Source organism: Berghia stephanieae, chromosome 4, assembly GCF_034508935.2.
Source record: "Berghia stephanieae isolate SIO BIC M18660-M18661 chromosome 4, UCSD_Bste_1.3, whole genome shotgun sequence".
NCBI classification, from domain to species: Eukaryota; Metazoa; Mollusca; class Gastropoda; order Nudibranchia; family Aeolidiidae; genus Berghia; species Berghia stephanieae.
The window spans coordinates 51,140,072-51,212,160 of NC_088363.1; the positions used below are offsets into that span (position 1 = coordinate 51,140,072).

The window sequence follows — 72,089 nt, forward strand, 5'->3', positions numbered from 1 at the left end:
AGGAGAGAGTGAGAGAGAAGAGAGAGAGAGAGAGAGAGAAGAGAGAGAGAGAGAGAGAGAGGAGAGAGGAGAGAGAGAGAGAGAGAGAGAGAGAGAGAGATTTGTCCCTCCCCTTCCCCTTCAACCATCAACGAACACCACTGTCGTCTGTGTCAATTGTGACATCTGGTGCCATATAGTCTGGCCCGACGTCATAAAAACGGGACCGTCAATAAATTTCACGAGACTAATGCACAGGTGTCAAAATATGACATAAGACATAATGGCAATGGTGATTTTGTGGGAAATGTTTGACACGGCAAATTCAGCGGAAAATTTCTGAGAAATTCTCAAAATCACTGTCTATTTATAATTTTTTTTTTTTAAAAGGAGGAATTGTGATGGGGATTGGCGTAGACAAACTACCATTTCGGTGCCCAAATATTCGACCGGCGGTGACAGCCCAAATTTTTCACCCGGCGAAAAAGTTCCGGCTCAAATCTCGATCGCGATTTTTTTCTTCTTTAAAAAATTTTTTTTTTTTTTGAATAGTGACGACGGACAAAAACCGAGGTTCCGGATTAAAACAGGCTGGTGGTAAAAAAACCGGATTTCCGGCTAAAACCGGAAAAGTGGCATCCCTGGGAAATATAACTTTTTAAAAAAGAGGAAATTCCTCCTCTGACTCAAAAATCGCGGATTTCCGCGGATCTGAGGAAAACCATCGCGGATCTGAGGAAAACCATCGGCATTGTTAAATATTATACTGTGCGGCTATGTGGTCTTGTGATATGACGCTCGCTTTTGGATCAGAAGATCCTGGGTTTGAGTCTCGCTTGGCGCATAGTTGAGTCATTGGAAAAGGCTCTTTATTCATTCTCTCACAGTATTCAGGTGTAAAATGAGTACGCAGCCATTAACAGCGTTTCTCATGTTTGTTTTAAAGGGTTTTACGGCGCTTGCAACACATTAAGGTCATATCAGCGCCAGTAAAAAGTTCTAGAATTACAATTAAAGCACCCAAGAAAAGGTAAGACAGAGAATTGGTTCAAATAGGAAACAGACGTAGAGCACACTATCCAAGCTCTTAGTTTAAGATCACCTAAAAATCTGATCCAGACACAAGCACAGGTCCCAACTAAGAGGGATACACTCAAATATGATATGTAAACAAAACAATAGAGTGCACAACAGAGATATTTGGCAAAGAAAAAAAATCATCTCCCAAAATAACTATACATTTGACTGTCTCCCTCTCAGCTAGGGTATCCGCCAGGGCCTGGATAAAACCAAGCAATCTCATTCCAAGAAAGACAGAAAGCATGTTGGAAAAAAGATAGAGGTGGATAGAAGACACAGTAAGTGCCTCCCTGCCCACTATGGGAGGTAAGAAACCCCACCCAGAGAGTTGTCTCTGTCTGGGAAAAAAATTGTAATATTGGCTGCATTCCCCGAGGTTATCAGTTTATCTTAAGCTGACAGCAGTGTAGTTGTTCTATGCCAGCAATAATTATTTATTTGATCTCCCTAAATGTCTTGATTAAAGTGTCAACACTTAGGTCATTTTATGAAATATGATCACTAACTCATCATGCTTCACCACGCACATCTATACATACAATCTAACACGACTATTTATATTCCTTTCATTGCAATTACAATTTCAAGGAAGCCTTTCTCCTCAATTTGCTTGGAGTAGAGATTGAGGCAATTTGATCCTCCTATCATTTGCCTATAATCATGAGGCATTTGCTGGGGTGAATAAAGACCAACTGCTCATACACACTAGCGACTTTCTGCTTTGTTAGGACCTCCCTCCCCTAAATAGGCAGTATTTTCAATGGCTCTTAGAACCAAAACCGCATTTCTCCACAGCAATGTTCTTTCTTTTTGAACTTTATAGATACCAGCAAAACCAAAAATCAGAGCCGATGGCGACAAAAAGTAAAAAAGGAGGAACATTTTGAATAATAGCCTGGAATTGTAAGAGCAGTTGGGCTTTATTAATCTCAGCTAATGCCTCAAGAAAAAAAAGGCAAAGAATAAGGAGGAAGAAATTGAGAAAGAGGCTTCCTTGAAATCATTGTAATTGCAATGTTAGAAGTGCAAAAAGTTGTCAGATTTTAGGAGGCAATATTTGAGACCAAATTGAGGATTCAAAATTTATGTGACCCAGGCAAGACTTTCGATCTTCCCTCAACAAATAAAGAATTCCCTGCTCTGACTAAGGTCGCCACTAGGCAGGATTTGTTCGTAGCCAGACAGATTTTAAAGACGTCTAGCCATTGAACACATGGCATTTTTCTCGATGCACAATGGCATTGAAAAATGTAATTGGTATAAACTGCATTCTCGTCTATGATACCCATCTGCCATAATTACTGTGTTTACTAGATAGGATCTTAAAAAAATAAAAATAATTCCCCCTATTAAAACATGGAATTTTTGCTTTGAATGCAAAATCACAAAGATGGTGGGTAGGAGCCTCTGCAAAAGGAATATATATTGTTTTGATTACTTGGTAGCAATATTCTATTTAGTGACTTTGACTGTATTGCCCAAATAATGCCTCTAACCGAATTGTACATTAAAATCAATGAAATAAAAATAAAATTAAGATAATTTACTATCAAAGACTAGGAAAAGAGTGTATTTTCCATACCTCGTTTTCGAACCCCATGTCTGATCTGGACATGATTGTTATAAAATAATACTTAATTGCTCATATCAATTAAATTAACCAAGTTAAGGACATTTGGAGTCATTAACTCGAGTAATACTCAGGTCCATTTATCAAGACGAGCTTAACTGGGTTAGTGGAGTGCCTGTCCAGTAATGAGGAAAAGGTCAATCCTGTTTATGAATGGAAATGTCAACCTTTCTATACTTGGAACTATAATAACTTAATCGACTCTAATTAGCTAATAGCTTAGCTTTGTCCGACTTGTTGAAACCAAGTCAGTGACCTTTCAAGCCATATATACGAAGCAACAAAGGTTGTGGGACAAAAAAAAAACTTGTGAAACTATTTATAGTGGCTTTTATTATCAACAGTGCCTTATGACAATGTCAGATACTTACCTCTTAGAGAAAGGAATACTAGCTGTAAGCTCAATCTTGGTCTTGTTGCGAGTAAGAAACAATCTGTTTCCAAAGTTGCCGGTCTTCCCCTCAACCTTGATTCTCTCCAACAAGTATTTCTCCTAAAGTGTGAAGAACAAAAGGACAGTTTGCCATCGCAAGGATAGCTGTGTTAGGGAAGGAAACCCTAATACATTTCACTGGGGAAGATGACCCCAGGAACAACAAAAGCTAATTAATGAAGTAATTGCAAAAAATTGATTAGAGTAACCTAAGGCATTCACCATGTACTATAGAATCAGTAAAGAAATATTTAGTTTACAAGAAAATGCAATGCAGATTTGCAATCTTCAGAAACAAAATTGAGAAAATCTGAGAGATAAAGATGCAACGACGATGATATTTCTGGATTCAAAATAATTTTAAAATGGGGAAAGAGCTGGTGGCAGGTCTACAATGCCACATAAAACCCACATACTGAAATCATATTTGAGGGTTAACTTTTAATTATCTCTAAAAGCAGATGCTGGTTTTCATGCTATGTCAATGACCCTATGCTCTAATTAGAGTAGAAATTTCATTTTTATCAAAATTTCCGTAGGCAGTGGGTTGAAAGCTTTTTGGTCTATCCTAACTACTGTGACTATTGGTTTGCTCCCCCCCCCCCTTCAATGCTGTTTTTATGAGCTCGCTGTCCATTTCATGACTAAGATGTCAAAATAATAATAGAGAGAAGTGAATCACATACAAAGCATATAGTTTCTGTAAATCATATTGTTCTTTAACATTTCTTCCAACGCCTAAGTGAAATCAGTAAACACACTTATAAAAAGGGTAAATTTATATAGTTTCTTGACCTAAACAAGTCTTTAACAGAATCTTGCCAAAGACCGGAGTGTTTATAAACAAAGACTGCTGCATAAAAGAAATTCAAACAATAATAATTTTTAAAAATAGAACTTAAAAAATACATACAAAGTTAGTCACATCAAGGATACCATCTTCCACTGGGTGGGTGCAGTCAACAAAGTAACGGATGGAGACTTTCTTTTTGCCTCCTTTCCCAGACTTGGCTTGTCCTTTCTGTAATAAAACATATAATAGATCATGTCTGACTGACAAAGAAATGAACAAAATGAAAAATATACAATTAAAAATTTGGAAAATTTTCAAATATGCACAGCTAGACATTTTGAATAAATTAAAAACTATGTAACATTCTTTTGATCCAATCAGAGGGATGGGACTCGGAAATAACAATGATACCCGATTTACCTCTATGTTACTGAGCATTCCGAGTTCAGCATTATTTTGCCGAGCATTCAAGAATTTGAATTAGATAGTTTTTTTTCAAGTTTTTCCCCAAGTGTTCAGATAATAAATAACCAGAGACTTTTTAGTACCCCCCCCCCCTTCTGAGACATAGTGCATTTATTTCCAGTGTTCGGAGAAATAGAGCCAGCCTTTTGTTAACCTCCTTACAAATACCATCCCGAAATTCCTTTATTTCAAATGAAGTAATACTAATACTCCAAAACCTAAAATAGTCATGGTATTGTATAGTCTGTAGTAAAGCAGTAATGGCTGTTGTCGTAGTTTGTACGATGTTGATGTGGTGGGAGTAGTAGTAGTTGTGTACATATTTTTATCCACTTTCACTTAACCCTAATATTTCAGACTTACCACCTCCCTGAAAATGATTTAATATTTATATGAAAATGAAGTATAAAGCTTATTTTCATACCATTTAAACGATACAAAAGGGAGACCTCCCATAAGCTACTACATCCTAAGTATTCTTGTTCTAGTAGGGGGTTTTGGGAGGGGGGAAACTTTATTTTAAAATCTCCCCCCTCCCAAACCCCCTACTAGAAGTTCTAGTGTAGGGGTAGGCACTTTGATAAAATTTTCAATCTCAAAATATCTTGATTTGACTCAGTCAGGGGGATAGGACTTGAAAAAACATAAAATTTGATACTTTATTTGTTTCTCTACGACCTACGGTTCCAGAGTTATTTATATTTTTATATTGAAATTTTTTGTCAATTTTACAGAGAGAATCTGTGATCTCACTGCTGCCTCAAAACCAGCATCTCGCGGCGATCGGGAAATTTTGAGTTTTACAGTCAACATGGCCCGCTTATTGTTTTCAGTAATTTTGTTTCAATTAAAAAATAAATGGCAAGTGTTAGGTATCATTTTAATGGTCAGAAAATAAGCTTTATTTTCATATAAATCATTTTCATGGATGAAAAGTATGGAAAAAATTAAGGATAAATGAAAATGGAAAAAAATATGAGGTTTTTGTCCTAAAAAGTGGGGTTGATGGCGGAAAAAATAAAATAATGAGCGAGTGTCTCAATGTTGATGAAATTTGGCAGAGATATTCTTCAATTAATTGTCTATCGATGTATGAAGTATAATTAAAATGTATCCATAATTTAAAAAGTTCTTATAATTAAAATATTTATAAATTTTTATTACATAAGCTTTCTGAGAAATACAATCAAGAATTAAGAATGAAATACACCGTTAGAAAGCTTGTTTTATGCTCTTTATAATGATACCAAAGTTAGTCACATAGGTTCACAAATAACGCCATGGTGACCAAAACAGTAAAGGGTCAAAAATAAAGTTCCAAAAAACGAGTTTCACCTTACAGTGAGCCTATCGGCGGCCACTGGACTGGAGTTATCAAAGTGCCTAGTAGGGGGTTTGGGAGGGGGGAGACTAAAAAAAAAAAGTTTCCCCCCTCCCAAACCCCCTACTAGACCAAGAATACTTGGGATGTAGTAGCTTATGGAAGGTCTCCCAAACCCACTTTCCCCAACAATCGCCGCGAGGAGATGCTAGACTTATTACGACGGTAAAAAGTAAAAGTAAAGGAGCTAAAACTAAAATGTCGGTTCCACCGGCCCACCTCTCAAGTCTAGAGTATGACGATATAGTGGTGTTGATTGTATTAGTAGTGGCAGTGATGATGTGGTGGTTGAACCTTGGAATAATTTGACCTCACCGGAATTTGCCCGTAGCCGTGCTGTAACTGTACTGTAAGCCAGGATTTTTTGCTCCAGCCAGACCATTCCCGGTGAAACCGGAGTTTTGGCATTACTGTTTTAGCCTGCGGCTAACAAACGATAACTAGCGATCACGCAAGTGAATGGAAGAACTAACTGTGACATAGATATGGCCCATCATTTAAGTGCCCTATTATTATTATTATTATATTGTCAGTTCATGGAGAAACACAACACGCGGCGGCGGCATGGCATGGGCCGGGCACAAGAACAGTCACATTTGCTCATTTATTTTGTAAATTTGTAAATTGCGTGAGATAGAATTGTCGTACAATAATAAGATTTGAAATAAACGAATAAAAGCGCAGTTTTAAAAGTATTTGGTAACATTTTTTTCTCTTTTGTACAAATGAAAGTGAAACCTACGGCTGGCATGGTTGAAACTCGATGCAGAAAGGAAGTGGAAGCGGAGATGACGGAAAAGGAAGGAAACAAGAATGCCAGATTAATTGTTTTTTAAAATGCTAAATAAGACATAGGAAAATTCCAAATGGTCTAAAATACTCAACTTTTTTTTTTAGGCTGATAACCAAATGCTTGTTTAACATTGTTGTAATGGGCAATATAATGGATTTTTTGAGAGTATCTCTATAACAACAGTGAGACCATAACAATTTGGGTTATCAGACCTGCAAAAGAGTTCACGTCACAATTTTCCCAATAGAAATGGCTCTCCCCCCCCCCCCAAGAAAAAACACATTAAAAATTTTTTTTGGCATTTTTTAAACGCCAAATTGACAAGCTTGTAAGCATGAAAATGGAGGAGGAAGGCTACTAATTGTGTCGACTACTATAAATCGATGTTTACAAATGCACTGTAAACGTTTGATGCCGTTCAAAGTGATACAAATGTAACCAATTTTTTAAACTTATAAATGTTTCATAGAACTCAATCCATGCAAAAGGTTGTTGAACAATATCTTAAAGGAAAAAAACCTAAGATAGTCATGGTCATTTCATTATCGATACTATGTTTTTTTTTTTTTTAGATTTCATTAAATCTCATGCAGAGGAATGAAAAATAAATCCAAGATTTTTTATTTATTTATTTTTGTATATTTGATTAGAATTTCCATAGACAGTGGCTGACAACATATAAATATAACCAATTAATGGGTTAGTCTGAAAATAAAGGTAAAACAAATTTAGGGTAAAAGGTTGGTGTAAAAGTCAAAACGTCCCAACACACAACCCCCCCCCCCCCCCCCCCCCCTCCTATTCCCTCCTTGTCCGATTAGTCTTGAGAGTTGAGAATTAAGGGTGAATATACTGCCTGAAGCACGAAATGCAAATTCAGTACAGCAATAGAATTGAGATGAAACAAAGTGTTCCAAAGCATTAAAGATTATCCAAAATCAAAGGTTTCTGATATATACTTTTTAAATTGTCAATGCGAAAAAATTACTATTACAAACACTATCACTACCACCACCACCGAGCACTGGCTCATGAAATATTGTCGTCTAGACTGGTTCTTATTTACACGTTTCATGATAAATCAATTTTCTAGCCTATGAACAGACGTTCCGAGAAATGCACATCACAAAGCAACTAAACTTTCAGACATGGCAATAGCCTACATAAAAGCTCAATGTTGTTTTGTTTTGTTTGTTTGCTTGTTGTTGTTTCGTTTCGTTGTTTTTTCCCCTTGTTTTGGGAGTTATTTTTGTTTGTTTTTGTTGTTTTTTTGTTTGGTTGGTTGGTTTTCTTTTGTGGTTTTTATTTTTTGTGGGTTCGTTTGTTATTTTTTGTTGTTGTTGTTATTTTGTTTGTTTTGTTTTATTTCTGTTCGCCGAAACATATTTCTATGACGAAATATTGTAAGAATGTGTGCGTGTGTGTGTGTTCTTATCATATCTGTAGGCTACAGTTGTATAGTTACAATGATAGATACATTATAATATCTCTTGCAACTCATCCCTCAGATCCTCAGAAACTCTTCCTTTAGAATATATTAAAGAATCTCTTGATTTGGTGCCTTTGACATCCATGAGATTCTCGACAACTTTATCTACAGTCGATTTTTACATGATTTCCAATATTATTATCCGCCTTTTTACGTTTGAAGTAATATTTTCCTGATTCTTAAAAAACAAAACACCTAAAACTTCCATTAATTAAGGGATATTCTCTGACATCAATGGTCCCATAATCTTGACTGACCCCCCCCCCCCCTCACACCCACTAGCAATACATCACCCAATTCGTTTTTAACAACCTATCAACGCACTTGTCCAATTATTTAAAATTGCAGTTGAGCTTGAGCTTTTATATAGCGCAATATCCACTGAACGTGCTCAAAGCGCTTTACAAAGGGTCCTGAACAACATCAACACGTAACATGTAGACCGAGATATGGCGCCTATTATGCGATATTACAATTTTTTTTCGACAGAGACAATGCTGTTGACGGTCAGGTACTCATTTTACACTTGGGTACAGTGAGAGAATGTGAGTAAAGAGCCTTTTTCAAGGACTCAACTATGCGCCGAGTCCGAGTCCTCCTCCTCCTCCTCCTCCTCCTCCTCCTCCTCCTCCTCCTAATCCTTCTCCTCATCCTCCTCCTCCTCTTCCTCCTATTCCTCCTTAAAACAAGATTGTACGACTTTCGTTGACCGAGTCGAAAGTAAAAGGTCAGAGGTGACGAATTGCTGACTCACCTCTTCGTTTTCTTCGTATCGGAATGTATGTATGTGTATTGTGGAAGGACATAAAAAAGCAACAAACAAACAACCCCCCCCCCCTCCTCCCCCAACCATCATCTCACACCCATTTTAACCCAAACTTACATCACATTGCCTATATAGACTATTTCGAAATATTATATTCGCAATGGTCAAAAGGATTCAACGAGAAAAATGTGTTTCACATAGAGACATTTTCTTTAAAGCAGGTGCGGCACGAAAGGATTCTTATGTGAATGCTGCAACAGTCAATAAATTAGACCAAGGCAGGACGCCAGTTTAAATGCATTGTTATCCACGCAAATTGGATCACAATAATGGTACCGATGGTCGGTATAATATTACAAGATCTTTTCTACAATACAAAAATACTCCCCTTTACATGTAGCTTAAAAAAATATTGCAATTAATGTAGCACTCACGAGATTCGCGTAAATTGACGATGAAACAGTATCAATTGGTACGCAATGATGCATTTTTTGTATTTCTTGGTAGACAATGGGCCTTTAAAAAGAATGTTTTAATCTTCGACTTTTGTCAACTTTAATATATTAAGTACATCAACATCTCGCGACCTTCTTGATATCGTTGGAGATATTCTTGAGTCATTCCAACCTGAATGTATCAATAAGTAAAGACAAACACACTGTAAACCACGATTTATAGCAAGATTACCCTTTTCCATTTATACCGATGACGTCATAGTTCAGCTATCAAAGGGCTCACAGAGTTAAAACGTATATCAATCAAAACTTAAATAAATTATGCGCCTATAGCAAAAAACAAAAACAAAAAAAAACAAAAAAAAAAAAAAAACCAAAAAACAAAACAAAACAAAATCGCTTGATACAATCTTACATATCTTTGGAATTAGTCAATACAGTAATAAAAAACAAACAAACAAAACACACTGTATGTTTTTTAAAAATTGATTTCCTGTACTTTACATCATAATAATGCATATCAGTTATTTATCACTGTGACAGGGCATCCAAGGTCACATTAGCTATTATTAGGTATTGTATTGCATGGTTGAAACTATATGCATTGTTCTCGATTAAACCTATAAACACAACCATTGTTTCATATTTGATTTTTGAATATAAAATCAATTTCCATTATTTACATGGCCCCGACAAAACACTATTTTGAGACGTTGGTTTATAATTGTACAAATCTCGTAGGAGCCGAATTTGTAAAAACTAAATAACAGAAACCAAAGAAAAAAACAAAAACAAAAAAAAAAACAAACAAAAAAAAAACAAAAAAAAAAAAACAAAAAAAAAAAAAACAAACAAACAAACAAACAAACAAACAAACACACACACATCATTTTGATAAGTTTTGATTCAATATTCAAGTTGCAACAGTTTTTAGGGGCTATAATCGAGTCGCAATTTCTAAAGAATTTTTCACTCCAGAAACTCCAGTATAGTATAGTATAGTATAGTATCGTTTCGTTTGGCATCACAACGTGGTATGGAAGCTGTGGAACAAAAGGAAAATCCAAACTCCATAGAACCCTCAGAGAGGCTTCAAAAATAATTAACACCGACCTTAGAAGCCTTGACACAACTTACATTAATGCAGTTGAGAAGACAGCTTTTAACATTATCAACGAAAAGATGCATCAACTGAGCGAGTGGAGTGGCGTGAATCATCATCATCGACATTGTCGCCGTCGTTATCATCATCATCATCATCATCATCATCATCATCATCATCATCATCATCATCGTCGTCGTCATCGTCGTCATCATCATCATCATCATCATCACTATCGTAGTCATCATCATCATCATCATCATCACCATCATCACCATCTTTTGCCATCTTCCCCCCCCCTTCTATTAAACGCAATATAAGTACAAGTAAAAAGACATAATATTTATAATATGGCTATCTGCTGTCCCAGTAAATAAATCGTATCGTTCTATCTGTGTGTTTGTGTGTGTGTGTGTGTGTGTGTGTCTGTCTGTACGTACGCTCGTTTCTTTTGTATACATGTGTAGAAACAATGTGCTTGTGTGTATGTTTGTGTATGTCTGTGTCTGTACTTGTAAATGTGTTGATGTTCATACCATGAACCAAACTGTTTGAGCATTGGTTACCTCACATGAATTGCCTTTTATTTGGGCAATAAAGATTATATTATTATTATTATTATTATTATTATTATTATTATTATTATTATTATTATTATTATTATTATTATTATTATTATTAAAACCAAACTAAAAAATTATCGCCCATAGAGCCCTTTTAAAGTTAATCTCTTTCCTATCTAATCACACAGTTTTAAGTCAATTGACCCTGAGATTAAAAAAAAAAAATCATATATTATTTTATTCCCAGGATGGCGGCAACTTAAATGACACATGGTACTTTAAAAACGGGCCTTTTAAAAATGAAAATAAAAACACGTTAAATGTTTACATGTCTCCTGAGCACTATACTATATATATTATTATATAGCCCAGGTGCACATAGCACTTATCAGGCCAATATTGGGAAAAAATATGCCAGCGCCGTGTGGGAACCCTAAACAAAAAAGGACATAGACAAGTTGAAAAAGTACAAAGAGCAGTTCAAGATTCGCAATCGGATGCAAATCCAGAGACCCGGATTGTGTCACGTCCTCCCTCCAGTCACTTGAATGGAAACCATTGAAAAAATAAATCGGGGCAAGGTATCCCGTATTGTTACCTTACACAAAACCATCAACGACCTAAACGCACACATCTTCATCCCAAACTAGATCTATATAAAAAGCAAATCAGATAGGCACGCTACACTTAGATATAATGCACCACAATACATACAACCTTTACGAATACTGATCAATTGAAATAGGTACAATTGCAACATAAAACCCTCCAGTGTGGCAATGTGGACTAGTGGTTTGACACTCACTTAGGATCAAGAGGTTCATGGTTCGAGTCCCATTCTGGGAGCCGCATAGTTGAGTCATTGGAAAAGGCTCTTTACTCACATTCTCTCAGAGTATTCTGGTGTAAAATGAGTAACTGACCGTTAAATGCGTTGTCTCTGTCCGAAAATTGTAATATCGCCTAACAAGTGTCATATCTCATCCTACGTGTTAAATATTACTGTTGACTAGGGTACCCCTGTATAGAGCTTTGAGCACGTTTAGTGGATATTGCGCTATATATTATATATAAAAACTCAAACCGCAAGTCCAAGTGACATGACAGGTCCCAAATAAGCCTGGTTGTTTTGGATATTAGAGTAAACACAACTTGGCAATTTCGGAAAAAAAAAGGATAAAACGTGGATTGGATTTTGATATAAGCGTGAATTTTAACTGGATTCGTGTGGTTGGTTAAATTTAGCAACTGCTATTTTTTATGTTTTGTCAATGGCGTCCAACGAAAGTCAACAAAACTACGTTTTTGACTAAGTTCAGATGAATCTTACATCCATATGTGGCTTATATTCAAGTTAGTTGTGTTTGAGTATTGATAAATAGGTTCCAATAATTTTGTGCAAAGAACGTTTTCTATTTGTGCATCGAATGTTTTCGCAAATAAAAAGAAAACCTGTTGCCTGGCCCACCCTCTTTCATTGCGAGAAAGCCTTACACTGACACTTTCTTTACGTGAAGCACGTAAAAATGCATCTTTTTTAACGTCCAGATACATTCATACATTAATTTTCCCGATGCAATGCATATGATATCTTTTGGAAAGTCCATTAAATTAAAGGAGCTAAAGGAGATGAGAGGAATAAAACCTTTGCGAAGGCGAATTCTGCAGAACATGAAATGATGAACATGGGGCACGGGCAAAGTAAAGCCGAATCCAAACTTCACAAATAGGGAAATGAAACTGACTTGAGCTACGAGAGAGACTTTCCCTTGATATTATCAGGTTCTTTTCAGACCGAGTGAGGTCAATTGGTCTAACTCAAGTTGAAGACTTTTCTTCTGAGTTCTAATTCGGATGGTTTTAGTTTTGTTGCAGTGCAGTGACAGTACAGTACAGTACAGTGACTAAAAAAATTGTTTGCAAAAAGACTGTCGTTATTGCCAGTGAGACATGTCTGTTAACGATTAACGGTTGATTATGACAAATGGCAAGGCTTTTTATTAGACAGTTAATAAAAAGCCTGGCCTTTTGTTATTGCAAGACACTTTGGCAGAAAAAAATCTAGACGTGAAAATGAAAAAAATATCAGATACAGTGGACTCCGGATAAGACGATGCCCAGGGGAACCGAGAAAAAAATCGACTTATCCGAAAATCAACTTAACCGGAGTGTAATCAAATGAGCAAAAACGCATGTGAACAAAGCAAACCAATCTAGAATAAGTATGTCACTTCATATCGCGCGGTCTCTGCAATGGTCATCAGAGGCTCCTACCCCCAATAGCCCCATAGAGGAATCAGAATACATAAACATCGGAATTTGAGATAAAAAAGCCGAATCAACTTACTGTTATTGACTATGACATGCTTTGCAACAGAAAATGTAATAGACAACCCAAAAGTACTCAAATGATTAAAAATATAAAATATGTAAAAATGTACAGATTGTGTAAAGACTAAGAATGGGGTCAAATAATAATAGAGAACACACAAGTCCAGGCCGTCTGAGAGCAAAACATTGAATGGATGGATTTAACCTTATCAGGACCCCCCCCCCCCCCCCCCCCCCCACACACACACACACCTAATCACACAAACGCGCGTGCCGGTACACACACACACACACACACACACACACACGTACACAGGGCTAAAATTAAATAGGGAAAGAACCCGACCGTACTCAATAATATTATTACCGAATGAAGCCAACATATAATATTACCAAGGTCATTGACCTCACAAATTGGAGTCACTATAATAATAATAATTCGGTCAACCCCCCTCCCAAACATAATATAATATTATCCAACATCAGCAGCACATACTTTGAAGGGACTAATCAGACACACAAAGTGTGTGTTGATTGACCATGGGAGATGCTGACAAAATAAGCCATAGCTCACGTTTTTTTCACTAGAGATTTTTTTTTTTAAATTTTCCTCGATTGGAAAGGTGAAAAGCGGAATTTTTGCCTTGAATGTCGAATGTATACCAATTAGGTGAAACTATTCCGCAAAAAGCGGAAGGGTAGGAGCCTCTAGGTCAAGGTCATGCTTCTTGTAAATCCTCGAGACAGAAATAGCTGGTATGCCGATTTCCTATGCGATGATTTTCTGTCGCATGCCAGACTTTCCAAATGCATCGAATCTTCCTTTTCCGCGACAGGTTTGCATTGTAGTTGTAGACTTGACTTGAATTCTTGATAAAATTGATACTAATTAAGAGGGCCATTACATAGGATGGCCTGGGATTAGAACCAAAAATAATCTTGAACTTGAAGTTGCGACAATGTAAAATTTGAGATGGAGAAATTAAAGTTATTCAATATTGCTTATGTACATTGAACACGGACGTCAGGCAAAGCACCTACATCACATCGATGTGCGCCAATCGTTCGCGGATATTCTTAACCACTGAAAATTCTTACTGGTAGCTTTTTGAACCAATGAAATACTTGTTTATTTGTGATTTTATTGTAGTCATGAGTGATAATAACATCGACTTAAGCGACATCGACTTATGTGGATTTTTTTTTTTTTTTACTAATGTTATATAGGAAGAAGGGGGAGGGACCAAGAAAAAAAATCGACTTGGGTAAAAATCGACTTAGGCAACGTCAACGTATCCAGAGTGCACTGTAATCAGAAAAAAAGCCAGTGGTAATTTTTCCCCCAAATCAATTAATATCAAGTGATATTTAACACAAGATGAAAGTAAGTAGTGCTCAAATGCCAAATCCAGCAAATGGCATCAATGAAATGTAAGTTTTTGACATTTTGAATTTGAACCTAAAACATCAAACTGGCAATTCCACCTTTTTTTAAATCAACCAGTAAGTCAGTAAGAAACTTGTTAATTGTTAATCAGCAAATCGGTTCATAATCCACCAACCATTAAAAATTTCACTATCTATCTGTTAATTGATCTTCTGTTACTTCTACTTCTATAATTAATTTGATAATTTTGGGGATATTGATGATGGTCGTGGGTTTGTTTATTTCGCTAACGAATCCCTAGGCCTAGGTGTTGTTCGTCCCAAAACCGACGATACCTACTGTTTTCCTGACTTCCTCATAATACAACTTATTATATTATTACACTGCCACAGAACTAGATCCATCAACATGTCAGAATCAGAGTTGAAATTAACTATCAAAGCAAGGAAGCAAAAATGCTGGAAAATTATCTAGCACATATTTGAATTTTAAGTAGTTACACAGATGTTGGTGTGGATAGACAGCTTCTACTACTACTACTACTACTACTACTACTACTACTACTACTACTACTACTACTACTACTACAACTACTATTTGACTACACTAGTACAACCACCACCACCACATCAACATCATACAACTACTACTACAACCATCACCACCACCATATTATCACTACCAATACTAATACAACCACCAAAACAACATCATCGTAACTACCACCAGTACTAAAATCACTACCATTAGGTTTTGGAGCTTTACTTCATTTGAAATAAGGAAACTGGGATGGTATTTGGCATTGTGTTTACATATGATATAGTTCTAATCAGTTATCTATTTACAACTATACAATATGTAAACACAATGCTAAATATCATCCCAGTTCCCTTTTCTTGCGTGCGGAAATTCCTCCTTCGGCATTGAAATTCTTCCGCGTGGTGTCTGAAACTCCTGTGAGCCAAATTTTAAGTTGGCATCTCTGCTAAGTACTTTGATAATGTACTCTTGGAATCTACACCTAATGTACTCTTGGAATCTACACCTAATGTACTCTTGGAATCTACACCTTTTTCCTAATTGAACCAATTCCCCTTTGTCTTACCTTTTCTTGGGTGCTTTAATTGTAATTCTAGAACTTTTTACTAACCCATTTTCTTCCTTTCTACTGGCGCTAATATGATCTTAATGTGTTGTAAGCGCTGTAAAACCCTTAAAAACAACAAAAAAAAAAACAACAAACAAAAAACAAAATAACATTCATACCAATGGTGACAAGTTTAGGCATATTCCAAAATTTCAGACCATAATTTGATTCTGCATTCATGCATAGCGTAAACATAGAATAGTCTCTGTTTTGACATCAAAAATGCATCTTCTTTGAACCAATTTAAAATTATGGTTGACAGAGTTAATTTATTTGAGATTTAGGTATGATTAATTAATTTTGTTTCTATTTTACTTGTACTTGTACAGTTTTGATTTAATCTATGAGCAGTTTTCACCATCTCCTTGTACATAAAAAATATCTTATTTCTCATCGCCATGATTTGAATGTCTTCTCACCTTTTTTTCTTTTTAAGAGGCTTTGAATAACAATGGTTCTGTTGGTAGTAGTGGATTTAGTTAGTAAGCTTTTGTGATTTATAATATAAAGTTATTTATAATTGTTAATTTTTTAATGTCTCAAGATTGAAGTATCATATTTTATCTGGGTTACTTTATTATGATTTAATTTCTGAAGTTTATCTGTTTTATATCATAAAATTCTTTTGAAACATTTAATCAATCCTCAGTCTGTCCTTCAAAATAACTAGAATATACCCCAGGTTTTAACAAAATGAGTGGAATAAAATATAATTTTTATAATTTGTGAATGAAAACAACACGGGGATGGGAAAGAAGTGTATCTATGAAACATTAAATCCTTGGTTCTGAGTATTATGTGTTTCAGATCAAGTTTGACTAATATATACATTTAAAAGAATGGACATTATAATTTTAAATATTTATCCTACTTATTTTTCAATATCATTTATGCCCTTCCTTGAAGAGTCAGCTTTTTTTTTTTCCCAATGCCATGATTGTATCTTATTAACGATCCTATTATACTGGATAAATCTGGGATGAGTGAGACTAGACCATAGAATTTTATTGCTTCAATGTCTTGTATTTGTAAAGAGGTAGGAATTCTCCAATATTTAGAGGTTCAATACGCTTCAACAGTCGTAATGTCACTTCCCTCATAATGACGCATGGTAACTTAGTAACTGGCTCTAAACTATCGGAACAATGGCGGACGCCCTTATGAAATACTTCTCTGACGAGCATAAAAGTGTATCACAAGGAGAAAAACATAAATCTGATCATGTTTTGAATTTTATACATTCTGATCACATGACATGTGAAAAAGTTCTAGCCAGCATGAAGAATAAAAAGTACAGATTTTCTTTGTTTAGAACCAAGCTGCTCATTGCTAGGCGACGTGACATCAGACTATTGAATCCTATTAACTATAACCACTATTATTGTGTACTACTTAAAGACCATTGTGTTGCATGAAAGAAAGTATATATGCAATCACCTACTTTTTAGCCGAACTCCCTAATTTTTACCCCAAAACGCCCTCTCAAGTGATGTACCAGGTTGGCAGTTATGCATTTCTAATCATCCTAAGTTAGTTCATTTATTTTACAATTGTGCTTCTTGTGTATTGGTCCTTATCAAAGTTGAGGCAGTTGAATTCTTTCTTTATTTTGTCTGTTCTGAAATTTTGATCTCATTGTGGAAGGTGTCATTTAATAACGATTCAAATGTGCTGGAACTAAACCCGATAATTTAGCAACATTTGGACTAGCCTCTGTTATCTCAAGCTTATTATTGTTAGTAGTTGTAATTAAAAAGGCTGACTTTCATATGTTGCGATTCGATGAAGGGGGGGGGGGGGGGGTTCCTTATTTTATTTTTGAAAAGTTGGCAGCTGTGTATTTGATTTGCTTATTTGGAGTTTGGGATGATGATATGTGCTTTGTGGTCGTTGATGGTTTTGTGTAAGGTAACAATACAGGATACCATGTGCCGGTTTTTCAATGGTTTCCATTCAAGTGACTAGAGGGAGGATGTGGCACAACCCAGGTCTCTGGATTTGCATCCTGTTGCGAATCTTGCAGCTGCCCTCTGTACTTTTTCAATCTTGTCTATGGCCTTTTTTGTGTAGGGGTCCCACACAGCACTGGCATATTCTAATATTGATAAGTTCTATGTATGCCTGGGCTTTAATCCTTTGTGGCATTGGTTTATGTTCCTTTTGAGAAATCCCACTTGCCTTTGCTCTGATTTGTGAAGGTCCAGTCGGCATTTTTTATTAATTTTTTGAAAAATATGTTTCCTCTTTTTTAATCAAAGGAAGCTTTGTTACTACAGTATGACAACTGTACACAATTACTAAGTTTCCATTGGAAATGAATGACAACTCCATCATTCATAGCTTGGTCATCAGAGAACTGATTAGCAAAATAAAAGTAAGCAAAAAAGAAACCCTCTAACACTAACATTCCCACCTCTAACCCCGTCATTCTTCCATGATAACACATTTTACACAGTTTTATTTACTTTTTATGATAGTCATTTGGTTTGTGAACTATTTTACAAAATTGAATTATCTATTTGTGTTGCATTTCAAATAATACATTTTCTCATTCTCCACAGGTTTCATCTTATAAGAGAGAGGGATTCATGACATTCATACTTCCTAGGGAACAACATTTATAATTCACTACATTGATCATTGGTGTAAAAATGTCATAAACATCATTTATCAAGTGGAGTCTTAAAGGATTCATCAAATGTAAAAGAGATTATTTTAAAAATTGTCCAATGTGCAAATAAACAGGAAGTGGTTTGAACGATAGTTCCTGCAATCTTTATATCAATTGAAAATTGTGGTGCTATTGCCAATGTCTACATCTTCATCAAAAAACAATGTCTTAGAGGATGACGATGACGACCAGGATTATATTCCGGTTGGAGTCTTGCAGGTTTCCTCGTTTAGACCACCACCTGCTAGCTTAGAACATGTACAAAATCTACTGCCACCTCCAAGTGATGACTTGTCGTCATATCATGCAAAACAGCAGCAGCAGCAGCATATCCAACACGTGTCAATTCCTTCTTCCAATCTCAATCACCCCCAATTTGAACAACTCAGACTAGAGGACATTGGGCAAGATCAGAGCAGGTTTAAGAAGAATGATGTTGATCAACACCAAACTCATAACTATCAACACGACATTCAGAAAAATGATCATTTTCAGCATTCAGAAAAAGAGGATGCTTTCAGAAAGTCCAACCAGGGACAAGAGGAAAGTCAGGAGACTTTACCTCAGTACAAACTTCTTCTCCAGATTATGCAACAGCAACAAAGGGCTGAAGTTGAAAGGCAAGGGGTTAATAATAATCAAACGAACCAAAATCCCATTAAGTTTCAGGCTAAGATTAGAACCTCATCATTTCTGCAAAGTAATTCAACTTCTGAACATCAGAGACAAACACAGAAGGTATCTAGGGAAGATTTGAATAGCAATGTCCCACTGGAAAGTCACAATCAGCTTTTAAAAATTTTAACTTTAGCGCAAAGGGATCAGGAGACAGGGCAGAAGCCTGAACACAATTCTTCTATTGCTTTAAGTGTAAATTCAACTAGTGAAATCCCATCATGCATTACACAGGGATCTTCAGTTAAACAAAATATTCCAAGTTATGTTGAAAAGGATGGTACAATAGCATCAAAATCTGCTCTTAGAATTGATATTTCTCCAAGTTATCAGCACATTCCAAGATCTTATACTGACCACCCTCCCCAACAATCGCCAACATCTTCAACTGCTGCAGGTTTCCATCCATACCATCCCAATGTGAACCACCATCACCCAGAGATAACTAAGCGTCTCAACTCACCAGTAAGTCCTGGCCGACAGTCTACCAGTCCACGACAAGCTGTTAGTCCAAGACATACAGGAGGGAGTCCACGTCAGGTTTCCAACAGCCCTTGTCAGTTTATCAGTCCCAAACAGCCTGCAAGTCCTCGGGGAACAACCGTTAACTCTAGGAAGAGCCAGCCTTCCAGCCCACAACCCTTTCATCATCCCTCAAGCCCCAAAATTCAATCCGGTTTTTCATGGCAGCCTCAACAACCACTTAGCTCTTCTTCAACGCAAATTGTCCCAGCAAGAAGATATAGTGCCAGCTCAAATTCTCAAGATCTTCCAAGTCCTGTCTCTCAGTTTCCAAATCCCATAAACTCTTTGACCACCCCTACACAGGAAGCTTCTGCAGAAAATATTCATGGACATCCATCCAGGTTCCAACCCATTCCCAGCGCTATGCGTCGGAGAACACTTTCAGGAGGAGTTGTCCACCACAGGGCTCCTGTTGAAACTTTGCCTACATATGAATTCAATATTTCTCCTTCCATTACTTCATCCAGCTCATTCATAGGAGATTCTGCCTTAAGTGTACCACAAACAACTGCCATATCTCAGCATAACCCTCCTTTTTCACACAGTAGTGATATTTCCGTTTCACGCAGTCAACAACATCAACCAGACATTACAGACAGGTTTGATGTATTGACTAGCACAGCTCATGAACAGTATCATAGAAATAGTGCTAAACTAGCATCAGTGCCTTCGTATCGGGATTCTTTCATTCAAAAGGGAAATAACTCTCTGGCTGAAAGTTCCACATGTGTTACTGACTCCTTATCCCATCTGTTTGTAAACCAAAAACTGCCACCAGAATCGGGTGATTCAGAATCTGTTTTCCAAAATACTTTATCTTCTTCTGAACTTGAAACAAAGGGTCTTTCAGAAAAGTCAGAGGTGTCAGTTATTGATGTTGCTAATTCAGAAAATCATATTACAGCTGAGAATGAAAGTGACTCAAAGAGTCTTGAAACTGTTTGTGATGATGGTGGTGTAGTTACACATACTGAAAGCTTAGACGAGAGTGATTCAACACAACCAGTTAGAAAAGTTGATGAATCCCTAGAGAATTTGGATACAGTAAAGGTTAAGAGGTCGGATAAGAAACCAAATTCTTCCAAAGATAGCAAAGAAGCCATGGAGGGGAAGTACAGAGAGATCGGTAAAGCAGATGATTCTGAAAATACTGCCAGTCGAGAGACAAGCTCTAAAAGATTGCGTAAACCAAAAGTGCCTTTTGAGGATAGTACTTCTGCTTCTGGGAAAGTGAAAAAAAGTGAGAAAACTGAAGATAATGTTTCACATGGAAAAAGCACAAGTAAAGATGAAAAGTATTTGAAAGAGAAGAAAGGGCTAAAAAATTCTTTAGTTCACAAACAATCGGTGCTGACAAGATCAAGCTTAAGACAAAAAGGCAACCAGAACAGTAAAATGCAGAAATTGAAACGTTCTGATGTTCGCGACAGCCGTGGTCAATTCATTAATAGATCATTGAGAGGTTCAGATCTAAGAATGAAGAGTAACAGATATATACTTTCAAGGAAGGTTAATAAAGCTGGTAAAGAATCAGATCAAAAGGAAGAGCCCCGGAATTCAGTAATGAAAGATTCTGAGAAAAATCTGAGGAATGGTAATAAAATTATGAAAGAGACCAAGCAGGAACAAAAGAAAGGTAGTGAGTTTTCTACAGCAATCACAAAGGGAAAAATTGTTAAAGATAATAAAGACCACAAGGAAGGAAGGAGAGGAAGTGAAAGTGGAAGTGGACATGGACAAAAGAAAGAAAATAACGGAAAGGAGTCAAAGAATGACCAGAAGAAAAGTCAGAGTGGTAAAGAGCAAAGGAGGGGAAGTGATGCCAGTAGTAAAAAGCCTGACAAAGAGTTGAGACTGAACACAAGCAAGGAATCTTCCTCAGTGGTTGATAGTGAAATGAATACAAGGAGCAGCTCTAGACTTATTGCAAAGCAGTCAGGGAATCCAGATGATAAGAACAAAAATAGTTGTGCTTCAAGCTCAAGGTCTAGAAGTGGCCATATCTCAGAACCAACTGAAGACTCAAAGCTGTCACAGAACGAGAGGGTTTCTACCAGAGGTTCTAAAGTCCAGGAATCTCCTGTGTCGAGTGAAAGAGTTACAACCCGAGCTTCCAAGTCTCATGAACCCATCAAGGAATCAAAGTCCGTACTGAATGGAAAAATTGTGGGAAAAGATCCTAAACATCTTGATCCACAGGTTGAGCTTACAAATTGCAACCCAAATTTAAGGGTTTCAACAAGGGGATCAAAGAGTCAAGAATCATCGTCTGCAGAGTCAAACTCTTTGCCAAAAGATAAAACAAATTCTAAAGTGTTGCAATCTCAAGATGCTTCAAAGGAGACAAATTCTAATTTGACTCGGAATGAACGTGTAGCTACCAGAGGCCTCAAATCTCATGAACTGACAACTGCCTCTGCTGAACCAAATTCAAATGAAAGGGTTTCAACTCGAAGTACAAAAACTCCCAGCCAAGTTCCTTTTCCACCTGATAAAACGGTAACTAGAGGAATGACAACTCGTAAGTCAGATGGAACTAAGAGTACAACTAAACGTCTTATTGAATCAACAGATTCACCTTCTCCTCTGCCAAGAAAGCGTACTAAATCAGAGGATGGACACGTTTCTGCTGGGAATGAAATGTCCAAAAAATCTGAGGCAAGATCCACTAGATCTAAATCAGGGTCACAGAAAATTAAACATGATTTCAAAAATAGTGATGAAGATGAAGAGTATAATGTGGAAGATGATGAAGGAGAGGATAGTAGTGATGATAGAATCTCACCAACCACAACCAGATCTGGGCGAGTTACATCAGCTCCTAAAAGAAAAATAACAATGAGTTTAAGACATGAAGCTAGGAAGAAAAAGTATAATATCGAAGATGAATCCATATCGGATGAGTCAAACGAAAGTGAAGACGAGGATAACTCAGAGTCTGATGATCAGACTGATCACTCGGAGTCTGAAAGTGGATCAGATACGGACTCTAAGGTGGATAGAGAAGGGAGGTACCCTTCATCAAAAGGCGAAAAAAGATTAGAAGCTTTGATTGCCCCAAAGGAGATGTCTGATGTGAAGGAAGACAAAAGTTGCCTTTCAGACTTGTCAAAAATGTTGGGCTTCAAGTTGGTACCGCTGACTCAAGAAGAAATGTCTGAGACACCTGGTAAGGCTTATTGACATCAGTGCTATTATCATTACATTTTTTTTCTTCTTCTTCTTCTTCTTCTTCTTCTTCTTCTTCTTCTTCTTCTTCTTCTTCTTCTTCTTCTTCTTCTTCTTCTTCTTCTTCTTCTTCTTCTTCTTCTTCTTCTTCTTCTTCTTCTTCTTCTTCTTCTCTTCCTCTTCTTTTTTCTTCTATTATTATTATTATTATTATTATTATTATTATTATTATTATTATTATTATTATTATTATTATTATTATTATTATTATTATTATTATTATTATTATTATTGTTACTATTACTATTATTGTTATGATGATGATAATGATGATGACAACGATGATGTCTGGGTGGGGTTCCCTACCTCCACAGTGGACAGGGAGGTACTTACCGTGTCTTCTATCCCCTTATATCTGTTTTCCAACATGCTTTCTGTCTTTGTCTTGGTATGGGATTGCTTGGTTTTGTCCCAACCCTGGCCGGAGTCCTTGGCTGGGAGGGAAACAGCAAATGCATAGTTATTGTTTTGGGAGATGATATTTTGTTTCCTTGTAAATCATCTCTCTGTTATGTATTATTATATTTGTTATTTTTAATGTATGATGAAATGTAAGCATTTGAGTGTATTCCTCTTTGTTGGATCTTGTGCTTGTGTCTGGGTGAGACTTATAGGTGATATCAGACTTAGTACATTGATGGTATGCTCTTGGAATCTACATCTGATCCTATTTGTTGCCAATTCCCCTTTGTCTTACTCTCTCTTGGATGCTTTAATTGTAATTCTAGAACTTTCGACTATCCCATTTTCTTCCTTTTTACTGGCACTGATATGACCTTAATGTGTTGCAAACCCCGTAAAACCCTTAAAAACAAACAAACAAACAACGATGATGTTGATGGTGATGATGGTTATTAATATTATACTTTTACTCATTATTATTGACTGCGATTTGTTTTCAATTATTCAAATTCATTAGGTATCAATAGCACATGGTGCATATTTACCCTATTAATTTTTAGTGATGATGGAAATACCAGTTTTAAAAGAAGAGTAGGGTATGGGAAAATATTTTTCCACAGTCATTATTTCAGTGCATAGTACATATTTTGATTAAAAACCAACACTATTTACTTTTGGTGTTGCACATCCAAAGAAAATAGAAAAATGACATGGTACCTTCTTAATATTAATACATCTTTAATCACCTCAGTCTTGCTGAAAACCTTGATACCAGAAGGTAGGTTGTTATATCAATGAAACAGAGTCGATATTAAAAGATTGCTAGCTCAAGTACCAATTGAGTGTTTTTATTACAGTGGTCACCTCTTAATAATAGTCCACTTCGTGTAATAATCAGCCACTGGCTTGTTACAGAATTTTGAATAACCCCCTCTCTTGCTTTATTTTTTACATCACAAGGTGAGCTCTCTTTTCAGTATATTCCAGTATATGTTGTTGAAAATAAATATAGTCTATAAATATTTAAATACTTATATTCAAAATCGAATTCTGCTTTTCAGGTAAAGATTCGATGCTGCCCATGAATGGATTCATTCTTCCAGGAACAAATTGCATCCTTTTACCTGCTCATTTCACTCAATACATAAAGACAGAGAATGACAGAATGAGTACAAGTTCAGCACAAAGCAGTACCCAATCTATTTCCCAAGCACCTACAAGAGTTTTGGCCACACCACGACCCATTTCATCAGTCTCTGAGTCATCCAGTATGAAACCTACAGCATTCAATTCCCCAACGTCATCCTCTTCCACTTCATCTTTTGGGCCTCAGCATCCCTACCATGCAGGATTAAGAGGCCCATCAGTTGTTCCACCAGCATCCACACCACCACCTGCTGTATCATTATCATCATCTTCGTCATCCACAAGAATAGCTTCAACCGTGTCATCTTCAAATCCATGGAACTCCCCATCCCTTCCCACTCCTCCTCCTTCTGTATCCTCGTCTTCATCCCATTCCTCCTCTTCATGGAACCCTGTGGCAAATCTGCAGCCTTGGATGTCAGATGGGTCAACGCCTGGTGCAACTGCTTGGAACAATGAGCCTCCATCTGCTACAAACAATGAAGTATGGCGCAGTAATAATAGTAACAATAATCATAATAATGCCTACCTGTCAAGAGGATCTTATGGAGACCATGGCCTGGCTTTGAGTTCAGATGTGTTGCCTATGCATGACCCTGCTGTGAGTAATAGGTTAAAAAAAAAAAAATTGTTATTGCAAAAGGCATATTCTAGAACATTTCTTACCAGCCTTATTACTTTAAAGTAATGTTTTTTTAGAGTGTGTTTCATAATTTTGAATGAAACATATTTTTAATGATATAAAAAAACACAACATGGCAAACTAAAATTTACTTCAATAATTATATCAAATTTTGCTTCAGTCAATGTTACAAAATAATATACCAGATACCTAAGCTCTTTTAACACTTTGGGATACATGTATTTGATAACAAAATGATAAGAATGAATGACTGGATAGATAGTTACAATAGTTAATATAATTAATAATGGTGTTATCTCTTCACTTGCATTTACTCACAAATGTTAGTTTGCTGGCAATTTCTGGCACTATGATATTTTCAAATTACAAACCAAACTTCTGTATGCATTTTAGTTAAGTTTTAGATAATTAGTTTATGTAAATGATAAGTAATTGGTTTGACTTAGGGCATAGATTCAGTTCGAAATCTACAGTGTTTTTGAATATTCTGAGACTTGCAGGTTATTTTTTTTTTTTCCAGTTATAGTTGATTCCTTGGAAAAGGCTCTTTACTCACATTCTTTCATTTGTGCTTAGGTGTAAAATGATCCCTCTGTCCAACCAGCAGTAATTGGGTAGCTGAGTGTCTTACTTACAATTATGTCTAGTAGTAGCAGGTTATGATTTGTAATTAGTAAGCATCCTGTCTGTTTAATATGGGACTGAAACTGGAACAAATTCAGGCTCCATAGGCCTTGTGGTTCTGAAGGACCACTGTGTAGAAATTGAAGTGAAATTTGTGGATAGACTGGCTCAGCTCAACAATTCTTAACTATGTTACAAGACAAGACATTATTGCTTGATCACTGTTGACACTATACTATAATTGAACTGCTAACAACAAAAGCAAATATTTTTTGTATTGGGATTGAATTCTCTTCACCTTGAATATCAGATTTGTATGTATTAATCACTATCCTTTTTTTTGTTTTTGTTTTTAACCATCCTCAGTCCCAAAGACTTCATCATGATATACCTGGCTCTGGACAGGATCCTCTGTACATTGGTGACAGGGTATCATCTTCATCACCACCTGTGGAAGCAAACCTATTCCGTGACGCATCAAATCTCTCCCCTTCTGGCTACAACAATATTGCATTACCTGGATTGGGACAACAGGATATTTCGTACTTGGAAAGCAAACTGCAGCAGGAGATGGACATGTCCAGCATGCTTCTGTCTGAAGTGCCATACGAAGATGAGATTCCTGAGCCAGTGCCAGCTGTTCATCATGGTATTCCGGTATGCTCTGTCAATTTGGATGATGCAGATGTAGGTGGGGGGCTGGGTAACGTCACATCTACTCTCCATCTTCCAGGTGGAAATAGAAGCCTTGAAAATGTAAACATGACCAATATGCAGTCATCTCAACAGCAGTCACAGTCTTTGCAGCAGCAACAGCCGCAGCCACAGCAACCAGAGCAAACTGGGTTTCTTGAGGAACTCATGTCTGAGCATAGAGTTGAGACTGCTGTCTCTTCCTCTACTAATGTGATGCAGAAGGATGCAAGGAGCAAGACGGATGAGGCTTCACCTAATCTAGTCAGGAGTTCTGGCGATAAATCAATCATGAACACCAAGAAGCACTTGTATGAGGTATGTACCGATTGTAACGATAAGAGTAAATGTCAAGGTATTTAGAAAATATATGAAAATAATACATTTATAAACTGAGGCTCTGCTAAGTGTTTCTAATATTCAACAACCCCCCCCCCCCCCAATTAAACCTCAATTTTAATATATATTTTTCGAAAGCTGAGATATTATTTGTTCTTCCTCAGTGAGATAAATAATCTGAGATAAATGAGATAAGTAATGAAAACTGAGGGTCTGCCAACAAAAGTGTAGCAGTTACAACATTTTAAAATGTTGAAAAAAAATGTAGATGTTTTGAGACGCCATCTCTGCTATTATTTTGGTGCTAGATTGCCAGTTAAAAGATTATTTTTCATTAATCGTCTTACTGAAAGAGATGGAAACTCATTATTTTTCCCACAACTTTTCAATATAATTTACTTAATATTGATGTTTTTAAAAAATGATGAATGCTACAAAAACAACCTTTTGGCACAGACTCATATATACTGATTTGTATAAATTCTGTTCCTTTTTCTATGCATCACTAGCAATTATACACAATATTAAAATTTAATAAAAGTAATGGAGATTATATCTGAAAAAGTAAATGATATTGTTTCTTGCATACTATACGAATTATACTTAATGTAAAATATCATGTACAGTGATGCCAAAACTCCGGTTTCACAGGAAAAAAATCCAGTCTGGAGAAAAATATTCTGGTTTATGGGCAAATTATGTCAAATTCCGGTGAGGTCATATTGCTCCAAGCGTACCCCCTCCCCAACACCTCTAACACCAAATCATCGTTGCGACTACTTCTACAACTACCACCACATCATTATCACTACCACAACTATTACAACCACCACCACATCATATCACTGCCACTACTACTACAACAACCAATCACCACATCATCACTACCACGACTAATACAATAACCACAACCACATCATAATTACTACCACTACTACAACCACCACCAATATGAACATCACTACCACTACTACTACAACAACAACCACCACCACCACATCAAAACTACCACCACTACTACAACCACTACCACCATCACATAGTCACCACTACCACTGCTACAACCACCACCACCACCACCACCACCCCATCATCATCACTACCAATACTACTACAACCACTACCCATGTATCATTATCACTACCACCACAACTACAACCACCACCATTAGGTTTTTGAGCTTTACTTCATTTAAAATAAAGGGAATTTGGATGGGATGGTATTTGGCATTTTTTATCAGCTATCAATTTAGAATGGTACGATATATAAACACAATGCCAAATACTATCCGAATTCCCTTTGCTTTTTAGCAGAAATTCCTCTTTCGGCATTGAAATTTCTCTGAGTGGTGTCTGAAATTCCTTTGAGCAAAATTTTAAGTTGGCGTCTCTGCATGTACCTACAGTTCTGATATACACCAAGATTATAAAATGGGTCTGTTCTGTTAAATCAGCACATTTCACAGGTTGTACTCACCTTGACAGCTAATAAAAATGGTGTGTAGGTGATCTTTATACTCGGTAATAGTTTGATTACAAACTTGTATAAACTTTTGACATAAAGCGCTCTATAAATGAACTCATTATTATTATTATTATCGTATAATAATACTTGCAGATTATTGAAAGTCAGTTAAACGAAATTATAATGATTTAGAGTGTGAATGTGCAATTAGATTAGATATATTTGGCTTTATTTTGACAAGGCCTTGTAATATGCATACAAAGACAATTGGACATTTATTGATTCTTTCTGATTTAACAGGCCAGGGTAGATATACAGCCATTGCAGAAAGTTAGTGACTATAAATAATTGATTCATTTCAAATAACTAGATGTTATAAACTTATTTTTTTTCTTTTTGTAAATCGTTAACATAAATTAGCTAGTCTACAATATACAAGGTTGCCAATTTTCCGTATATTTACATATTTCAGTATCTTATAAATCCTCAGTTTATTTTTAAATCAGCTGCTAAATGGAAAAAAAGTAACTACAGAATGTCTTTTTACTGGAATTAGCACTCAGAACGGAGTCCGTCAATGTGTTTGCAGTAAATATTTGTCTCCTGAATTGGCAACCCTGAATATATTTATTTATAAAATATATCCCTTTATTCATCCACATAGGGAAATTGATTTTTAGGGTGTATTCAAGGGAAAACTGAAATATCCCAGATTTGAGCTTCATTCCAGTGCTGCAATTGGGCAGGGATGAGGGAACTGTTCAAAGTCGCACAGTACAGTGAGTAGGAGTTGAACCCAGTACCTCCCAAGCTACCTCCAGGATATGATGAAGTGTGGACCACTAACACGCTGCTCCTTTCATCCAAATCAAGTTGAAATTAATTGAAATTAATATTGCCTTTAAATGTCGGATATAATTGAAAGAAAATGCAGATGGTTTGTTATCTTTTATGTGGAAAAAAAGGTCAAAATATGTTTAGATAATAGCCCCTTCCCCCTCTCCTCATTTATTCACAAATGGAAATTGGTCAGATAAACATGAATACTGTATTTATTTTTTAATCACTCTTCAGGTAATTATCAAGGATGATAAGAAATATGGGAAGTGCAGGATATGCAATGGGTCCTTCAGTCTAAGCAGCATTTATCGCCATCTCAAGAAACACGAAGATCCCAGTGCTGGCATTTTCTGTACTATTTGTGGGAAGAAGTATTCTCAGAAGCACAACCTGGTAACTCATATGAAGAGAATCCACAATGCTGGTACTGTTTCTCATACTGGTGGCCAGGAAGAAGGTAAGTTTATTTTATGACAGTTGCTCAGATCTTGGTAGTGATTATACTAAATGTAAAATATCTACCTACAGTTCTGATATAGCTACGCAAAGATTATGAAACAGTTCTGTTGCTGTTGAAACAGCACAGCTGATTGACTAGTCAAAATGGTATTGAAGTGATCTTTCACTGCATATTTTTTAATTTGCATAATGTTTAGAATTCATGCATGTTTCCAATGCATAGAAATTTCAATTGCTGAACCATAAAGACTAACCATGCAGTTATTTGGAGTATGATTTTTGTTGAATGCTTACGTCTTTTATGAAAGAAATGGGAATAAATATATAGCAGTAAACTGATGGACGAAATTGGCACATTTTGGTTGTCGTTTAAATCTGTGCTTCAAGAAACATGTCAGACAATCTGGAAATGAACATAAAATAAGCCGGGCTGCTGACTGTAAGTCAAAAAAGCATATTAGGAAGAAATTTGGATTACTGTATGATTTTCTTTTTCTTAATTTTGTATGTTTTTTTGCACTAGAGGGAATTGATCAATATTGACTTACTTTTATATTCTCACATGGACGATGCTTTCGTATCTCTATATTTTATTATGAAATTGTTTGATAGAATTTTCATCTTTTTAAAAACTGACTCAATCAGAATGAGTATTCTGTAAAAATTATAAGAAAAAGAGAACAACTACGTTACGTTCCTGATAGTCTGTTGTGCATCTTTAATGGTTTCAATAATGCTCAAAATATAGGTTGTTTCATAAGTGTAATTAGGGAAAAAGAGTTTAGATGACCGCCAACATTGATTTAAGGAGTTTCATACCCTCCTTCTTCTACTTATGCAATTAAGCTGTCTAGACTAACTTGGTATATATTTTAATTGACTGTATTTGGTATGAGTTTTTTGGTTTCCATTTAATATCTTTTTACAAAATTGATCTTTAGCCCTAACGTTGTTCAGGATTGGCTAACCGTCCTACTTGTGTTTTTTTTTTCATCTCTTATGAATGATGGTCATTTGTATCATAATACTGACTTATTTTGTTTAAATCATTTAATTGAATTAATGCAATCTGAAATTCAACAATATTGGAAACATTGATATGTACCAGTGGAAATTTCTAGATAAATAACACATTGACGAAATCTACTGAAACTCTTGGGGTCTTGATTTGAAGCCCCACTTCAGGCCCTTTCGTTGTTTTTCCTTTGACAATTTGCTCACTTGTCACTTGATACAGTACGGGTGGTTCCACATGTTGACACTTGATGTTTAAGATTATCTATATTCCTTCAAAGAATGTCTAGTTGGTATCCTATCTTGTTGAGGGAGTGTTTATTTAATATTTTTGTTTTATGACATATCTTTATTATCATTGATAAATCTTTATCCGAAGCATAGGTATGAAGAGTTCTACATTCATAGCCTGGTTCTGTGTAACATTTTTTTATGACTTTCTATTTCTTATTTCAGAGAAGATAAAAGAAGAATCAGAGCAAATACCAAAACCGGAACAAGGTGACTCATTGGATAGTCTCCCAGTTGAAAAATCTGCAATACCCCTGTCATCAGCTGAATCAGACTCACAGATTGAATCAAAAGATGAAACAAAAGACGGGAAAAAGAAGCAAAGGAAAAGATCTGTTGACAGGAAATACACAAAGGATGGTTTAGTGTATGAGTTAATGCCAGAGAGTCCAAATCCCATCAATATGAGAATTAAGAGGAAGACACAAAGACAGGTGGAGAGGGTCAGGAGGATGAAGGCTAAGAAAAAACTGGAGGCTGGTAAAAATATAAATGGAATCACTTATGAGTTGTCCAAGCTGGATGCATACAGTTCTGATGATGAGTATGATGAGGAAAGCGAAGAAGAGGAAGTAGATGAAAAAAAAGTAATTGTTGAGAAAGATAGTAGTTCAGTTGATGCTGGTGAAAGACATAAAATTGAGCAAGTTAAAGTGGAGGAAAAAGTTGAAATGGATTGCAATGATCAAAGGGCAAATATGGCAGATAGTGGTGATGTTGTTATGAATGAAGCGGCTATGGCTGCTGTCTCCCTGCCTTCAACTAACATGGCTGTATCTGCACTTATCTCTGCTTCTACCTCAGATTCTTGTGTGACAAATGTATCATTGTCTTCCAATATTAAACCAGATAATCAAGACAATAAAACTGAAAGTCAAAGTAGTGACAGGAGTAAACAAATCACAGAGATAAACCCCAGTAATAATGTAATTGAAACAGCAGATAACAAAGAACTTAGTGCTGCAACAACAGATAGAGTTGAAGAACAAATGGAGAGTGCCCAAGGTGCTATGGGAGAAATAGGTGGTGATAAGGAAAGTGATACAACAAAAAATGTTGCTGTAACTGCAGAGTCAACATCCAATCCTTCACCTACTAAGGAGAAATATCCATGCTCTCTTTGTTCTAGTGTTCTAGCATCAAAGTGTTCTTACTTTCTACACATGAAACGACATAGGAGTGTGAAGGATAAGGTATGTAACTATTGCGGGAAAGGGTTTATTACCGGACAAGAACTGAGATCACATGAAAGAACCCACACTGGTGAGCGGCCATACACATGTGAAATATGTAAGTATACCTTTGCTCACCAAGGTTCTTATCAAGCTCACAAGAAAGGACATGCGAAAAGAGGTGAAACAGTGCCATTCCCTCCAGAAAAATGTTACAATGAAGGACTTGTGCAACAACCTATTAAAAGAAAAAAGCGTGCTGCATCGGAGGGAGTTGGACCTGAAAGTAAACGAAAGGAAGATAGTTCTGCTTCTTCAACTTCTGATATAAGTGGTATGCCACACTCGTCTGTTTCTGAAAATGTGGGTTCTGGAAATGTGAACTTTGCACAGAAAGATAGCAGTAGTAGAAGTAGTAGTAGTAATATGCCTGGACAAGACTCTATGATGCGGAGAAGAAGTTTGGAATCATCCAACTTTAGTCAGCAGCAAGCTTTTGATCCGCTTGCTAGTGGAGGTGGTGGTAAAAGTGGAATGAGACCCCCTACTTGGCCTCAAACTCATTCAGGATCTGGGATTTCTTGGGATAATAGAAGACCTAGTTCAGAGCAGCAACAGCAAGATTTGTCTTCTGGCATGATGGGCAATGTTGGTCAGCACCAGTCGTCAACCACAAATTTTCGAGACCAGTCAAGCCCATCATTTTACTCTCCTTCTCCTACTCATTATGGCTCCTCTTCAGGGACAGATGGCCCAATGATGTCTCCAAATGTGTGCTATCCTGCAAACCAAGTCACTGCTGGAATCTCCCAACACAACAAGTATCCATCACAATCATCACCTCACCAACACCCTAACCCTCAACAGCGGTTCCCGACACCACATACTCCTCATGTCCCTCACAACCCGAATGCAATGAAATCTCCTACTCATGAACCAAACTTCCCTGTAGGCAGTCCCAATCAGCTTTACAGTAGTGCTAGTGGTAGCAACTTGGATGATGGTCGCCTATTTGCAAGTCCTGGCCCACCACCTCCAATGGCTACTCTTGTCAATCCAAGAAAGCCACAGCATCAGCAGCAGCAACAACACCATCAACAGCAACAACAACAACATCAACAAAAACAACATATGCCTCACCCTCCTCAAAATTACAGTCCTTCCCAGCAGTTTGGTATGTACGGACCATCATCATCAGCAAACTCTAGTCCTAACAGCTACTCTCAGCCTGTTCAACATCAGCTACAACAACAGCAACATCATCATCATCAGCAGCTTCCTCATGCCACAAGGCAGCAGCAGCAGGAACAGTATAACATCCCACAGTCATCATTCTCAGGAACCACTGCACAAGGAGTCACACCAGTTCAGACCACGCAGCAGCAACGGCAACAACTCCAACAGCAACAAGTTCCATCGCCATATCACAATCCCCATCATCACCAAGGAGTATCACAACAACAGCAACAACAATATCATCATCAGTTCCGACAATCACCAGGCTTGCAACAGCAACATCAACAGCTTCAGAAGCAGCTTCACCATCATCCACAGCCTTCACAACAACAATCACAACCACAACATCAACAGCAGCAGCAGCACCAATCAGCTTCTGGCCAACATAATTTGCAACAACAATTCACACCCCCTCCTCCATATAATCCTAACCAATCCAAACCCCCACCACCTTACCCAGCTTCTTACAATGAGTTTTATCGCAGTCCTCAACATGGTGATGAATCACAACAGCAACAACCACAGCCACTTCAACAGTCTCCAAGAATTCAATCACCGAGTATGCATCAACATACAGGCCATCAAAGCTTCAGCAATCCTTCATACACTAACTCTACACGTCTTCAACAAACAAGTTCCTCCCCTCAAAGTGCAACTCCTGTCAACAGGCCTGCCAATCAAACAGTAACTGCCAATAATAGTAACCGATCACTTTCATCCCCAGCCACCATAATGAACACTAACAATAATTTTAACCAACCAGTGGTCAGGTCACCTTCTGGTCCACAAATAAATCAATCACCATCCATCCTGCCATCCAGTCCTTCAATGAATACACAACAACAACAACAACAACAACAAACCTATCACCACCATCCATCACCATCTGCCTCTTCCACACCTAGCCCTGGATATTTTCATCAAGGACCCTCTCCATCTTCCTCAGGGTGAGAGGTATATTGAATGCGAAAGTCATGTTGGCAGCAACTAGCAACTATAATAATAGAAACCTCATCTTCAGTTGTACATATATAAATTTTAACTGATTTCAGCATTTCTGACCTATCTTGTTCATACTTTTTCCTCATTTTACATCAGCAAAATATACTACTCACTGAGTATTGACTATTTGTATAATATAAGTATCTTTAAATCTCAGATGCATTGGTTTTTCTCTCTGAGAGCCACTCTAAAATGGCATTGAATTTATTTTTCAACATTGCTGTGAGAAGGAGAGAGAAGATATATAACTATGTAGTTGTAGTGATAGTAAATGCATTATGAATGGCTGTTTACAAAACCAACCTGAAACCCAATGTAAATAGTTTTATTTGGTTGGTATATTAATAATTCACATAAAAACTGTGTAAATATGAAGATATATTGATGATTGCTTTCTTTGCTCTTATATTGTTTTTTTCTTTTTTTTCCAATGTTCATTTTATCATGTATATATAAATAAGAGGTTTTTAAAAGGAACAAAATGTTATATGATTATTTTTTATTTCTTTTTATGAACCTATATAATATGAAATTCGGATTGTTGAAATTTAATGTAAACAGTCTCCTCTAGATAATCTTTTATCATATATAAACCCAAAGCATTGTTAAGAATTGGACAGTTGGACAATTTAAAAGTGAAAATATTATATATATCATACAGGCAGACTGTGTTATTTTGCATATTCTTCCATTGTCCCCGCCAGCAGCAACAGCGTGTTTTTATGTTCCCAGTAAGGCTTATTTTAATTTTTTGCCACAATAATATGTAATTAAATCATGTTTTATTTGACCATTCTTTTTTTTTTTTTTTTTTTTTTTTGTTGTCGAATTATTGATTGTTAGTTGTACTTAGAACCAGATATCGGCTTTTATATATACCCACACAAATATGGATTTTGATGCAATCAGTATTTGTTCCATTAAAAATATAATTATTTTATTTGATCTTTCTGAATGTATTTGTATTGTTTTCATGTGATGAAGAAAGATAAAAAGTTGAAAGTTGTTGGACACTATATATTTTAATGATTTGAATGCAACACATATTTTTAAAAGTCTTGTAATACCTTATGAATAGATCTGCATCCATTAATGTTGTTGCCATTGTTGTCGCTAATCCAGAGGCCTTAGAGATAATATTTCTTGGTCCAATGAATGCCGTGTAGTAGTAAATAGTGCTTTTTTAGTTTTTATCATGTTGTGACTCTCTCTCTCTCTCTCTCTCTCTCTCTCTCTCTCTCTCTCTCTCTCTCTCTCTCTCTCTCTCTCTCTCTCTCTCTCTCTCTCTCTCTCTCCCCTCTCTCTCTCTCTCTCTCTCTCTCTCTCTCTCTCTCTCTCTCTCTCTCTCTCTCTCTCTCTCTCTCTCTCTGTGGGTGGGGATCCTGACCTCCCATAGCGGGCAGGGGTCCATAATGTGTCCTCTATCCCCTTATATCTGTTTTCCAACATGCTTTCTGTCTTTGTCTTGGAATGAGGTTACTTGGTTTTATCCTGGCCCTTGTCGGAGTCCTGTCTGGGAGGGAAACAGTCAAATGCATAGTTATTGTTTTGGGAGATGATATTTTTTTCCTTGTAAATCATCTCTCTGTTATGTATTATTATATTTGTTATTTTTAATGTATAATGTAAGCATTTGAGTGTGTTCCTCTTTGTTGGATTTTGTTCTTGTGTCTGGATGAGACTTATAGGTGATCTCAAACTAAGTACATTGGTGGTATTCTCTTGGAATCTACATCTAATCCCTATTTGTTCCCAGTTCCCTTTTTTCTTACTTTCTCTTGGATGCTTCAATTGTAATTCTAGAACTTTTTACCATCCCATTTTCTTCCTTTTTACTGGCGCTGATATAACCTAAATGTGTTGCAAGTGCCGTAAAGCGGGTGGTTGGATGGGAGCATCACCCTTGAATCATATACCTATGATGTTCGCATGGGTGTACGATCCGATAGTGATGTCATTTCTTCTTCTCTTTACTAGCCTATCCTGCTTCTTTGGTTTGTGATTGTATTTTTGACAGGGGATATTTTTTTTTCTGTAAATCTTCTGCCTGTTTGTTCTTGGTTATTTATAATTTAGCTTATGATATCTTTAGGTTATGATTTTGATTTACATTTGTACTATTTTTGTTAGATTGCTTGTTTTTTTGTTTCAGCGGTCTCTCATATAACCTCAATTGTGTTGGAAGAGACCTAAAGCAACAAACAAACAAAAAAAAAGCGCTGTAAAACCCTTAAAAACAAACATCTCTCTGTTATGTATTAATATATTTGTTATTTTTTATGTATAATGTAAGCATTTGAGTGTATTCCTCTTTGTTGGATTTTGTGCTTGTGTCTGGATGAGACTTAGAGGTGATCTCAAACTAAGTACTTTGATGGTATGCTCTTGTAATCTACATCTGATCCCTATTTGTTCCCATTCCCCTTTGTCTTACTTTCTCTTGGGTGCTTTAATTGTAATTCTATAACTTTTTACTATCCCATTTTCTTCCTTTTTACTGGCGCTGATATAACCTTAATGTGTTGCAAGCGCCGTAAAACCCTAAAAAAAGCCAAAAAAAACAAACAATCTCTCTCTCTCTCTCTCTCTCTCTCTCTCTCTCTCTCTCTCTCCTCTCTCTCTCTCTCTCTCTCTCTCTCTCTCTCTCTCTTCTCTCTTTCTCTCTTTCTCTCTTCTCTCTCTCTCTCTCTCTCTCTCTCTCTCTCTTTCTCTCTCTTTCTCTCTATCACATCCTTTTTTTCACTTTCTCTTGCTATCAATGCGATCTTTGTTTTAATGCATTACTTCTATACTTGTAGAGTTATTTCTTTAATTCCTTTGCAATTTGTACATTTCGTCTAGCAGTGGATGTAAGTCCTCTTAGTGTAAGGCATAAACTCTTTTCTCGTCTTTCTGGCCATGGGCAAAGAAGGGAGGTGGGTTTATTTATCAGCCTATCTTTTCTATCTCTGATGGCCTTCTTGCTGCTTTAAATCCTTGTACTGGAAAGAGACCCTTTGGTTTTTGCTGCGGGGACCTTCCTTAAATTATTTACTAAAATGGAGAAAATGGAGACAGATTTTTCTTTGTCGGGAATGAACGTGTTTTTTTTTCTCCCTATCCATCGATCCATTATATTTATACTTGTTCTTAAAAGGTTTACCTTTAAATGTATCCCTTTTTATATAAATTATGTGATTGTATCTGGATGGGACTTAGTAAAGCAGTCTTGGACTAGACTTACTCACAACTGATTGCTTTTGGAACTTCTTGTTTTGTTACTTGAAATAGTCTCCCTTTGTTTTTTGTTGTTTTTTTTTTTCTTTTTGGTCTCAAATGTAACCTTAAACGAACAGCTCCAAATATAGTTACAAATCATCGCTCTGCAAATTTAATTTTAAAGCATCAAAACTTTCTGTTCACACAAATGTGGTTGTTTTACAAGACTAAGGAAGCCTGTTTTTCTTCATTATTTTTTAGATTTTCAAGACCAATTAAAGGTAGTCTTTGTTAGATCAGCAATAGTAGTCAATTTTCGTTATTTCACGAACCTCTGCAGAATCTTTGATTAGAGTATGATGCTCATGATAAATTCATATTTGAAAAAGTATCCCATCTGTAATCTAGATTTTGTAAAGTAATAGTCCTTCAGAGCCATTAGGGCCATGGAGCTGGAGTTTATCCCCCTATGCTTTATAGATATATACATGAAATGGACAACAATAGTAATGGCTTCCCTTTGGAGAGAATTTCCAGATTTGTAAACTTAGCCAATATTAATGTTTGGTTGTTATATTGTACAGTTTGTAGTAGGCGGAAGTCTTTAAGGGGGAGGGGAGAGAGTTAATGTTTGACCTTTTGCTGAGGGAGGGGAGAATATATATAGATAAATTTTTTAAAAATTTCTTCCTCTATCCCCAATGCTGTTTCCTCTATGTGGCTTTATGTTCTTGTTCCGGATTGAGATCATTTGGTTTAGCACAGCCCTAATTACTCAGGGCCTTTTGCTGAGCAGCTTGGATTCCTCTCTTCTTAAGATAATTTTTTCTTATAAATCATCTCTTTACTGTATATCGCTAGTTGTAACCATTTGAGTGAATCCCTTTGGTAGGGATCCGATGCTTGTGTACGGGTGAAATTTTTTAATGGGAGGATAAATTTCTCTTAAAGATCTTTTGTGCTCTCGCTCATTGTGTAAGTTCAGATTTCTCCCATAGTGGGCAGGGGGGTACATCCTGTGTCTTCTATCCCCTTATATCTGTTTTCCAACATGCTTTCTGTCTTTGTCTTGGAATGAGATTACTTGGTTTTGACCTGGTCCTGGCCAGATGCCCTGGCTGAGAGGGAAACAGTCGAATGTATAGTTAGTTTTGGGAGATGATATTTTTTTCATTGTAAATCATCTCTCTGTTATGCACTGTATTATGCTACCTTTATATTATATATGATTTGTCAAACATTTGAGTGTGTTCCTCTTAGCGGGGACCTGTGCTTGTGTCTGGATGAGACTTTTAGTGATCTCAAACTAAGTACTTTGATAGAGTCTCTTATTTGAACCAATTCCCCTTTGTCTTCCCTTTTCTTGGATGCTTTATTGTAATTCTAGAACTTTTTACTATCCCATTTTCTTCCTTTTTACTGGCGCTGATATGACCTTAATGTGTTGATAGCGCCGTAAAACCCTTTAAAAAAAAACAACATACGTTCAGATTTCGGTCACTATTGCTGTCTTCTATCCCTCTCTATGACTATTTATTTTTCCTTTCCACATTGCTCTCGTCTTTGTTCTGGTTTGTCATTTCTCATTTATTTCCTTGTCCTGGCAGGGATCCTTTGCCCTGCGCTGAGAGGGAGGCAGTTGAATGTTTGGTTCCTTTTTTTAAGAGATGATAATTTTGTCTTTGTAAATCATCTCTCTGTTATGTACTATTTTAGTTTTTCGTTTTGAATCTATACTTTATAAAAATTGAAGTGTATCCTTTATCTTGGGATCCTGTACATGTGCCTGGATGGGACTTTAGGTAATGTCAAAAATGCTCATGGTATCTTCTGTTTCCTATTTGAACCAGTCCATTTGTCTTATTTTTTCTTCAGTGCTTTAACTTCAGATCTGGGACCTTTCCCTCATCTTCCTTGTTACTATCGCTGAAATGCAAATGTTACAAGCCGTTTAAAATCCTTAAAGAGAAACAAACAAGTACAGATTTTTAATTTTTTGGCTATCCCATCTATTTTTTTGGTGCTGAGTGCCACTCATGTTGTAAAACTCAAATCTAAAACAGTTCACAGTTTAAAGACTTTTTTTTTTTAACTGAAAGAACAGTCATGACTTGTAAAATTTTACTTGTAATATGTTTTTTTAAAGTGAATGAATGTTGATTTAAACTTTATGATCATACAATACCGATAATTAGTTCAATAATTATGAAATGTGATGGGAGCTTTTTCCCTTTTCAAATGTGTTCGTTGTCACAGATATTATTTCAATTTCAAGTTACAAAACTTTTATTTATTTATTATTTTTTTTTGGGCCATTATTTTGTAGTGATAACGTTTTATTATATTTCAAGAGTGTTTATGATGATTTTTTTTTTCATGCACCCTAATTTGTTAATGTACTTCAACTTTATGATTGTCTTAAAGGTCTTATATTTCAATTTCCTTCTTTTCTCAAACTTTAAAAAAAAAAAATAATAATTTAGAAAAAAATTGTACCCCTCTTTTAAAAAATTATTTATTATTATTATTATTATTATTATTATTATTATTATTATTATTATTATTATTATTATTATTATTATTATTATTATTATTAATTATTATCATGATGATGATGATGATGATGATGATGATGATTAGTTATTTAGATGGTTGAGATTTCTTCATTGGTGTTGGTCAATTTTACTCATTGTTCCACCAGATCAGTTGGTAATATCACTGTTATATTTAGTTTACCGACGTATTTCTATAAAGTATTATTCCCCTAAAATTTTCGTTGAATGTTTATCTTATCAATACATTAGTCACAATCAGCAAAAATAATTTGTATGGAATCCCAAAATAAATTTTTTAAAAATCAAATGGGTTCTCAAAAAATTTAGAAATCATATTTGCCTACATCATCTTAGATAAGAACAATATAGATACGAATATTGGATGCCCTCTTTGCATCCACTTATGTTTTGAAAAATGATTTTCATTTGTATTGGAATTCTGTTGTGCAATGGAAAGCCAGATCGTTTAAACTCTTGAACTTAATCATTACCAATTTTCTAAGGGACATTAATCTTTAACATTATAGTTGAATGGATAGATTAAAATTGTTCTCAGTTGGAGATGATTTTATGAGGGTTTAGGATTCAGAGTGGGGTTCTTGACCTTTCACTGGGTGGGGATCCTGACCTCCCATAGTGGGCAGGGGGTGTACATACTGTGTCTTCTATCCCCTTATATCTATTGTCCAACTTGCTTTCTGTCTTTGTCTTGGCATGAGATTACTTGGTTTTGTCCTGGCCCTGGCCGGAGTCCTTTATGGGAGGGAAACAGTCAAATGCATAGTTATTGTTTTGGGAGATGATATTTTTTTCCTTGTTAATCATCTCTCTGTTATGTATTATTATATTTATTTTGAATTTATAATGTAAACATTTGAGTGTATTTCTCTTTGTTGGATTTTGTGCTTGTGTCCGAATGAGACTAATAGGTGGTCTCAAACTAAGTACTTTGATAGTGTGCTCTTGGAATCTACATCTGATCCCTATTTGTTCCCAGTTCCCCTATGTCTTACTTTTTCTTGTGTGCTTTATTTGTAATTCTAGAACTTTTTACTATCCCATTTTCTTCCTTTTTACTGGCGCTGATATAACCTAAATGTGTTGCAAGCGCTGTAAAACCCTTAAAAACAAAAAAACATGACCTTTCATAGTGGGCAGGGAGGTACTTGCTGTGTCTTCTATACCCCTATATCAGTTTTCCAATTGCTTTTGGTCTTTGTCTTGGAATGAGATTACTGAGTTTTGCTGACCCTGGCTGGAGTCCTTGGCTGCGAAGAGAAACAGTCGAATATATAGTTACAGCTTGTAAATCAATCTCTCTGTTGTGTGCAGTTTTGATTTGTAAACATTTGAGTGTATTCCTTTTTGTGGGATCCTTGCTGGTGTCTGGATGAAACTTTAAGGCGCTGATATAACCTAAATGTGTTGCAAGCGCCGTAAAACCCTTAAAAACAAACAAACAAACTTTAAGGTGATCTCTAATTACATTGACAGTATGCTCTTATCTTGGAATCTACGCCTGTTCCCTATTTGAACCAACAACACTTTTTCTTACTTTTTCTTGGGTGCTTTGATTGTAAATCTAGAATATTTTGACTATTCCATTTTCTTCCTTTTACTGGCGCTGAAATGACTGAAATGTGTCAAAAAAAGAACAGGGTTTAGGATATTGAGCAAATTCTCAAGTTGTGATGCATGCATGCTGTGCTGATCGATCCAAACGAAACTACAATTTATTTATTGACACAAATGGAGACATTTAGTTTGTCCTTGATGCCAGGAATGTTGTAATCATTGTTATAAATAAAGGTGCTTAAGTGATTTTCCTCAATGATGTCATTATTATTATTATTATTATTATTATTATTATATTATTAATTAGTATTATTAATTATTATATTATTAGTATTATTATTATTATTATTATTATTACTTTTATTATTATTATTATTATTATTATTATTATTATTATTATTATTATTATTATTATTATTATTATCATTATTATTATTATTATTTTTATTATTATTATTATTAATATCACCACTTTCTGTTTTCGATCGCTATTTCTTCTATGCTACTCACTAGGTTTTACATGCTTATATGCAAATTATCATTATATAAATTTTGTTGTTGATTTTATAAAAGCACAATGCTTGGTTTTATGTTCATCATTAATATACATTTTTATTTTGTTTTGTTTTTGTTATATATGGTCATACAATTAATGTTCAGTCATTTATCATTGTTGATTTAGTCTAATTGCAGCATTGTGGTGTAATTTTGTTCTATCTGTTGAGTCCTCAGTACTTTAATTTTTGTTTTGATTCTTTAAATGAATAGAATTTGTTTGTATGATGCAAATTGTTAGATTTGTTGTTAAAGGCTTTAAACTGCTTAATCAATGGAGTTGATAAAATCTTCCAACTATATCACGTCAAACAATTATATATCACGATAATTCGTTTTCTGTATATTTGAATGCTTCATAATCACACATGTTCATATTCTTTTATATGTTATATAAGCAAAAATAAGAAAGGAGGGTGAATACCAACAAAACAACCCAATGAAATCTGAAATCTTTCATTATTTTATATGCTTGATATTTAAAAATTGTCTGTTGTCTGTCATTAATTACAATAGTTAAACTCCATGAAAACTTATTGCCTGCATGAATAATAAATATACTGAATTTCACATAGCGCTATTGCAACGTAAATTAATAAATAAAAATAAATACACTAAGATCTCACTAAACATGATAATAATGAGGTGAAGATTAAATTGTAAAAAATCATCATGATTCCCACCATAAAAATATCAACATAAATTTTCGATTTTATTCATGTAGTAATAATCTCTTCTCACGTGATTAATAATATTTACTTAAAAGCTTTCGTTATGATCACCACAGTCATCATAAATATGTGACCATTTCTATCTATCTATTTTGTCTGGGTGGGGATCCTGACCTCCCATAGCGGGCAGGGAGGTACACACTGTGTCTTCTATCCCCTTATATCTGTTTTCCAACATGCTTTCTGTCTTTGTCTTGGAATGAGATTACTTAGTTTTTTTCCTGGCCCTGGTCGGAGTCCTGGCTGGGAGGGAAACAGTCAAATGCATAGTTATTGTTTTGGGAGATGATATTTTTTTCCTTGTAAATCATCTCTCTGTTATGTATTAGTATATTTGTTATTTTTTAATGTATAATGTAAGCATTTGAGTGTGTTCCTCTTTGTTGGATTTTGTTCTTGTGTCCGGATGAGACTTATAGGTGATCTCAAACTAAGTACATTGGTGGTATGCTCTTGGAATCTACATCTGATCCCTATTTGTTCCCAGTTCCCCTATGTCTTACTTTCTCTTGGATGCTTCAATTGTAATTCTAGAACTTTTTACTATCCCATTTTCTTCCTTTTTACTGGCGCTGATATAACCTAAATGTGTTGCAAGCACCGTAAAACCCTTAAAAACAAACTATCTATTTTGTATTGAATTTGAATAACGTTCCTGGAAGGGGTTCCCAACCTCGGTGTCTTCTATCCCCTTATATCTGTTTTCCAATTTGCTTTCTATCTTTGCCTTGGTATGAGATTACTTGGTTTTGTCCTGACCATGGCCGGAGTCCTTGGCTGGGAGGGAAACAGTCACATGCATAGTTATTGTTTTGGAACATATTTTTTTCCTTGTAAATCATCTCTCTGTTAAATTTGTTATTTTTAATGTATAATGAAATGTAAGTGTGTCCGAATGAGACTTATTAGGTGATCTCAGACTAAGTACATTGACGGTATGCTCTTGGAATCTACATCTGATTCCAATTTGTTCACCTGGGTGCGGTTCCTTACCTCCCATAGTGGGCAGGGAGGCACTTACTGTGTCTTCTTTCCACCTATATCTGTTTTCCAACTAGTTTTCTGTCTTTGTCTTGGAATGGCCCTGAACGGATACCCTTGGTTAGAGGAAAACAGTCAAATGTATAGTTAGTTTTGGGAGATAATATTTTTTTCCTTGTGAATCATCTCTCTGTTATGTAATATATTATGTTTTGTTTACATATTTTATATGATTTGTAAATATGTGAGTGTATTCATCTTTGTGGGGACCTGTGCTTTTGACTGGATAAGACTTTTAGTGATCTCAAACTAAGTACTTCGATAGTGTGCTCTTGGAATCTACATCTGTTCCCTATTTGTTCCAATTCTCCTTTGTCCTATTTTTTCTTGGGTGATTTAATTGTAATTCTAGAACATTTTACTATCAAATTTTCTTCCTTTTTACTGGCGTTGATATGACTTTAATGTGTTGCAAGTGCCGTAAAACCCTTAAAAACAAAAAAACAGTTTGTTCACAGTTCCCCCTTGTCTTACCTTTTCTTGGGTGCTTTAATTGTAATTCTAAAATTTGACTATCCCATTTTCTTCCTTTTTACTGGCGCTGTTATAACCTAAATAAATGTCTTGCAAGCGCCATAAAACCCTTAAAAACAAATAACAAAACATGACTAACGTTCTTGTTTCAATCCATCAACACATCATGTCATTTCTTTTTTTTCTTCTTCATTTCTTTCGTTTTTTGAAAGCTCGTATTGGATGGTTATTTGTGAGACTGGCTGGAAAAGTTTTCCACAACTTTAAATTCAGATTATTTGTAAAATTTCTTACTGTTGACAAATATTACCTATTATTTTCAGTGTCACCAATACCAAGTTATATTGTGAATTACATGCTATTCTTTTTTCTTCTCTCAATCTCCTCTCCTCCTCCTCTCACCCCCCCCTCTCTCTCTCTTCACTCTCTTTCTCTCTCTTCCCCCACCTCCCCCTTTCTCTATCACTTACTCACTTTCTCACTCGTCTTTTTAAATATAACGTGCAAATTTATATAAATGGTAAAAGAGATGCAAATTTATTTTTATAATCATTTATTGTTCACTGTACATAAGTCTGTACAAATATTGATTTTACCTATAAGTTTATCTTTTTACAAAACAAAACTGATCTTTTTATTTTCATTTTAAAGTCATGTTTTTGTTTGTTGTTTTGTTGTTATTTTTTTTTTTTTCATTTTTCTTTCAAAGTTAACGGTACAAAACTGCCACTAATGCTATTTGAAAAAGTAAAGAATATATCTCAAAGAAAACTATAGTAAAATATGATATATATTGATTTCCGTTTTAACAGTTGTCATTAGAATTGAATGTTCTTAGTTAAATGGCAATATCTTGCTTTTTATAAGGAAACAATAAAGAAAAGAAGAACATTTGACTTTTTTTCTCTTTTTATTTATGAATTTTAAACTGCCAAAAACAGATTTTAAATAGGACTTGACTTATTTTACCCAAGTCCAAAGTATTGTGTCATCTTCTCATATCCTGGGAGTAATATAGCAGAATTACGTTGATGAAGTGACAGTAATACGAGCACTATCTGGGTGGGGTTCCTTACCTCCCATAGTGGGCAGGGAGGTACATACTGTGTCTTCTATCCCCTTATGTCTGTTTTCCAACATGCTTTCTGTCTTTGTCTTGGAATGAGATTACTTGGTTTTGTCCTGACCCTGGCCGGAGTCCTGCCTGGGAGGGAAACAGTCAAATGCATAGTTATTGATTTGGGGGATGATATTTTCTTCCTTGTAAATCATCTCTCCATTATGTATTATTATATTTGTTATTTTGAATTTATAATGTAAACATTTGAGTGTGTTCCTCTTTGTTGGATCCTGTGTTTGTGTCCAGATGAGACTAATAGGTGATCTCAAACTAAGTACATTGGTGGTATGCTCTTGGAATCTACATCTGATCCCTATTTGTTCCCAGTTCCCCTTTGTCTTACTTTGTCTTGCTTTAATTGTAATTCTAGAACTTTTTGCTATTCTTTAAAAAATACTCAGAGAGTGTCTTCAGGGCGTCTGTTAATCTCTCCTCAATGGTTTTAAAATCAAAGGCCCTGGATGCAAGACACAGATCATCAGCATATAGAAAACTCCGGATGTTCTCAAATTCAGGTTGGTCGTTGGTATAAATGTTGAAAAGGATAGGTGCAAGTACCGATCCTTGAGGAAGTCCATTCTTTTGTGATCTCCATTTCTTTTCTTCCCATCCATTTCCACAATAAAAAGCGATGGTTTGACATAAGGGATTTTATTATTGCAACTACTTTTGTGTTACAAGTTACCCTTGCAGCCTTAAGGAGCAGTTTCCTGTGATTTACTGTGACATAGGCAGCTGCCAGGTCCACGAACACAGCCCCTGTAATCTGTTGTTCTCATAGTCATCTTCGATGTATGTGTCAAGTTCAGAACAGGGCAGAAACCAGCTTGGTCAGGTGACAGATGTTCTTCTACTGTTTGGGAAATCCTGGCTAGTATATACTTTGGGAGCGTTCACATATTACGTCATCAGCTAGGGGGGGAGGGGGGGGGGGTCTACCAAATGTTGACATGGGGGAGGGGGGGGGGGGGGTCAGACCCAAGATGATGTCATCACAACATAGGCAAATTAGGCCTATTTTATTAAATGCGAGAGCTTCAAAAATGGCATTCCAAATAAATTAGCAAAAAGGTGAAAAATTGATTAAATGATGGAATCATCAAAACCGATTGAACTGCTCAAACTGCTTGCTACCATTCAGTTTTGATTCTGAAAAGTTTTCTTCATCAATCATTTGATTTGGTTGTGTCTAGTTTATTAAATATATTTTGGAGTTTTCATCTGAAGAATGAGTAATAGTATCAATTAATTTTATGTTTGGAAATTGAAACAGAAATTCATTCCACTAAAAGACTAATATGCTATAAAATAATTTGCCTCCTATACTATTTTAAATTACACTTTCTGAAATTTTTTTAATAGCACCTGCACCAAGTAGCCTAATTTAAATAATGTTTGTTAGATTTTATCTTTGCAAATTTAAATTTTATGTCCCCATTGTATCGTAAAACATAAATTATCAACAGTTTCTGAAATTAATAAAATGTCTGAATGTGTTTTATCAAACGTTGATAATCAATGTTTATGGTTTGAAAAATGAATAATAAATATTGTGAATTAAAGTTATCTTTTAGTTTTTATTAAATTAGATGACGTCATCATCTGTTGGGGGAGGGGGGGGGGGGGGGGGGGATCAGGTCAATGATGACAAGTGATGACTTGGGGGAGGGGGTCTAAAAAGGGCAAATTTTTGATGACGTAATATGTGAACGCTCCCTTTGTACAGTGTGCAGAGGAGGGATATTGGTCTCTGGCTCTTGCTGCTATTTGGGTCTTTTCCAGGTTTAAGTAGAGCTATCACTCTTGCTTGTCGCCAAAGCTTTGGTATTGTGCACGATTCAACACAGTTGTTCATAAGCGTCAGTAACCAGGTTTTTGTTGAGGACCGAAATGCTTTATCGTTTCTGCAGTGATGTCATCTAGACCAGCCGCTTTACCGGGTTTGGAGTGCTCAAGAGCTGATTCCATTTCTTCGATGCAGAAAGGGTCTACTTCCTGTTCACTTCCTTGGGCGATCTTTTTCATTTCCTTAAGTTTGCCCTTTTCTCTGTATGTTGGTTTTCCATTTTTGATAAGTTGACTTGCTACATCGTTTGGTGTCACAGCTGTTTTTTATTTTCTGTATTTAGTTTTTTTCATAGTTGACCAGGCTTTCTTGCTGTTGTGGGTTATGCTTATGCTGGTTATCATTATTATTTCCTTCCATCTTTCTGAATTTGTTTCGGCAATAGCGCTGATATGACCTAAATGTGTTGCAAGACCCGTAACACAACACCCTTAAAACAAACAAACATTTTCTTGTAAATCATCTCTCTGTTATGCATTGTATTATTTTTGTTTTACATATAATTTGTAAACATTTGAGTGTGTCCCTCTTAGTGGGGACCTGTTCTGGTGTCTGGATGAGACTTTTAGGTGATCTCAAACTAAGTACACTGATAGTGTGCTCTTGGAATCTACATACGTTTCCTATTTGCACCAATTCTCCTTTGCCTTGCCTTTTCTTGGGTGCTTTAATTGTAATTCTAGAACTTTTTACATTCCTATTTTCTTCCTGATACGGCCTTAATGTGTTGCAAGCGCCCTTAAAAACAAACAAACATTACTATGTCTTTTATCCTCCTAAATATGTTTTCCAACTTGCTCTCTGTCTTTGTCTTGGAATGAGATTACTTGATCTGTTCTGACCCTGGCCGAGTGGGAGGCAACTAGTCAAATGTAGTTAGTTTGGGGAGACGATATTTTTTCCTTGTATATCATCTCTCTCTCTCTCTCTCTCTCTCTCTCTCTCTCTCTCTCTCTCTCTGTTAAGTACCTTTAATTCTTTTTGTTTTGAATATCATTGTAAAGATTTGTAAACATTTAAGTGTGTTCCTCTTAAATGGGATCTTGTGCTTGTGTCTGGATGAGACTTTTAGGTGAACTCAAATTAAGTACACTGATAGTGTTTTTGGATTCGACATCTGTTCAAACCACTCTCTTTTGTCTTACATTTTCTTGTGTGCTTTTAATCGTAAATCTATTATTTCTTTACTACAACATCTCATTTTCTTCCTTTATCGCTTTACCGGTGATGGAATGACCAAAAGTGTCGCAAGTGTCGTTAAACTCTTAAAAACATACAAACTATACTAATGGGGAGATAATCAAATGCATTATTCTCTTCCTTGGGTTGCTTTAACCTTTTGTCTATCCCAGCATCATCTTTTTTTTTCGGCGCTGAAATGACTTTAAAACATTTGTACGGTTTGTTAACGTTCCACAAACAATCTTTGACAGGTAATCAAATAAAGTTGTGTTGTCATCATCATCATTGCCTTTTCACCCTGGGTCAGGGTATAGGCCACAGACAACAAGTTTCCATCCTTCTCTATCCTGAGCTAACTTTTTAAAAATCTCGTTCCATGTCTTATTAATATTACTTCTCTGTATACCAGCTTCTTTAATTCTCATTGTTCCTCGTGGCCTTCCCCTTGATCCTCTGCCCTGAGGGTTCCAGTCAAATACTTTCTTTGTTATAGTGGAGTCATTCTTTCTTAGGGTGTGTCCAATCCACCTCCATCGTCTTCTTCCTGTTTCCTCTCCCACTGGTTTCTGCTTTGTTCTTTTCCATACTTCTTCATTTTTTTTTCATTTCAGTATGGATAGAATAAAAAATGAAGAAAGTTGTATTGTAGCTGATGTTAATTTAAAACCATCTTCTTTCCCTAAGAAAAGTAAAGATCGATGCTTTTCACTTTAGTTCAATTTTTAAATCAGTGCATGCATGGATGTCGCCAATTGTAGGTAATCGCTAATGAAAGTTTTAATGCAATCGTCCTTGACACTGGTCAATGCTAATGTTTTAAATCTCCATGAATACTATTGGATAATTATTAAGGTGGAAATCCTGGATTTTTAAAGATCTTGGCAGCCAATTTTATTGTTTTTTTGTTTTTTGTTTTTAAGGGTTTTACGGCGCTTGCAACACATTTAGGTTATATCAGCGCCAGTAAAAAGGAAGAAAATGGGATAGTAAAAAGTTCTGGAATTACAATTAAAGCACCCAAGAAAAAGTAAGACAAAGTGGAATTGAGAACAAATAGGGATCAGATGTAGATTCCAAGAGCATGCCACCAATGTACTTAGTTTGAAATCACCTACAAGTCTCATCCAGACACAAGCACAAAATCCAACAAAGAGGAACACACTCAAATGCTTACATTATACATTCACAATAAAAATAATAATACATAATAGAGATGATTTACAAGGAAAAAAATATCATCTCCCAAAACAATAACTATGCATTTGACTGTTTCCCTCCCAGCTAGGATTCCGGCCAGTGCCAGGACAAAACCAAGTAATCTCATTCCGAGACAAAGACAGAAAGCATGTTGGATAACAGATATAAGGGGATAGAAGACACAGTATGTACCTCCCTGCGCCAATTTTATTGTATAGATTTTAAAACTTCAATATTTTAATCTCTTCTTTTCCTCTTCCCTTAAAGACGTTATCAGAAGGTGAATGTCTCTTTTAACAGATATCTGGTGCCAGAGACGTTTCAGTGTTTTTTTCGATCTCTTATAAAAGTGTTCTTCAACCTGTCCACTGTTGTCAGAGTTGAAGTTTCCACAAGTGTTCCAGGCTTTGGTGAATCCTTAATATAGTGTAACTATAATTTGTGTTTGGGGTTTTGTTCAAACAAAAAAAAAAAAACAACCCAAAAACAATTTAAATAAAAATTACTTTACCATGCGTCAAGATATTATCCAAAATAATGAGTTAGAGAGGGGACTTCCATAAATTAGTTTGTTATTAAATGGTCCTTAGGGCAGTTCTTTAAAAATTTAAGCTACTTTTAAAAATATGTATTTTCCATTTTTTTTATGATTGAGGTATTCGTGTCTTTTTTGTTTTTGTTTGTTTGTTATAGATATATTTCCTTTTCTTTGTTACACATGTAATGTAATATTGTATGTAAGAGATGGGGCATGGATGACATGATGTATAATAATAATAATAATATTAACAGTTGATTATTTCATATTAACATTAATTACTGGTTGAAATAAAACTTAATTAGAAACTTGGAAGATTTGACTGGGTTTGTTGATTTAAAAAAAGTTATTTTAATACAAGCTTTTAAAAAAATGGTTATGAAGAAAAATGTGTAGTTTAATTTAATGTTATCATGAATTATTATTATTGCCCTTTGGTTGGTTTATGTTATATTCATATATTATACTGATGCTGGGTGGGGTCTTTCGACTTCCAATAATGGACCTTCCTTGTTGCTTTCTGCTCTTCCCTGAAATGGGTTTTAACCAGGGATCCTCGCCAGAGAGGGAAAAAGTTAAATGTCTCCCATAGTGGGTAGGAAGGTCTCATACCCCCTTTTTTTCTTTTTTTTTTTTTACCATGTTGCTTTTGTCTTTGTGTTGGAATAAAATTACTTGGTTTTGTCCGGAGTCTTGGCTGAGAAGAAAACAGTCAAATGTAAAGTTGTAGTTTTGCGAAATGATATTATTTTCCTTGTAAACCATCTGTAAATGTAGCTGCTAGAAGCTGGAAAAGAAGAAATAACAATGTGAAATTGAATGCAAGCTTCAATTTAATATATGAAAACATAATGTGGAGGTTTAAGTTTCCCCTTAATCAACAAAACGGGATGAATGAAACACTACAGACGAATTAGACTAACAAATAGAGGTGCCTAAATGAGTCAATAAAATGGAGATAAAGATAAAGGGAGTAAATCTGACTCATGAACGAACAACACAAAACAAACGAAGTTTCGGCCCTTGGCCTTTATCAAGTAAACATAGAATGAGATAGTGGCGTTGTTAAGATGAATAAACAAAAACATTGATGGGGCAGGATATAGTATGGCCTTTGTAACGAAGTGGAAACACGAATTAATATAGAACAAGAGATATTTATAAAAGGTGCGCAATTAATTAAGTCAACAAAAAAAAAAAAGAGGGGAGGCGGAGAGGAAGTTTGTAGTGCAGCATCGAAAGTGAAATAAAATAAAAGTGTAGACTATTGTTAGAAAATAAATACAATGGGATTGGAAATAAATTCAACTTATAAGGGATGTAGGTATTAGTATAACCATAAGTGACAGTAGCAGCAGCAGAAGCAACAGTAGTACTTTTAGTAATAGTAATAGTAGTAGTAGTAGTAGTAGTAGTAGTAGTAGTAGTAGTAGTAGTAGTCATAATAACAGTAGTAGTAGTAGTAGTAGTAGTAGTAGTGGTAGTAGTAGTCGTCGTCGTCGTGTAGTATCCGTAGCAGTTGCAGCGGCAGCAGCAGCAACAGCAGCAGCAGCAGCAGTAGTAGTAGTAGTAGTAGTAGTAGTAGTAGTAGTAGTAGTCATACTGGTATGTAATTTTAGTAATTTTAATTTTGGTATGTGAGAAAAAGACGATGGATGACAGGGGGAGTCGGAGGGCAAGAGATAAAGGTAGTATAATATTTAAATGAGGTCCGGTCTCGATTTCAATCCGGTCTGTTGAAAACGACGAGGACAAACCTGTCGCCCACCACTTCAATGGGTCCAGTCATCGAGGATTGCATGACATCCAAAACGCCGTCCTTCAGTTGTCACACCACTAAACAACATAGGAAATACAGAGAGGCAGAACCACAGACTACCCGTGTTATCTATGGGCAGAACTGATACTTAAACTGAACACCCTGTCACCTCACGGCATGAACTCAAGACTGGACCTCATTTAAATATCATACTACCTTTATCTCTTGCCCACTCGACTCCCCCGGCCATCCATCGTCTTTTCCTCAAATTACATACCAGTATCATTACTACTATGACTATTACTACAACTACTACTACTACTACTACTACTACTACACTACTACGACAATGACGACGACTACCACTACTAAAAGTACTACTGTTGCTTCTACTGCTGCTACAGCCACTTATGGTTATACTAATACCTATATGGCCCTTATATTTTGTATTTATTTCCAATCCCATTGTATTTATTTTCTAACAATTGTCTACTATTTATTTTATTTCACTTTCTATACTGCACTACACAGTTCCTCCCGCCTTCCCTTTTTTGACTTTATTAATTCTGCACCTTTTATAAATATCTCTTGTTAAATTAAAATTAAATTGAGCTTTTATATAGCGCAATATCCACTAAATGTGCTCAAAGTGCTTTACAAGGGGTCCTTGGCCAACAGCAACATTTAACATTTAGGACGGGACATGACGACTGTTAGGCGATGTTATAATTTTTTCGGACAGAGACAACCCTGTTAACGGCCAGGTACTCATTTTACACCTGAGTGCGGTGAGAGAATGATTGTAAAGAGCTTTCTCCAAGGACTCAACTATGCACCGAGCGAGGCTCGAACCCAGGACCTACCAATCCAAAAGCGAGTGTCATACCACAAGACCACATAGCCGTTCTATTTTAATTCGGGCTTCTTTACAAAGGAGCATACTATTTCCTGCCCCATCAACATTTTTGGTTATCCATCTTACCGATTCGGAGAATACCGATGAAAATTGTTCATTCAAGATATTTGCCTTTCTTACTGGCTCTTGTGTCAGCTTTTGATTTTTACCTTTCAGTGGAGCTTTTCCAAAGCTTTCATTGTTTTTACTTTTAATGTAAGACCAGATTTGTTTACCTCTTCTCGTGTCTTCATCAATAATTTTGTTGTTGTACTGTATTATACTCTGTATAAGCTGTTCGGCACTGGTTTCTCTCAGATTGTTTAATATTTCTTAAGGACAGTCTCAAACGGAGACAGTTTTGCTCTTTTGAACCATTTTTTTTCTTCTTCCTCAAGATGCGTTTTCTGTATTTATACATCCAACGTTGTTATTTGAGGTAGTTGTTAGTTATGTTGGTACATTTTCTTCTTGTATTAAAAGGTTTTTGTTCTTTACACACTTCCCAAGGGAGTTAATGGACATATTTTTGTGATGTTTTGAAGAAAAAAAGGTACCAACATTTTTAATTTCATTTTTCATGGTGTCATATTCCATTCAATGTTACCATTTTATATTCTTACATTTTCTTAGACATGAGAATGAATTTTTAAAATTTTTTATGAGAGATGATTTTTTCCCCTTTTGTAAATCATCTCTCTGTTACTGTTAGATGTCTTATATTGATGAGTTAGTCTGTATCATTTTTATACTACATATATATAATGCAAAAATATCACGGATTAGCTCATCGATATAAGACATCTAACAAAGAGATGATTTACAAGGGAAAAAAAATCATCTCTCATAAAAAAATGCTGACAACAGTGACCTTACTCCAATGACATGCTGTGATCCCCAACCCAGAATTTTCTATTGCCCTTTGCCTTTGTTTTGTTTGTTTTGTTTTTAAGGGTTTTACGGCGCTTGCAACACATTTAGGTTATATCAGCGCCAGTAAAAAGGAAGAAAATGGAATAGTCGAAAGTTCTATAATTACAATTAAAGCACCCAAGAGAGAGTAAGACAAAGGGGAATTGGGAACAAATAGGGATCAGATGTAGATTCCAAGAGCATACCATCAATGTACTTAGCTTGAGATCACCTATAAGTCTCATCCGGACACAAGCACAAAATCCAACGAGGACGAATACACTCAGATGCTTACATCATACATTAAAAATAAATATAATAATACATAACAGAGAGATGATTTACAAGGAAAAAAAATATCATCTCTCAAAACAATAACTATGCATTTGACTGTTTCCCTCCCAGCCAGGACTCGGGCCAGGGCCAGGACAAAACCAAGTAATCTCATTCCAAGACAAAGACAGAAAGCATGTTGGAAAACAGATATAAGGGGATAGAAGACACAGTATGTACCCCCCTGCCCGCTATGGGAGGTCAGGATCCCCACCCAGCCCTTTGCCTTTGTGTTCAAGAGTACTCAGTCCATTTAGCTAGCAAATTACCCTGAACTTTTTGGAGATAGTCACCGTCACTTTACTTCAAATTCAAGGAGAAGAAACAAACATTGAAATCAAACAAAGTTAAAATCCAAGCAAAATTAATTGATCTCCATAACTGACAGTCGCAGGAGTACATTACAAGATATACAAAATGTATACTACAAATATAGTAATAACTAAATAATATAACATGGAGAGATAACATATAAGGAAAGAAATTATTTGCCACCCTCAAGACTCACAATAAAAGATCAAATGCAAGGCCTGGACAAAGCCAAATGGTCTCACTCTATTGCAAGACTGCAGTCACGTGGAAAGGACAAATTATGACACAGTTTAACTCACTCCTTACCGACCATTAAAAAAAATTATTTTACCCTAAATTTCATACCCACCCAACATAAACATTGATTTTTGTTTTTGTTTTTTGTTTTTAAGGGTTTTACGGCGCTTGCAACACATTTAAGTTATATCAGCGCCAGTAAAAAGGAAGAAAATGGGATAGTAAAAAGTTATAGAATTACAATTAAAGCACCCAAGAAAAAGTAAGACAGGGGAACTGGAACAATAGGGATCAGATGTAGATTCCAAGAACATACCACCAATGTACTTAGTTTGAGATCACCTATAAGTCTCATCCGGACACAAGCACAAAATCCAACAAAGAGGAATACACTCAAATGCGTACATTATACATTGAAAATAACAAATATAATAATACATAACAGAGAGATGATTTACAAGGAAATAAATATCATCTTCCAAAACAATAACTATGCATTTGACTTTCCCTCCTAGCTAGGACTCCGGCCAGGGCCAGGAAAAAAACCAAGTAATCTCGTTCCAAGACAAAGACAGAAAGCATGTTGGAAAACAGTTATAAGGGGATAGAAGATACAATATATACCCCCCTGCCCACTATGGGAGGTCAGGAACCCCACCCAGAAAATTGATTTTTCAAACTCTCAACGTCAAAAGGGGATAAGTACATGCTGTGCATAATTTTGTTCAAGATAAAGACCTATACAACACAGCATTTAGTTCTTATCACAATAACAAAAAAAATTTTTTTTTTCAAATTTTGTGATGTACAAAAGAAATCTGAATGAGTAAAATCTTGGTTGCATTGCAACAAATGTAAGGATTTTCCTGTAGTTGGTAAGAAAGTAAAAGCAGAATAATTGTGGACCTAAAGGACACCCCGACCCCAAGAGAAATGACGAATAGAAGTTGATAATGGTACAAATATTAACTAGTTTATTCTTCAACAATGTATTTATAAATCTACTCACAGTCCATTTCTTGAATAATTCTTAAAATTATTTTTTTTAAAAAGTAATGAAAGTGAAATTGACAAACAAGAAAAAATAATACAAAGTGGAATAGGGGAATTTTTTTTTAAAATGCATAGAAAGAAAGAAAAAAAAATATGGACAAAATAGGTTTCAGATTGAGTTGTCCATTGTAATCACATTTGGCAATAGCAAAGAAGCCGTAGAAATAATTCAAGTTAAAAAAAAAAGCAGTTGTAAACAAATAACAAATATAATAAACACAACAATAAAGCTTAAATACAATCAACAAAAATTCAAGTAAAATAAGAAAAAGAGCAAACCAATTAAATGTAGATGAAGCATAACCATTTAGAGTCAGAATACCTCGAATATTGTGTGTAAGAATCGTCATGTGATAAAAAAAATTAAAGTAAGGCAGCAACGAAAACAACAGCAACAACAATAACCACAATAGAGAAAAGCTCAGATAAAAAAATCAGGGGGATCAGAGTCGAAAGACAGATGGTTTGTTAGTTAATGATAACACATCATGTGTGAAGGATTCTTTGAAGAATTCTTTTCCACAAGCTACTTCAGATGCACGTTAAATGATGGTGGATTTAAAATATCTTTAAAAAGTTTGATGAAAAGATTGTGAGACTGAATCAGTAAATATATAATAAAAGTAATAATAGTATAATAAAGTGTTATTTGGGGGTAAATTATTTTAAAAAACAACCCCACAAGCAGTAAATACATTGTTCCAGATCCGACAGGAATTAAAGAGAGCCGATGATTTGCTGTGTTCTGAAACCATACTATTTAAAATGTATTTCTCCGATCTACAAACAAAGAAAATAAAAAGGTTAAAAACTAAGTTAAGCCTCATCTAGCACTAAAAATATGTCGATTAATTATAAAATCACCCACCTTATTTCATTATTTGTATTCATAAAAATACCAAATGCTAATAGGTAAAATAGCAAATGTAGAAAAAAATATAAAATAATATTCTAATATCAAATGCATGTTCCCCATGACACCTAAAATAAGGTATTAAATGAAATGCGTAAGCAATTACATACAATGAAGCAGTAAAAAGTAATATTCCATGCAATGTACAAAAACATAATAATATTATAAGTGACACATCGTCTCAAAACGGTTGTATGTCGCGATACCTCGATTGCTGGAAATTAAATTTATATCCAAATACATTGGGCTTGGGTTGTATTTATATGTTTTATTTAGGAGAATTAATATGGCATTTTATAGTGTCAAGTGTAGATGCTTTTAAATCAAATAAAAACTAAAACATTACATTAAAAAAAACATATTATTTAGTCTCAGTTTCACATTTATTTGATATAGATGTTTTCTTCACATTAAGGAAGAAAATGGGATAGTAAAATGTTCTAGAATTACGATTAAAGCACCCAACAAAAAGTAAGGGGAATTGGTTCAAATAGGAAACAGATGTAGATTCCAAGAGCACACGATCAAAGTATTTAGTTTGAGATCACCTCATCCGGACACAAGCACAGGTACCCACTAAGAGGAATACACTCAAATTTTTACAAATCATATGTATGTTTATGTTTTATGTTTTTAAGGGTTTTACGGCGCTTGCAACTCATTAAGGTCATATCGTGCCAGTAAAAAGGAAGAAAATGGGATAGTAAAAAGTTCTAAAATTACAATTAAACCACCTAAGAAAAGGTAGGACAAAGGGGAATTGGTTCAAATAGGAAACAGATGTAGATTCCAAGAGCACACTATCAATGTACTTAGTTTGAGATCACCTAAAAGTCTCATTCAGACGCAGGCACAGGCCCCCATAAGAGGAATACACTCAAATGTTTAGAAATCATATATAATCTGTAAACAAAACATAATACAGTGAATAACAGAAAGATGATTTACAAGGAAAAAATTATAATATCCCAAAACTCTAACTATACATTTGACTGTTTTCCTCCGGCCAGGGCCAGGACAAAACCAAGTAATCTCACCCCAAGACAAAGACAGAAAGCATGTTGGAAAACAGGTATAGGGGTATACAAGACACAGTAAGTACCTCCCTGCCCACTATGGGACAAATCATATATAAAATGTAAACAAAACATAATGCAGTGCATAACAGATGATTTATAAGACAAATAAAATATAATTTCCCAAAACTCTTTACATTTGACTGTTTCCCTCCCAGCTAGGGTATCCGACCAGGGCCAGGACAAAACCAAGTAATCTCATCCCACGACAAAGACAGAAAGCATGTTGGAAAACAGATACAGGGGGATAAAGGACACAGTAAGCGCCTCCCTGTGAAGTGCATAGATCATGACCTAGTCATGGTTATGTGCGATACAAATGCTTTATCATTATTATTTTCATTGTTATTATAATTATCATTATCTATTATTATTATTATGATTATCTTCATTATTAGCGCGAAAACCCAAAATTTCATATTTTTGACCTCAACTAGATTTTTAGCATCTAGGTCATCGAAACATAATACCGTTTTGAGATGATCGGTAACATATTGCAAAAAAAAAAAAAAGAAGAAAAAAAAGAAGGAAATTACAGTGAAATCCTGATAAAGCCAACTCTGCTGGACTGGCAAAAATCCGGTTGACTTAGATATAAAGAAAAGGAAATTTGGAACCAACAAGAAGTGTTGACTTTAAGCAGAAATTGATTGTCAGAGTGTTGACTTTATGCGGATTCCACTGTATAGCAAAAAGAAAGATCAAAACGGAGGAGGGGTAGATAATAAAACACAACTGTGTCGAGAATAAACGATGAGATTTTAGAAATCAGATCAATAATGTAATTCAACATAAAAACAGGGAATGTCTTTTGACTTTTGGAATTTGGAATGTATTTTCCATTTCTAAAGCTAACAGCACAGAGTGAACTGAATCAAAGGCAATGAAAGAGAAAGTTAAAGAGATTTATCGCAGAGATAGATTTGGCCATTGAAATAAAATAATTGATCTTAAAACAAGTCATTAGAAAGATCAATCGTGTCACACATCATGCATCAATCACATGATCATTCTTGTTATAAACTAGTGCCGCTATGCAATTTTTGATTGGATGTCACCGTGTAAATATTTCTGTGACCCATATACAAATTGCATAGTGGCACTATTTTTTATGTATAATGAGAATGATCATGTGAGAGATATGAGATGCATGGATACGTTGATCTGCTAACCCTGTCTAATGATGTCATAATCAATATAAGTACTTAATTTACGACAAACTAGACGAGTTATTTTTCGTTGTAAGTGCTTTTTTTTTTCTCTAATAAATACATTGACCTTTCAAATGAAGTCATCATCATTGCCTTTTTCACCCTGGGTCAGGGTATAGGCCACAGACAAACAGTTTCCATCCTTCTCTATCCTGAGCCAACTTTTTTATCTCATTCCAGGTCTTACCACTTCTCTGTATATCAGCTTCTTTAATTCTTCTCCATGTTCCTCGTGGCCTTCCCTTGATCTTCTGCCCTGAGGGTTCCAGTCCAATACTTTCTTTGTTATAGTTGAGTCATTCTTTCTAAGCGTGTGTCCAATCCACCTCCACCGTCTTCTTCCTATATCCTCTCCCACTGGTTTCTGCTGTGTTCTTTTCCATACTTCTTCATTTTTTATTCTATCCATCCATTTTATTCTGAGTAGCTTACGCATGCACCTGTTTACGAAAATCTGTACCCTCCTTATACATGCCTGTGATGCGTTCCAAGTTTCACATCCATACAGTAGGACAGACTTCACGTTTGAGTTGAAAAGTCTTAGCTTTAGTTGAAGGGAAATATCTTTAGTTCTCCAAACTCTGTTCAAAGATGTGAATGCAGCCTGTGCCTTTCCTATTCGTGCTTTCACCTCTGCTTCCGTGCCTCCATCCTTGTCAATTATACTTCCGAGATAGCAGAAAGTGTCTATATCTTCGAGTTCCTGATCTTTTACTTTGATCTGCTCCCTTTGACGCGTACCTATCCTCAAGACCTTTGACTTTGCAGGGTGAATTCTTAGACCAATTGATTCCGAGAGGCTGTTTATAATTGTGGTTTTTGCTTGCATCTGGTCCTGGGTGTGGGACAGAAGAGCCAGATCATCTGCAAAATCCAGATCATCCAACTGTGTCCAGGGGGTCCACTGTATCCCATTTCTTCTCCCTTTGGAGGTTTCCTTCATTAGCCAATCAATGGCAAGGATGAACAGGAATGGTGAGAGCAAGCATCCCTGCTTGACACCAGTCTTAATTTCAAAGCTGTCAGTAAGCTGATCTTCATGTACAACCCTGCAACTTGATCCTTCATACATTTCCTTAATGAGGTTTACTATCTTTTCAGGGAGTCCATAATGTGCCAGAATTTTCCACAATGTTGCTCTGTCAATACTGTCGAAAGCCTTCTCGTAATCCAGAAAGTTGACAATAAGAGGAGAGTTCCATTCTATAGACTGTTCTACTATGACTCGCAGAGAGGCAATCTGGTCGGTGGTTGAACGGTTTTTCCGAAAACCTGCCTGTTCGTCCCGCAGTTTAGCATCTGTTGCATTCTTAATTCTCTCTAAAATAATACGGTTGAAAACCTTTCCTGGGATAGAAAGAAGAGTGATGCCTCGATAATTATTACAATTACTGAGGTCCCCTTTCTTTGGAAGCTTGATAAGATGTCCTTCCTTCCAATCCTTTGGGAATATCCCGTCATTCCAGATTCTCTCAAATAGTGGGTGCAGGGCCTCAGCATTTCTTTTCGCATCAACTTTTAGAGCCTCCGGTGGAATCTGGTCTGGTCCAGCAGCTTTCCCCCTTTTCATCTTGTTAATGGCACCCACAATCTCTGCTATCGATGGTGGATCACAGCTAATTGGTAGCTCATTCCTTGCAGGCAAAATTTCTGGCTGGTTGTCTGGTGGTGGTCTGTTCAGAAGGCAGTTGAAATGTTCCCTCCATCGTTCAGATTGAGCCTCTTTTCCAAAAATAGTTTTCCCATCTTTGTCTTTGACTGGTACCTCTGGTTTCCCATATTTTCCAGCAAGTGTCTTGGTAGTTTGATAAAGGATCCTCATGTGTCCTCCAGTCGCTGCTGCTTCTGCTTTCTCTGCAAGTCTGTTCATGAATGCTTCCTTGTCTTTCTTCACAGATCTTTTGACTTCCTTAGCTATGGCTCGATACTGCTCTTGTGCATCCAGTCTTGAAGCCCTTGTTCGGCTTGCATTCACTTGTTCCTTCCTTGTTCTCCTCTTTTCAATAAGGTCCAAGGTGGTTGGACTTATCCATTCTTTATGTTCCGATTTCTTTACCCCCAATACCTCGTGGCAAGTTGTTATGTAGACTTCCTTGACCTTTGCCCAATGTGACTCTACATCTATGTCCTCCTCGAGCTCAGTAAGAGGTTGGAATCTATTACTCAATTGTAGTTTGAATTCCTCATTCTTTTCCCCATCAAGTGCATTCACCTCGAATTTTCTTCTTGTATGTGATCTGGCCCCGTGTTTTCTGAGTCGAAGCTTAAGCTTTGCCAATAGCAGGTGGTGGTCTGATCCAACATCTGCCCCTCTCCGTACTGTCACATCTTCCAATGAACGTCTGAATCTACGAGAGATACAAAAATGATCAATCTGATTCTCTGTCACACCATCTGGTGAGACCCAAGTTGCTTTATGGATCCTCTTATGGGGGAACACTGATCCTCCAATCACCAAACTGTTGAATGCACAGAAATTTGCAAATCTCTCTCCATTATCATTCATTTCTCCCATGCCATGACGTCCCATGATACCTTCATAGCCTACGTTATCCTGTCCCACTTTTGCATTAGCATCTCCCATCAATATGTTGATGTCTTTCCTTGGCAACTTGTCAATGACTTGTTGTAGCAGACCATAAAATGTATCTTTGTCCTCATCTATTGCATCATTTGTTGGGGCATAGATCTGTACAATGTTCATGTTGATCTTCTTACTCCGTGTTGTAAAGGACGCCATGATGATCCTTTCTCCGCATTGTTCCCATCCTCTCAGTGACTTCTGGGCAAACTTGCTTAGAATTATTCCTACTCCCTGTGTATGAATCCCGTCCCCTCTCCTGAATATAAAATCTTCTCCCCAGACTTGAGGTGTTTCTGTCCGGATTGTATCCAGTGGGTTTCGCTTACTCCAAGTATATGCAGCCTGTATCTTCTCATCTCAGTCACAACTTGAGAGCTTTTTCCTGCTTCATACATGGTGCGAACGTTCCACGACGCGATTCGAAGCTGCTTGTTTGGCGAAGACGTCATCGGGTCAGCAGAGTCCTTTCGGCTTTGTCTGTTGTCCTTCATAAATTCTGTAATTCCAGAAACTCTTCGGTCGCCCAAGCTAAAAAAAGGATTTAGTTTGTCTGTCTGTGTTTCTGTAACGATTTGAGTTTAACGGAAAGGGGTGTTAACCCTTTGCCAACCCCCAACCTGGAGGACCAGGTGACTCAAAGATGGGGGAATCACACACCATTAGTCGCCTTTTACGACACGCTGGCTTGGCGTTGGGCTATTCTTGACCCTCTCAGTTGAGGGACCCCCGGACACCACACGGGGTTTCAAATGAAGTACCCAGTACTAAAAACATTTCAGTCACAATTATATAATCTTTCAGATAGTCAGTGATAAACTTAACTCATAAACACCTTAGTTCACTCATCAATTAATTTCATGATAAACGTAATCTCCATTCTCTATTGGAATACTACCCTTTGATCTTTCACATACTCTCTATAGCTGACACCAAACTTAAACCTTCATTTCTCAAAACTGACTTTCTGTGAATTATATACTTTAGCACTAAAATTGAGCTGAAAAAAAAATTGAGGCAAAGGAGACTACTTCCAAAAGAGAATGGAAGGCTCAGCCAAAAAAAAATGATGCCTTTTGTAACGGCACCATAAGATCCTGACGACTAGGCATTACATGAAGAAATATAGATAATCCATCAAACGGAATGTCTGATGTCAACAGGAATCATCCATGTTCTTCAAATGAGCAAATTGGGGGTTAATAATCTTGCCCAAGGAAATAAACGAAAGTGCCTGAAGTGGGACTCGAACAAGGGACCTTCCAGAGCAGTGTGCAATGCCTTAACCACTCGGCCATTTCGCCCCCTCAGCCAAACATAATCATACAATACCTGTCAAAAAGGTAATTTCCAAATATAATAATATGATATTTATAAAGTGTATATACAACATTACATAATACTCACTGTGCTTTACAATATAAACATAAAGTAAACAGTTTGAAAAAGGAAAATTTTGACAACTCAAATTTACAACGACTGACAGAAACAAAACAAATATTTTAAATGATTACAACAGAAGCCAATCAAGGTACAAAAATGTTTTTGTAAAATAAAATTTTTAGGTATTCCATTCTATTCCAGACTTGTAGTCCGACACCATTAAAAGCTCTTCTGCCACAGAATTTAAAATTATAGTTGTTCATTGAGATCAATTTGCTATTATCTGAAGATGATCTAAGTTTCTATTTTGAGCATATATTTCCAAGAAATCGTTTAGATAGTTAGGGGCTTGACCATTTAAACATTTTTAACAGAACAAATGTTTCTAATTAAAACAAAAATTCATAAAGCAATACATTTCAAAATTGCAATATATAAAAGTATGACCCTGTTGTTGAAAATGCTGTTTTTGTGCTAGAAATGACAGTAAAATACCACGATTAATGGTGGTATGACTGTGATATAAAAACAAAAGAAAAGTACCCCCCCACCCCCTAAAAAAATCCAAAACAACCTCAACCCAAACAACAACCCCCTCCCCTAAAAAAAAAAACCAAAAAAAAAAACAACCCCAACCCACCATACTTGAAGATCTCTGCGCAATTATTTACTCATATTCGGAGATGCTTACTTCATTTAAAAAAAAAAAAAGTACATAACAAAATCAAGATTAACATCAAGATTTAATGGAAAAATAACCAACTCCTTTTGTTCCATATATAACCTAGTTTTATATCATCGGGATACCCAAAAGCTCAGTTGGCAGAGAACTTGCTTCTCAAAAATAGGGACTGTGATAGATCTTGGGTGAAGTCTAAGATTTTCTTCTGACCCCCCCCCCCATGAAGGACTATTTTAAAATGAAATTACTCAATTATTATCTGTTCAAATACATCTTCTTCGTTCCCCTTTATTCCGTTCTACAAAAATAATGGCAATCAATATCACCATATACTTTATGAAATATAACTGATAATGAAACCTTAAACATAAAATGGGTTTCTCTCAAGACTTGTAATTAAAGAGGCTGGTAAAAATACATATCTCTAGTTACAAATTATATATGAATATATAAATAAATACAATTGATATATATTATATATATATTTATTTCCTTCAGCACCACTAACAGCAATTCACTTTTCATTTTTTTAAAAACTCCGTGGTCACTGTCTTGTAATGTGACATAAACTTTTTAGGTCATTCAGTCTTAGGATATTGCCATCTACAAGTGCTTGCCTGACCCGAAAAAAATCAGACCCAAATGTTTAGCATCTGTTGCATTCTTAATTCTCTCTAAAATAATACGGTTGAAAACCTTTCCTGGGATAGAAAGAAGAGTGATGCCTCGATAATTATTACAATTACTGAGGTCCCCTTTCTTTGGAAGCTTGATAAGATGTCCTTCCTTCCAATCCTTTGGGAATATCCCGTCATTCCAGATTCTCTCAAATAGTGGGTGCAGGGCCTCAGCATTTCTTTTCGCATCAACTTTTAGAGCCTCCGGTGGAATCTGGTCTGGTCCAGCAGCTTTCCCCCTTTTCATCTTGTTAATGGCACCCACAATCTCTGCTATCGATGGTGGATCACAGCTAATTGGTAGCTCATTCCTTGCAGGCAAAATTTCTGGCTGGTTGTCTGGTGGTGGTCTGTTCAGAAGGCAGTTGAAATGTTCCCTCCATCGTTCAGATTGAGCCTCTTTTCCAAAAATAGTTTTCCCATCTTTGTCTTTGACTGGTACCTCTGGTTTCCCATATTTTCCAGCAAGTGTCTTGGTAGTTTGATAAAGGATCCTCATGTGTCCTCCAGTCGCTGCTGCTTCTGCTTTCTCTGCAAGTCTGTTCATGAATGCTTCCTTGTCTTTCTTCACAGATCTTTTGACTTCCTTAGCTATGGCTCGATACTGCTCTTGTGCATCCAGTCTTGAAGCCCTTGTTCGGCTTGCATTCACTTGTTCCTTCCTTGTTCTCCTCTTTTCAATAAGGTCCAAGGTGGTTGGACTTATCCATTCTTTATGTTCCGATTTCTTTACCCCCAATACCTCGTGGCAAGTTGTTATGTAGACTTCCTTGACCTTTGCCCAATGTGACTCTACATCTATGTCCTCCTCGAGCTCAGTAAGAGGTTGGAATCTATTACTCAATTGTAGTTTGAATTCCTCATTCTTTTCCCCATCAAGTGCATTCACCTCGAATTTTCTTCTTGTATGTGATCTGGCCCCGTGTTTTCTGAGTCGAAGCTTAAGCTTTGCCAATAGCAGGTGGTGGTCTGATCCAACATCTGCCCCTCTCCGTACTGTCACATCTTCCAATGAACGTCTGAATCTACGAGAGATACAAAAATGATCAATCTGATTCTCTGTCACACCATCTGGTGAGACCCAAGTTGCTTTATGGATCCTCTTATGGGGGAACACTGATCCTCCAATCACCAAACTGTTGAATGCACAGAAATTTGCAAATCTCTCTCCATTATCATTCATTTCTCCCATGCCATGACGTCCCATGATACCTTCATAGCCTACGTTATCCTGTCCCACTTTTGCATTAGCATCTCCCATCAATATGTTGATGTCTTTCCTTGGCAACTTGTCAATGACTTGTTGTAGCAGACCATAAAATGTATCTTTGTCCTCATCTATTGCATCATTTGTTGGGGCATAGATCTGTACAATGTTCATGTTGATCTTCTTACTCCGTGTTGTAAAGGACGCCATGATGATCCTTTCTCCGCATTGTTCCCATCCTCTCAGTGACTTCTGGGCAAACTTGCTTAGAATTATTCCTACTCCCTGTGTATGAATCCCGTCCCCTCTCCCTGAATATAAAATCTTCTCCCCAGACTTGAGGTGTTTCTGTCCGGATTGTATCCAGTGGGTTTCGCTTACTCCAAGTATATGCAGCCTGTATCTTCTCATCTCAGTCACAACTTGAGAGCTTTTTCCTGCTTCATACATGGTGCGAACGTTCCACGACGCGATTCGAAGCTGCTTGTTTGGCGAAGACGTCATCGGGTCAGCAGAGTCCTTTCGGCTTTGTCTGTTGTCCTTCATAAATTCTGTAATTCCAGAAACTCTTCGGTCGCCCAAGCTAAAAAAAGGATTTAGTTTGTCTGTCTGTGTTTCTGTAACGATTTGAGTTTAACGGAAAGGGGTGTTAACCCTTTGCCAACCCCCAACCTGGAGGACCAGGTGACTCAAAGATGGGGGAATCACACACCATTAGTCGCCTTTTACGACACGCTGGCTTGGCGTTGGGCTATTCTTGACCCTCTCAGTTGAGGGACCCCGGACACCACACGGGGTTTCAAATGAAGTACCCAGTACTAAAAACATTTCAGTCACAATTATATAATCTTTCAGATAGTCAGTGATAAACTTAACTCATAAACACCTTAGTTCACTCATCAATTAATTTCATGATAAACGTAATCTCCATTCTCTATTGGAATACTACCCTTTGATCTTTCACATACTCTCTATAGCTGACACCAAACTTAAACCTTCATTTCTCAAAACTGACTTTCTGTGAATTATATACTTTAGCACTAAAATTGAGCTGAAAAAAAAATTGAGGCAAAGGAGACTACTTCCAAAAGAGAATGGAAGGCTCAGCCAAAAAAAAAATGATGCCTTTTGTAACGGCACCATAAGATCCTGACGACTAGGCATTACATGAAGAAATATAGATAATCCATCAAACGGAATGTCTGATGTCAACAGGAATCATCCATGTTCTTCAAATGAGCAAATTGGGGGTTAATAATCTTGCCCAAGGAAATAAACGAAAGTGCCTGAAGTGGGACTCGAACAAGGGACCTTCCAGAGCAGTGTGCAATGCCTTAACCACTCGGCCATTTCGCCCCCTCAGCCAAACATAATCATACAATACCTGTCAAAAAGGTAATTTCCAAATATAATAATATGATATTTATAAAGTGTATATACAACATTACATAATACTCACTGTGCTTTACAATATAAACATAAAGTAAACAGTTTGAAAAAGGAAAATTTTGACAACTCAAATTTACAACGACTGACAGAAACAAAACAAATATTTTAAATGATTACAACAGAAGCCAATCAAGGTACAAAAATGTTTTTGTAAAATAAAATTTTTAGGTATTCCATTCTATTCCAGACTTGTAGTCCGACACCATTAAAAGCTCTTCTGCCACAGAATTTAAAATTATAGTTGTTCATTGAGATCAATTTGCTATTATCTGAAGATGATCTAAGTTTCTATTTTGAGCATATATTTCCAAGAAATCGTTTAGATAGTTAGGGGCTTGACCATTTAAACATTTTTAACAGAACAAATGTTTCTAATTAAAACAAAAATTCATAAAGCAATACATTTCAAAATTGCATATATAAAAGTATGACCCTGTTGTTGAAAATGCTGTTTTTGTGCTAGAAATGACAGTAAAATACCACGATTAATGGTGGTATGACTGTGATATAAAAACAAAAGAAAAGTACCCCCCCACCCCTAAAAAAATCCAAAACAACCTCAACCCAAACAACAACCCCCTCCCCTAAAAAAAAAAACCAAAAAAAAACAACCCCAACCCACCATACTTGAAGATCTCTGCGCAATTATTTACTCATATTCGGAGATGCTTACTTCATTTAAAAAAAAAAAAAAGTACATAACAAAATCAAGATTAACATCAAGATTTAATGGAAAAATAACCAACTCCTTTTGTTCCATATATAACCTAGTTTTATATCATCGGGATACCCAAAAGCTCAGTTGGCAGAGAACTTGCTTCTCAAAAATAGGGACTGTGATAGATCTTGGGTGAAGTCTAAGATTTTCTTCTGACCCCCCCCCCCCCCCCCCACCCACCCAGGAGTGATTGTGAGTCTGGGTCAGATCTGGTGGGAAATCTTTGCGATAGACTGGCATCCTATCAAAAGGATACCAAGCACTTGTTCATGGTTCTGTGGGCCTATGAGTTATGAAGGACTACTTTTTAAAAATGAAATTACTCAATCATATTCTGTTCAAACTACTTCTTCTTCGTTCCCCCATATTCCGTTCCTACAAAATAATGACAATCAATATCACCATACTACTTTATGAAATAATGAATAATGAAACCTTAAACATAAAATGGGTTTCTCTCAAAGACTTGTAATTAAAAAGAGGCTGGTAAAAATACATATCTCTATTACCAAATTATATATGAATATAAATAATACAATGATATATATTATATATATATTTATTTCCTTCAGCACCACTAACAGCAATTCACTTTTCATTTTTTTAAACTCGTGGTCACTGTCTTGTAATGTGACATAAATTTTTGGTCAGTCTCAGGAATTGCCATCTAAAGTGCTTGCCTGACCCGAAAAAATCAGACCCACAATGTGTGAGTAATTATCACAATACTGTATGTCGATAAACTAATGAAGGAACTACATTGCGACACCTGACAATGCCATGTTTATTTTTCAATTGCCATGGACTTGAGCTATGGTTTTACGAAGAGTATGCGTGCGAAGACAAATGCTTTCCAACCTACATTCTTACAGCTTCCCCTTCATCCTACCATGTTATCCAGTGTGCCGTGTTGTATGGCGTGTGTTTTGTTGTCTCAGTGAGTGAATCAGCAGTGAATGAGATTTACTATTTTGCCAACAAAATGGTATAGGTGATGTCATCGATCTACTCTACGAGACATGGATGCTCAAACATTGTTATCACATACTTGTACAGAAGGTACAGTTTCGTCCTTTGTCTCACAGTTGTGTTCACAGATTTGACAAACTTTTATGGCTGTCCTGTGAAGTTCGTTGAATGCATGTAACACTATTTTCAACATCAGCAACTATTCAAAATCCAAATTTAATATTAACTCAATTTATGTAGATGTATCGATCTGGTGGAGGAAAACGATGTATTTCCTTTGACAATCATCTGTCTGGCTACTCAGGTTCACATCGAGCTGGAGACTTATGTTTAATAACATGATTCCTGTTTTATCAATTTCCCTTTTATGGTTACAAATCCTGACTTTTTGCATTTAGCATATTTTGATTGACATTCACATATCATATTCTAGACCTCAAAACGTATTAAAACATGAGAAAATCATACTGGTTGGCAAGCCTGATTCATATCATGGAAGATTGATCACCAAAGCTGTCTGCCATAGGCAGATGAACACTTTGAAACTGTGGCCACTGCATTTCACCTATGGAGTGGCTGGCACACCTGTAAACTGAACATCTTCGTTGGGGACCAGCTTCTCCCATATGAGCTGAATCTTAAATATCTGGGGGTTACGCTGGACCGCAACCTTACCTATTGGGTGCATCTTGAAGGAGTTGCCCAGAAGAAAGAGAGATGCAACAGTCTTCTGAGGAAGCTGGCGGGATCAACTTGGGGTTCTAACCAAGTGCTCTTGAGGACGTCCGCCCTGCCACTATGCTATTCTGCCATGGAGTATTGGGCTCCAGTGTGGGGTAGAAGCAAGAATGTTGAGAAGGTAGATGTGAAACTTCACAAGTCTATGCACATAGTGTCAGGAATGCTGGCAACAATGCCTAGAGAATGGGATCCGATAAGGGCAACCCAGCCCCCCCCCCCCAGACATTCGGCGGGAGATGATTACAAACAACTGGTTTAATAAGATCAAGGAGAGAGGGAATGGGGATACCCCTCTCAAGCGCATAATGGATGGCGACCCCTAATTCAAGCCAAAATAAGTTCCGGCAACCCCTGGCTTTTGACAGAGCTGTATATACGAGATGGACATCGGTTTAGACGAATTAAATCCGTCATGGGGGCGGGGACTTCGACTCCTCAAAACTGGGGGTGAAGTTGCCAGGCTTTTCCACCAGCAAGAGGAGACATTGGGTGGCAGCCAATCGGCTTTGGTCGAGAACCTTCTTAACAGCATGCTCACTACATCAGTGGGGAATTGCCACATGTCCAATAAGTTCCTGATGTGGTCAAGAGCCCGAAACCGCAGAGCATAGTTGAACGGTGCGTTGTGATGAAGCTTCCCAGTGGGGTTTGCGACAGTACACGAGTGCGGAAATGAGTTTGCGTCCTGGATAGATCGCCATAACATAGTTTTGTGGGCACCATTAGAAGCTGCTGCCATAGGCAACAAATAAAACATTTTCATTGTTTTTACCAAAGAATCCGATTTCCATGAAAAAAATGACACATGTATTGATTAACAATTAGAATGCATGATTTCCAAACTTATTCATATTCATTGCACATTTAAAATGCCATAAAACAAATGGGGTTCAATACGTGAAATATCCATTTCTTAATAAAATTAAGCTTCCACAATTTTTCCTCTTAAATTTTTGGTTGAAAAAATAGAATTCTTTGACACCCCTCCCCTCCTCCCCCACCCCACGTAAAAAAAAAAAAAAAAAAACAACAAAACAACAAACGAATGAACTAATGAACAAAAAACAAAAAAACAACTGGCTATATACCAATTATATCAGTATAAGGCTAAATAAACTGCTCAGACTGTAATCTTTCACCCCTTAAGAAGACGTTCATCCTCCCCTCCAAAAGCACCATCTTCATCGTGTGAGTCATTATGATAGTGATCAGGTTCCTCATTAATAGCGTCATCATCATCATCATCACCATTAAGAGTTGCAGCATCCCCATCCTGATTATCAGAATCTCCAATTCCATCCCCATCTTGTGCAACAATTTCACTGAAGTCTTCTGCCAAATTTGGGCCAAGAGCTCCATCTCCTCTTGAGCAAGGACATCCTACTATGTGGGAGAAAATCAGGACACCGCAGGGAACCAAGACCAGGCCAGGAATCTGAAAAAAGATAAAACGATATTATAGATTGAAATTAGCTATGAACTAAATTGCAAGCAAATGTTGCTGCTAGAAGCTCAAAGAAAAAAATAACAGCAATAAAAGGGAATAGAAGCTTCAAATTAATCAACAAAAACAGACGATGTGGATGTTTCAGGTTTCCCCTTTGCCATCAACACACGATGAATGAGATTCTAAAGACAAATCAGAGATGAAGGGATGGCGTTGTTAAGGCAAATAAACACGACAAACATTCTCATTCTTCTTCTTCTTCTTCTGCCTCTTCTTGTGGAAACTTCAAATATTATGGAGGATCACTCCATAGTTTGTAAGGTATGACATCGAAAATGTGTACAAAAACTGCACATAATATTAATAAAAAATATGTAGATTAAAATGTCATGATGTGAGCTCTAGCAATTGAATGAAGGCATTCTGGCAACCAGTTTCAGCCACCTCAGCTGGGTGACTATTCCACAATTGGGCAGTGGAAGTGAAAAACGAATACAGGTGGGTGTCCGTTTTTTATGTTGGGATAGGTACGCCTGCCGCATGCCCCTCGTTGCTCTTGTGCCAATATCTTTCATTTTGTTTGGAAGTTTAAAGTATGACTTTTTGTAGTACATCTTGTGGAACATTTGAAATTAATTTATTTTTCTTCTCTTTTCCAGAGGTTCGAGGTCAATCTGCTGTGTTACTTCAGATATGCTTGAGAAAAGATTGAATGTGTTGGTGATGCGTCTTGCTATTTTTGTTTGGAGGTTTCTAAAGTGTCGATGTTTTTCTTTGTATATGGGTCCCAAATTGAGCTGCATACTCTAAAACGGGTCTAACAATAATTTTAAAAGCAAGAGTGTGAGTTGAAATTGGGCATCTTTTTAAATTGCCAATGGTGTAAGTGCTTGTTTGATTTGACTTTGACATATGTGGTCGTTCATTCATCCTATTTTGTTGACAAATGGGAAACCTGAAAAGTCCAAGTCATCTGAGGGGATGACTTTCAAAACCTGCGAAATTGAATTTTCATCATGACAAGAAAACTGCAGTTTTTTGTCATTTATTTAGTGACTTAAAGAGGAAAATTCTCGTCTTGTTTGTCTCTTAGAACAATACCAGCTTGCCAACCAACTTCAACCATTTGAAACGATTCATTACATCCACCCATTGTTTACCCTTAATTTTCTCATATTTTCAATACGTGTAACCGTCCCAAATTTCAAATTTCACATTTTCTGAATTCAATTTATTGAGACTTATATAGCAAGTAGATGGTTGGAAAATCCTTCACTTCCTGTGAAAATCATCTGTCTGGCTAC

The 72,089-nt window shown here is 36.3% G+C and overlaps 3 protein-coding genes across 4 annotated transcripts in view; 1 reads left to right on the forward strand and 2 right to left on the reverse strand.

Annotated features, from left to right (window-relative positions):
* The window catches only part of LOC144970774 (large ribosomal subunit protein eL22-like), a 7,990-nt gene extending 1,420 nt beyond the window's left edge, over positions 1-6,570 (reverse strand). Inside the window, exons 1-3 of the mRNA XM_078910781.1 lie at positions 6,504-6,570; positions 4,036-4,143; positions 3,061-3,182 (exon numbers count right to left, since the gene is read on the reverse strand). Of these exons, the coding sequence (XP_078766907.1) occupies positions 3,061-3,182; positions 4,036-4,143; positions 6,504-6,512 (239 nt within the window). The 5' untranslated portion in view covers positions 6,513-6,570. The remainder of the gene's footprint in view (positions 1-3,060; positions 3,183-4,035; positions 4,144-6,503) is intronic.
* Positions 6,571-12,086: 5,516 nt separating this feature from the next.
* Positions 12,087-41,825, forward strand: LOC144970775 (uncharacterized). 2 transcript variants are annotated; one of them, XM_078910783.1, is made up of 6 exons: positions 12,087-12,282; positions 18,356-22,834; positions 24,357-25,042; positions 26,075-26,719; positions 29,279-29,501; positions 30,974-41,825. In XM_078910783.1, the coding sequence occupies exons 2-6, from the start codon at positions 18,604-18,606 to the stop codon at positions 34,165-34,167; spliced, it is 8,979 nt and encodes a 2,992-aa protein (XP_078766909.1). In that variant the 5' UTR covers positions 12,087-12,282; positions 18,356-18,603; the 3' UTR covers positions 34,168-41,825. The 2 variants fall into 2 exon arrangements, with proteins under 2 accessions (XP_078766909.1, XP_078766910.1); XM_078910784.1 differs by lacking the exon at positions 12,087-12,282 and adding an exon at positions 18,079-18,168.
* Positions 41,826-68,268: 26,443 nt separating this feature from the next.
* The window catches only part of LOC144970776 (solute carrier family 35 member F6-like), a 23,659-nt gene continuing 19,838 nt past the window's right edge, over positions 68,269-72,089 (reverse strand). The window contains exon 9 of the mRNA XM_078910785.1: positions 68,269-70,773. Coding sequence (XP_078766911.1) covers positions 70,474-70,773 — 300 coding nt within the window. The 3' untranslated portion in view covers positions 68,269-70,473. The remainder of the gene's footprint in view (positions 70,774-72,089) is intronic.

Excerpts from the sequence above, each read along its gene's own strand:
- LOC144970775 (XM_078910783.1), top strand. The coding sequence starts at position 18,604 with ATGTCTACATCTTCATCAAAAAACAATGTCTTAGAGGATGACGATGAC. Across the intron at positions 22,835-24,356 it reads AGAAATGTCTGAGACACCTG|GTAAAGATTCGATGCTGCCC; the intron begins GTAAGGCTTATT and ends TCTGCTTTTCAG. Across the intron at positions 25,043-26,074 it reads TGCCTATGCATGACCCTGCT|TCCCAAAGACTTCATCATGA; the intron begins GTGAGTAATAGG and ends AACCATCCTCAG.